At 35.6% G+C, this 55,149-nt stretch overlaps 3 protein-coding genes across 3 annotated transcripts; 2 read left to right on the top strand and 1 right to left on the bottom strand.

Moving 5' to 3' along the window:
- Positions 1 to 1,529: 1,529 nt before the first annotated feature.
- On the top strand, positions 1,530 to 22,463 carry LOC126969130 (E3 ubiquitin-protein ligase lubel-like). The gene is made up of 12 exons (XM_050814441.1): positions 1,530 to 1,770; positions 7,573 to 7,762; positions 9,425 to 9,576; positions 12,354 to 12,440; positions 14,572 to 14,883; positions 16,438 to 16,735; positions 17,241 to 17,663; positions 18,513 to 18,976; positions 20,861 to 20,977; positions 21,064 to 21,252; positions 21,881 to 22,237; positions 22,320 to 22,463. The coding sequence occupies exons 2-12, from the start codon at positions 7,573 to 7,575 to the stop codon at positions 22,461 to 22,463; spliced, it is 2,733 nt and encodes a 910-aa protein (XP_050670398.1). The 5' UTR covers positions 1,530 to 1,770.
- Positions 22,455 to 38,864, top strand: LOC126969129 (E3 ubiquitin-protein ligase lubel-like). Its single transcript, XM_050814440.1, has 9 exons — positions 22,455 to 24,934; positions 25,011 to 25,208; positions 25,716 to 25,943; positions 26,726 to 26,866; positions 27,501 to 27,652; positions 28,692 to 28,887; positions 34,947 to 35,089; positions 37,335 to 37,503; positions 38,638 to 38,864. Exons 1-9 carry the CDS (start codon positions 22,592 to 22,594, stop codon positions 38,665 to 38,667), a joined length of 3,600 nt encoding a protein of 1,199 aa, XP_050670397.1. The 5' UTR covers positions 22,455 to 22,591; the 3' UTR covers positions 38,668 to 38,864.
- Positions 38,860 to 42,383, bottom strand: LOC126969131 (pre-mRNA-splicing factor CWC25 homolog). The gene is made up of 4 exons (XM_050814442.1): positions 42,045 to 42,383; positions 41,716 to 41,928; positions 40,485 to 40,772; positions 38,860 to 39,698 (listed from the first exon to the last, which is right to left on the bottom strand). Exons 1-4 carry the CDS (start codon positions 42,060 to 42,062, stop codon positions 38,880 to 38,882), a joined length of 1,338 nt encoding a protein of 445 aa, XP_050670399.1. The 5' UTR covers positions 42,063 to 42,383; the 3' UTR covers positions 38,860 to 38,879.
- Positions 42,384 to 55,149: the final 12,766 nt, after the last annotated feature.

Here is a 55,149-nt window from a genome sequence, read left to right on the forward strand (position 1 = left end):
AGTTTTGAAATATTATTATTCTAGGAGTAAAAGATAAAACGTTGTTTTTCTTATTACATCCTGAAGAAATTAAATTGTCTACAAATAAGTCGGGTAATGCCTGTAACCGCTCCGATGTCGACATCTGAATTTCTCTTGCATATTCAGAGGGGATAATCTGAAATAACATAGCAATGATCCAAATAAAAGTTGTGAAAGTTACAATTTTATTCAAGACTGCTATAAGGAAATTTGTTGATGTTTTCAAATCCAATCTCTTTAATACCTCCTCTGTTGGATTTCCCAATTTTTTCGCTGCAAGCAGATGATATAGTTCCGCAGTGAAAATACCATTCTGCTTAAATTTGTGCAATATTTCCATTAGATTTTTTAAATAATCAATGAAAAGTATTTCCCCAACATTAAAACAACAAGCTTTTATTGCGTTGCACAAACCTGTTGCCAAGGAATTATGACAGGTGCGACAGGTGCCTTCAAACTAAAAAATAAATAAATGCGACATATAATAAGTATGTAAGTTACCATAAAACTCCCAATTTTATAATTTTGAATATAATTTATAATAGAAACACTTTATTAACAATAAAAACACACACCTTCAATTTACAGTATAATTCTTAAAGTAATAAATTCAATTAATAGTAACAAAAATTATTAAAATATAAACAAAAAAATTAAATGAACTGTGCGGCGCGTGATTCCATGCTAAAAGGAGCTGACTCAGTATATTGTTGGTAAGTGCAGAAGACATCAACACAACACTGGTTTTCAGCAGCCCCTCGTAAGATTTGGAGTAAACAGCTGTTGTAGTTTTCCCTTGTAATAATTTTTATTTTTAATGAACATGTTGAAAATATATCTTATATCTTAATATATACAAATTACGTGACACGTTGTTTGTCCTCGATGGACTCCTAAACTAATGAACGGATTTTAATGGGTGGAGTGCAGTGTGGTCCAGCTTGAGAGATTATTATTTTTATTTTCAATATTTGTTTTGTATGGACATATTTTGTATGAGAGAATTTAGCAATGCACGGTTTGACAGTTCCACTGTGAAACAATTTCATTATAACAACAGCGAGCATTTTTACGAAATAATTCTTTATTTTTTGAAATATTATTGGCAATTTCCTTTAAAACAGTAATTTTTATTATGTACAGTACAACGTCTGTCGGGGCAGCCAGTAGATTTATAAAATATAATTATAATTAATATTAAATATTATTATTTAGTAAATATACATAATTCTTATACTATAGGTGGCAAAGGGTACATTAGTATAAAAAATTAGATATATTGGTAAACATTAAATATACATAATAAAGATACAGATACAATTTCTGTCATTTTTCTTCTTTTGCGAACATTATATTATTTATTATGAAGTGAAGTTAAGCGACCTGAAAAATATTCGCACGACTATCAACGCGGGCAAGAGTGCGAGTGCGGAAATAGCATCGCGTCTTAATTTTAGTAGAATCAGGGCAACGCGGCCACCACGGATAGAAATAGACGAGATGGCGGAGCACGCACGTTAGTTCTGTCAATTATATCCGGATTGGGCGCAAGATTAGCGTACGAACTAGGATCAGTCAGCGACCAACCACGGCTGCAACTGCATTGGTTGCCGGTGCAGCGGACGTTGTCGCGAGTGCGGTGACGAAATCTGCGATGCAAATAACGCGTTGCATAATTATCATGTGTGAAAATATATCAAGCAGTGTTTTCGTGTTATAAACGACCTTGCGAAAGCGAAAATTATTAAGGTATTTAAACAAGTGTAATTTTGCGATGGTTCTGTAAAAGCGGTGATTGCTAACTATAGTTTGTTCTGTGTGTACGTACATTGTTTTGATATTTTGGGATATGTGAAGAAGATTAAATAGGTCGACGAGATTTTGTGTGAGCGGAGGAGGCAACGCCCGCTCAAATTTACTCCCGGTCACAGCTGCTTTACGATATTCCGATTATAATAATAAATATTTTATTGAGTGCTTTAATAATGCAATGCAGCCGATATTAATATCATCGTTGTGCTGCAGAAGAGGGCTAATCACGCTATTTATAACCTTAATGATTCTTTACGACCTACCTAAATCATTAAGTGAAAAATTTAAAGAAATAATCGTTTTAACTGTTGCTTCTCAATATATGCTTGATTATGTTATGTGGATAGGCACGTAAGTGAATTTGCTAGAAACTGTCATAACCATGGTAACACCAGGAATAAACATATACTTATAATGCCTACTACTCTGCTAAGTCGAGTTAGTAAGTCTTTTGTGGGGCGATGTATATGCTTTTACAACAAGATGCTCGGTTTTTACAAAATATTCAAAACAAATGTTTTATGAATTTCATGAGAATAATTGTTAAGCGATGTTTATGTGGTACAAGTTACTATAACATAAATGAGTTTCTTAATGATACCACAGATTGGGAATGAAGCGACCGCCGTCAGGCTATTTAAATTTTACACTTAGTTGTATCAAAATTAAAAAAATATGAAACCCGCTGAGTTTCTTGCGCCCGTTCTTCTCAGGTCTGAGGCATAAAAATTTCCGATTGTTTTTTTCTTACATTAAGTGATTTCATGTCTTATTTTAAATACAAAAATATTTGAATTTGAATCTGTAGATTAAATGAGATGTTATGATCGTTTTAAATGCTGCGTAAATAAAATAGCTCCAAAAGACGTGTTGCGTTTCAATGTATACATTGAACACTAATTTGTAGCTACCTACGTCATATAACATGCTTATTATAAAGACAATGTTAGTAAGAGACTTATAAGTGCAATTTGTGCTTGTATAAAAAGCATTATAGGTACTGGTTTAAATACTAATACATCGGAATATTTAACTAATTTCAAAGCCGCAAGAACATCACGCTCCCCTCAAACAATCAAACTCATGGGCTCGAACGGACGCTGAGAAAGCAGAAGTATTTGCCAATTATCTTGAAAATGTATTCAAGGTGAATGATGGTGGCGATGAATATGAGATTGATAAAGTACTTAGACAAGATCTCCAACTATGCCTGCCTCTCCGACCCACATTTCCAAAGGAAAGCGCGTATGAGATTAGACGACTGAATTCCAACAAGGCAGCTGGATTTGATTTAATTACTCCCACAATTCTTAAAAATCTTCCCAGAAAATGCATAACATTTCTTGTCTCATTCTTTAATGCTACCATGAGAACTTCATATTTTCCCATAATCTGGAAAGTATCGGAAATTATTATGATTCACAAAGCTGGCAAACCTCCTCATGAAGCATCATCATTCCGTCCAATAAGTTTAACTCCAGTGATATCAAAATTATGGGAAAAAATATTTTTAGTCCGCCTGAATGAACTCATGGTAAACTGCAACATCATTCCAAAGCACCAGTTGGGGTTTCGGAAACAGCACTCGACAATTGAGCAAATGCATCGGTTTCACCACGAGATTAGACGCTGCTTTGAAAAGAAACTTTTCTGCTCTGCGGCATTTTTAGGCATTCACCAAGCATTTGACAGAGACTGGCACAAAGGGCTATTGTGCAAAGTTAAAGACAAACTCCCACACTCTCTCTACCTCATCATCAAGTCCTACCTCGAAGACAGGCTTTTCCAAGTGAAAAAGAGAGATGTCAGATCTACGCTACGAAAAATTGAAGCCGGCGTTCCACAGGGTTCAATACTGGGTCGCGTAATGTATAACATATTTACTTCAGACTTACCGGTATCTGAAGACGTCACCGTAGCAACATATGCCGATGATGTAGCCTACCTTGCAAGTGATGAAGACCCAGCACAGGCTAGTTATAAGCTCCAACACCTTTTAGACGATACCCATGCATGGATGAACAAATGGCGCATTCGGGCAAGTCCTCAAAAATCGAACCATATCACCTTCACGTTAAGAAGGGGAAATTGCCCTCCTGTTAAACTTGGCTCTGATGTTTTACCAGATTCTGAGAAAGTGAAATACCTAGGCTTTAAATTAGACAGAAGATTCACCTGGATTTCTCACATAAAGAAGAAACGGGATGAAATGAATCATAGGTTCCGAAACCTTCACTGGCTCATGGGTAGAAACTCTGTCCTGTCTACTGAAAATAAGCTTCTAATCTACAATGCTGTATTGAAGCACATCTGGACTTACGGAATTCCACTGTGGGGCTCTGCCAGCAAAAGCAACATCATGCTCATTCAACGTGTGCAAAACAACATCCTGCGTACCATCACAAGTGCCCCATGGTTTTCCAGAAATGACGATATCCATCAATATCTTGGCGTTCCCAGTGTTCAGTCGGAAATTGATAAATTCAAAAGGAAATACGCTGATCGCCTCTCGGTTCACCCAAATACCCTGGCTAATGATCTCCTAATCCGTCCCAGAGCGATGAAAAGGCTGAAAAGGAAGGATGTATTATAGGAAGGCAAATAAGACACTGCTCTCTTCGTCTAAACGTCATACTCACCCAACTCATCCGCTTATAGTCTTGCGACTGATTGCAGATCTGACTTAGATAAATAAAAAAAATAAAAAATTAACTAATTATCTGTACTTTTATCCATAAATATATACAGATAGTACCTGTAATCATTAAAGTTGATTATGATTTAAAAACCTTTATAATACTTAGTCTTTCATCAATAATAATATTATTAAAACAAGTTTGTGTTTGGTTATTAAAACAACTTAAAGGCAAGTTCGAAAAAATATGCAAAATTTCTAGATATTCAAGAAAAAACTTTCGGAGTCAGAAAACAGGGTGACACAATTTTCACAATATTTAGCACTAATTTATATAATATATATTGAAAACAATAATAATAATATATATATTGAAGACATGATAATAATAAAACCAAGTATAATGGACCGTTCATTTTCCGTTAAGGCTTTAAGTATTAAATTCAAGTATTTACAGCAAAAGATAGTTGCAGAAAACCCGTATGATTTTCACAGCTTATAAGTAAGAATTCGTGAATCAAAAACATTATTATTATTTTTCGAATGTATCCCAACTTAATTTTACCTTCTTCAATAATCTTCCTTTTCTTGTACCTACTTCATTAATGAAGGCCCTGCGTGTACAAATCAAATCAAATCAAAATCACTTTATTCATGTGTCAAATGAGACTGATAAATGTCAAATTTATTTTTTCTTATTGAATTAACGCTGCTTCATAAAGGGTGGAGCGAATGAGAAGAACCACTTCTTCTCTGCCAGAAACTGATTGCCACTCTTTTAAATCATCATTTTCATTTACATATAATTTAATACTCAAATGTCAAATAGTCAATGCCTTACACGAGTAAGTCAAAACAGTAAATGTAAATTAAAACAAAATAAAAAAACAGGAAGACATCGCTGATTTCTCAACGAGCTACCTCCACGTCACTCTGTCTTCGGTTTATCGCAGTCCCATTTGGTCTCTATTTGGTTGGAACAGCGAGCTGATGGTCGACTCTGTGGTCTTTTACCATTGTTCTTCCCTAATATATATCCATTTTCTCCAGACTATCCCGTTGTCTCCCAATAACCTGACCAAAATAGCTGAGGACTCGTTGGTAACAGATGGTTAGTCTGATCGAGATTTTCAGTTTTTTACGAGAAAAGGTACGAACAAGACAATATCCAATCCATAGATATTATTTTCACTTTCACAATAAAATATAATTCACAAAAACAATTATTGCATTTCAATGTTTACACGGCACTAATACAAGAATGCCAATTTTGTTTAATTACTGTCTATCTGTTAACTGTTCTAGCTCATCTCCCAAACAGCAGAACCCCATAAATATAGCGTATTTATTTTGAATTTAGTCATATGATATTATAAGGCGTGCCCATTGGCATAACTTGCACAAATTAAAATTGGAAACAAAATTAGAATTTATAATCGGACTACTAAAGTATCCTACACCGGTGAAGTCACATACTGTCACTCTTGTTTAAGGGCTTAGTTACTTACCTTAAAATAATATTGTTTATCTTTCTCTATAATTATACGGCCATACAAATAAACTTGTCATAATGTTATACCTATATGCAAAATATTGACTAAATTGCTGACAACACTGTCATTTCAATGATGATTCTGAAGTTCAACATCTTATTATTACCTTATCTTGCAAATAAAGATGATATTTTGATTTGATTTGATTTGAAGTTTTCCGAATGGCAAGCAGCCTTACAAATAAACGCGGGAAACGTTATATGTTAAATGAAACAAACGTAAGCAAAATGTGTATTTGTAAACATATTACATGTTCTTGGTTTTATTCTCAGGTATAACTTTATCCCAATTTATTTGTAACGCCAAGTTTAATTATATGTATATAAGTTATATTTTGAGATTGGTTATTGGTCTGGTTTAGTTATATTTTATAAAATCATCATCATCATCAGCCGAAAGACGTCCACTGCTGGAAAAAGGCCTCCCCCAAAGATTTCCACGACGATCGGTCCTGCGCTGAGCTCATCCAACGTATTCCGTATATTATTAATATATTTAATGAAAATTGCACATCAAATATTGCAAGGGCCGAAACAAAATTAAAAACATCCAAGTAGACCTTTGCTTGAACATTTACCGCTTTACTACGAAACAACACAACCTTTGAAGTAATAATTAATGTTGGTAGACCTGTAGGTACTGTATTATTCTGAAAGAATTATCACAAATATAATTCATAAGCGCTTCCGTTAATTGCATTAGAACATTTCAAAGTCAAAGTCAAATAAACTTTATTCAATTAGGCTTAAACTAAGTGCTTTTGATTCATCACTATAAATATTTTTTTTCAATGACTGAATCTACCATAGGTATGTTGGGAAAAAGTAGAGCTCGTGAAATGAACATACATGAAACTCAACGGACCCTATTATAAAACAAATTAGTTTCGAATATATGAACAACCAAGCAGTACCCGTTCATGAGTTTATGCATTGACCAGCCATCGCGGTTTTGCCCAGTGCTTCGCCGTGGCTCAAAAATAATAGGGAACTCCCAAGCCCAAGGGTGTCGTAAGAGGCGACAAAGGGCATTTACCTGTGGGAGTGTCCTTTGCACAGGATGCCAGCTACATAATGGGTACCGCAACGGCGCCTTTTTCTGCCGTGAAGCAGTTATGTGTAAACATTACTGGGTTTCGGTCTGAAGGGCGCCGTACCTTGTGTGAAATTACTGGACAAATGAGACTTAACATCTTATGTCTCAAGGTGACGAGCGCAATTGTAGTGCTGCTAAGAATTTTTCTAGAATACTGAGCGATACTGCATTGTAATGAACAAGGCGTATCCATCGGCTGAACGACATGCTCTTCTCGTCCCTTATTGTCATAAAAACAAAAGTCACTCCCTTCGCACATATTTGAGGGAAGAAGACGATCCGAGACACGACACCACCGTAGGGCAAAGTTTTGCGCACTTTCTACCCCTTTGCCTGGTACTCGGTTGAACGGGATTAACACGCGATTAAGCCACACCCATGCCGTTCCAATATATTTCGAACATGTAGCCCGTAGTAATACATATTTTTATTTTAATCTAATACATTTTTTTTCAGATGTTGAAAGGCCGAAGCAGGGATCCAAGAACGGCCGTTCCAGTAACACCTACCCTCGGACTGCGTGCTCATGGCAAAGTGCCGCTAGCGAGACCAGAACCAGATTATGAAGTAGTAGAGTTTCCTTCAGAGCAATATGTTAACGCAAAGTTACAGCCACCCCCTCCACCGCCGCCCAGACCTCCAACTGGTAAGTTTGCCTGTAATAAGGATTAAGGGGAATTCTTGTCTGCTTTGGTAAAATTACTCGTCCACAACCACATAAGCTGGATAAGTTAATCATAGTTAGCAAGGTGGATGGGAAAGACCCTGAAGACTATCAACTGCCTGCTGATGTGACCGAGTTACGGCACTTTGGCCTTAAAGTAACAACCGCCCGAGAGAAACAAAACCTGAACGAGATGGGTGCAAAATATCACGACCAATCCACTCGAACGGTTGGCTCAATGGAAGAGCGGGTTCGAGACCCGCATCGTTTATAAATTTTGTTTTGTGTATTTTATAACTGTCATGGTCTCATTGGTCATATAACAATCACAGCAAATCGTAATTAGTCAAGTTATAATAACAACATACCGTTCTGGCTACTGTGAATTAAGATAAGATTTGTATTTCTGATTCTATTTGGTGTCTGAAAGAGTTTGCCCTAAAAAAGGTGTCTATGGGCTATAAGTTCCATGTAAACCATTCCTGAACAATGCCGTTCTATACATATAGACAAATCACGTCATATAAAAAAGACGAAATATGGAACATGTTACAAATCACACCATAATAAGCCTTGACTGTTATATCGCATATACATTGCCGCATTTACTCCACTTGTTTAAATATTCTTGGGCAATAAGCAGCAATGTAAAACATTTATTCAATTCAGGTTACATTCAGACAGTGACAGTTGACATACGACTAAGGAGAAAAGTGTGCTAGATTTATATTTAAGCACACTATTGCCGTTCCACCAGACTGCGAATGATATAATATATAGGTCTAAGCTATTTATGAAACAGTCCGTAGATAGGCGAACGGACAGAAGAATCTTGGTAATATGAGTTAATATAATATATAATAATTCTGAATGAAACCACCAAAAAAAAGTCGTACACAGAAAACGATTACGTCTTCCAGGTAGACAAAAATGTTCATAAAATGAAAACTACTAGGGCAAACTATGTAAAATGTTTATGGGACCAAATGGCTAATATTTCGCATCGCAAGAATTACGAAAATCGGATCATAAATCTCAGAGTAATCGGTGTACATACATAAAAAAAATACCGATCTAATTGATAATCTCCTCCTTTTTGAAGTCGGTTAAAAATATATTACAATGCTTGTCATGGAAGACTGAATGTACGTAATCTTTTTTATTGCTTATTCTATAATACTAGCTGACCCGACACACGTTGTTCTGTTCATAATGAAAAAAGATCTTGCGGGTGGAATTTCGTAAAATCAGAGTAATCGGTGTACATACATAAAAAAAATACCGATCGAATTGAGAACCATTAATTAGAATTAGATAAGAGAAAGAGAATTATACAGAGGTTGATACATTTAGAAAAAGTTTAGATCTGCATTGTAATCGTTATTAGTTTGCCCTCTTTACTATGTATCCCACCTTACAGAAGACCAGCGCTGCATGAAAATATTATTTCAAGCAGCATAAGCTGAGCCTACTCCCTTTTGTCTTAATGTATGTTTGTAATAAGCTGATATTGTATACTTAAATTAAGTTCAAGGCAATAAATTTTATTATTATTATTAACCTCCTCCTTTTTGAAGTCGGTTAGTAAAATAGGGATAATTCGGGTACGGAACTTCATAAAATAGCAGAAATGGTTTTGGTAAGCAGGTCACCCCATGGAAGCCGGTGCGTCTTGTGGATTATGCGGAGGTGGAGGAGCCAGGGTGCGGTGTGCCGAATGTGGTCGGAGGGCATTGTGTGCCTCCTGCGATGACATGTACCATCGACATCCGAAACGGCGACATCATCAGCGTCAGGTATTACAAAGTATTTCCAACTAAGTTCAAATTTGTTTGAAATATATGAACAACCAAGCAGTACCCGTTTATGAGTTTATGAGTTGACCAGCCATGGCGGTTTTGCCCAGTGCTTCCCCGTGGCTTAAAAATAATAGGGAACTCCCAGGCCCAAGGGTACCGTAAGTATTCAGTCTATCTCTTACTTGAGATAAAAATCGTAACTATCGTTGACTTTTCTGTCCCATTAAACTTATCGACGGTAACTCACCTTATCCGTACACGCTGTCTGTCAATGGGACGACGTATAGCTTACCAGCGATAGAAGTTTGTATGGAAATTCTAATTCACGCGTCCCAATATAAGGCGATAAGAATGACTTATCGGGTATATTGGGACAGCTTCAGATTACTGACTGAAGGAGGTAGTAATTTATCTCTATCCGTAGATAGTATATTGGGAATGGCCGTTAAGTGACATGCTTTCGTCCCAGGAATGAGCATGTCTATTCACTGTGTTTGAAGTCACCCATTTTGCATCGTTCTGGAAACAACGCGATAGGAAGTTCATTGCAGGTATCTGCTAATGTGACTCTTTAGAACACTCGAATAAATGCAGCCAAAGACACAATAGCACTACTATAGCGACATTAATCAAGCACACGGGTTGAACTACTTAAACGTAATAAAAAAAAAATAAAAAAAATAAAAAACATAATTCTCACTTCTGTAGTTTCAATTTTGGAACAACCGATGTCGATGCGTATGTCGTCGTGTTCGTCTACACGAATGGTGATTAAAATCCTGTTTCCTGAGTAGTAAAGTAGTTGGAACCGTGTGTATTTATTGTCGACATTATAGTGACATATTGTATATTGAAGAGGCTTCGTCCGAACCCCCAAGCTGTTCACAGATCACTGGTTACTAGTCTTCAAACAGCTCTGTGTAGTATGCAGTCATATAGTTAAACTGATACTGGTGTGCTGTGCACCAAACCACAGATTAGAGAAATATTCCATATGATCCATAAATTACGTCACAAAATCTCTATGGTTTTGGTGGACGGACTTATGTAATTCCCTTCCCTTACGTAAAACCGCGTCATATTTTCTATAGATATGACTGCGAGCAGGTCAATTGTGCTTTAAGGTTTAAATTGTGCTTTACATACGTGGGGTGCACTAAAAGTTTCCGGAATGAATAAAAAAATACTATTAAAGGTCAAAAATGAATTTATTGATTCTCAAAATATTCTCCTATTGCGTTAATGCACTTTTTCATACGATTAAACGAATTTTGAAAGCATGTATGCCACTCCTCCGTCGTGACCTTATAAACGTGTTTTTCATAATCTGCAACAGCCTTTTCTGGCGATGAAAATCGTTGATCGCGTGATTGGTTCTTAATTTTAAGGAACAGAAAAAAATCCCAAGGTGCCAGTTCAGGACTTTATGCAGAATGGCTCATAAGTTCTATGATTCTCACCTTCAAAATTTGTTTGTTTGTCTGGTCGTTTGGGAACTAGCATTGTCGGTAATATTGTTTATGTAACTGGCCTGTTCAGGAAACTTTTAGTGCACCCTATGTATTACTGTTGAGTTCAAAGCTTTTGATGCTCCCTGTCCCTATCATTCATTGTCACATTTTGTTAGCCCCCTCCCCCCTTAAAGTATTACGTAATTTATGGATGGCCGTATACGTGGCTGGAGCTGCGCTAGGACCGCTAAATGTCGAATCGTTTTGACCGCGAAAACCGCTAAGGGGCCTTGTCGATACGCATGTTTGTGTGAGTTTCTGCTACCATTGACATATGTACCAGTTTCCGTACTGGTACATATGTCTATGGTAGCAGATTGCAGCGCGGCCGCGCGACCAGTTACATGTATAAATTCAAATTCAAATATTTTTATTCAAAATAGGATTTAAAATCACTTATTGAAACGTCAAAAACTACCACCCATTGAAAAGAGACTGCCTCAGACCTGAGAAGAATGGGCGCAAGAAACTCAGCGGGTTTTTTTTTAATATAAAATATATAGATTACAATGTGATATCGTACAATAAACATTTAAAATTAAGGAGCCTGAGGGTGTTCGCTTTATTTCCAGTCCGTGGTGTCATTAAGAAAATCGTTTATGCTATAATAACCTTTCCCACACAAACATTTTTTAACAATTATTTTAAATTTCGTAACACATTTGTTTTGTACATTTTCTGGGATCATATTGTAGAAGCATATACATCGCCCAACAAAAAACTTACTAACTCGACCGAGTAGTAGGCATAACAAGTTTATGTTTGTTCCTCGTGTTAACATTATGAATGTCACAGTTTCTATAAAATTCCTCAATGTGCTTATGAACATACAGAACATTATCAAAAATGTATTGAAAAGCAACAGTCAAAATGTTTGTTTCTTTAAATTTTTCTATTAATGATAATAATATAATATCGGGAGCGCGGTAGGTGCGGGGACAATATCTCGCTCCGCCCAGACACTCAAGGCCGTTGGCAGATACAGATTGGCTTTATTGATAGCCAAATGCGTTCTACTCGAAATGTTCGCAACATACATAAAAATAATTATACGACAAAACAAGCTGCAAAATATTATTATGTTATTTTTACGGCGTAAATATTAAGCTGAATGCAATAGTGTAGACCACCATTATTTAGTTGACTATGTAGGTAGCTCTAAATAAAAACATGCTTCATCCAAATCCTGGCCTTTTGCCAGCCGTGACAAAAGTAAACAATACAAGTCGTCTTGTATTATTTATAATTATTTTTTATTAAAAGGCTCTACGACCAACACAACTAAGGGATGAGAGACCACCTCTTCCACCGAAAGGGACGCCACCAGTACCTCCACCACGAAGACATAAGGTTCGTATGTATTTATTTCACCTTCGTGATAAAAATAATTAGTAAACTCCCCCCAAGCTTACGCGTACTACCCATCCAACGATTTAAGAAGGATATTTTTGCATGGTTTATAGATAAAGTAGTTTTTATTCCATAAATGAAATATTGACACATTAGATTAAATTAAATTGGCTTTAAAAAAAATATATTAATTGTCTTTAAATAATGGCATCTAAAAATAGTACCTAATTGTAATTTAAAATGACCTAAGTGCCTAAAATATAGCGTTTATTCATGTTAAATAAAATATAATAATAACTAGAATTTTGTAATGAAACGAAAAATGAATTAGTAGTTAATAATAATTTTGCATGCCAGAAATGGCCGATAACATTGATACCTTAAAACTATTTACACCCATTGTTACATGTTTTCTAGTAAAATAAAGGATTTATGATAATTATTATATACTTAGAATATTCTAGCGTAGTAAACTACCTGACTGCCCAATAATGGGTGAAAAATTTTGTCTAATCTGTGTATATCCTAGGTAGTGGTTTCATATTCAAAATATTAAGGAGCTGAGAAGGGGTGCTTATATTATTATAAGTACTAGGTCGATATATAGTGGTTTTTAGGGTAATTATATTTATTGAAGTAAAACTTCTTTAGGCGTGACTTGAACTCAGAATATTCTTCAGAAAAAAATCAATTGAAACAATTTTTAGCCATTATAATTTCATAGTTTAAAAAATTGTTTCAAATTGCTATTATATTTTCTGATAATCTCCAAGTGTATTTGTTCATTTATGACTTGTAATATATAATAAATAAAAGTTCTCAGTCTGACGTTTGTGACATTCGTTAATTTTTCTTCGTGCATCGGACAGGCAAAAGGTCCGAGCCCATAGAGCCATATACGTTATTATTCAATAACAACATTATATTGATATGTGTTATATTAACAATTTAATTATTTTTATTCAAATATTTACTATTCAACCCGCTTTAATTAATGCAAGTATATATTTAATGGTTAAATTTAATCTTCTTGTCTTCCAACTTTTTAAGAATGTTTGTTATATATACTGGATGTCCTATAATAGGTGGGACAAACAAAACTGACATATTTTGTCTATGAGTTTTCAGATAAGCAAAAAAAGTATATGTACTTAGATGTATTTGTTCATTATTCCTAAAGTTAATTATAATTAAGTTTTATTTCAATCGCGCGTAAAAATTACAGGTACACACTATTTTTAAGGTATTAAACTAAACTATGACACTTGTTAAAATATTATAATAATTAATGTTTCTAATTATGACTACGTGGATCTATAATATTTATTGGTTACAATGGTTATTATAGTTTCTAGGACTGGCCCTGCATGGTTATAGACGAATGGTTACTGGTAACTGGGACGCGTACTGCCTTACTGAAAGCAACACAAAGAATTATTATTATCTGTATAATATAAACAAATTTATAAATACATATTATGTATTGAATTTTAAACATTACTTTCATAAATATTCATTCATAAAGTCAACTATTCTTCTATTATAATCATTGTCATAGATATCATAAAACTGGATAAGGCTTCTTATAATAATTTTAAAAAGTGCATTGTGCATGAACCTCTAACCTGCCCATGTAGTCCTGGTACATGTTGCTAGGATGACACATGATTTTAACCGGTATGAAAGACATTACTATCACATCCATATCCATATTTATGTGCTCCTGGTGTCTATATAATAATACGTCGTGCGCATGACGTCATATATTATATATTAAGGTATACTCGCGTCGTACATATGACACTCTCTTCTACAACTATTTATCCTATTTCATTTTCTCCACGTTAAATCTTATGAATTTATATGTCTGTCTCATTTGTCTCGCATTTTCGTTTCATCGACTTTCAAATCACAACGATGCTAAAGAAGTTTTCACTTCAATAAGAAACGGACAATTTTGTTTCAATTTCCTAATTCCTGTGAATTAATGTCTAATTGCATGACGGTGACGCGAGTTAAATGCTTTTTCCACATCCACGAAAATGCCCCTTTCTAAAATAGTTTTCTCTAAAAAATATATACTAAATTTAAACATTTTTAATTTATGGACACCTAATATTTGTACCTACAGGTATGCGGCGAACGATCAGCACCCAGTCCTCTATTGGATCAAAGAAGGACGATGTCAAATATAAGCTCAAACAATCAAATAAACCATTCTTCTACTCTTCCACACAGCAACCATTTCGCTGTTCAGCGACAAATGTTATCTCAACAACCTGGAACGAACATAGGCCAACATGTTGGCAGCATGCCGTATTTGCCTGGACCAATGCACCATGCGGCTCCAGGCATTTCTCACCAGGATCCATTGGGACAGTTTTCTTCATGGGGACGGCCACGCAACTCATTAACTGGTTACAATATGCCTTCTCAAAATGCTGTAAGTAGACACTATTTCTTCTCAAATGTTATTATTTTAAATTTTTTTTATGGGATTGGATTAATTAAATAAAATTTGTAACCAAAATTTATGAACGATGCGGGATTCGAACCCGAACCATACGTCACTCGAATGGTTGGCTCAGTTGTGAGAGCGCTCGAACGGAACCCGAGAGATCGCGGGTTCTAGAACCGCATCGTTCATACATTTTGGTTACAAATTTAATATTTTGTTATTAATATTAAAAATGAAATACTTACTTATTTTTTTTTATTTTATTTTAAACAATATTAATTGCTATAAAATAATTATTATTTCGTGAGACATTTTAAACTATATTATTTTTACTTTTCCATACTATAATTATAAACATGTAATGTTTGTCACGTAGGCGGTAATTTCTGGATCATACCAGTCGGAGGATTTTTTTGCGTTTTCTGCCGTGAAGCAGTATACTGTGTTTGAAGGGCGCCGTAGCTAGTGAAATTACTGGGTAAATGAGACTTAACATCTTATGTCAAGTCGACGAGCGCAATTCTAATACCGCTCAGAATTACTGGGTTTTTCAAGAATCCTGAGCGGCTTGTAATGGGTATATGAATGACCATCAGCTGAACGTCCTGCTCGTCTAGTCCCATATTGTCATAAAAAAAATATACCGAAACGATTTTGATAATTCTGTTACCAATAAAAAACCACATTATTTGTTGTAGGTTTCATATTATAAATATTAACCTGAAAAATTATGTTAGTTGTAGAAAAAACGGTCCAACAAAAACATTTTTCACGAATGCTGCCTTAAAACAATGAGAGATATATAATTGCGATTGTTCTGTATATATCGTGAGTGTTGCCAGTCATTTAGAAAAGTAGGTATAAGCGGTTGAAGGTACCCACGTCGTATCGTCTTGAAAACACCGCACAAGGAGCTCATTCCATATTCCATCATTGGTTGTACGTGGAAGAAAATTCCTTAAACTTTTTTTTATGGAAGAAGAGGACAAACGAGCGTACCTGGTCGTGCGTACGGGTCACCTGGTGTTAAGTGATCACCGCCGCCCAAATTCTCTTGCAAAACCAGAGGAATCACATGAGCGTTGCCGGCCTTTAAGGAAGGTGTACTCGCTTTTTTTTCCTTAAACTATACTTGATATACGTAATATTATTTACGATAGCGAGTGACAATAACATAACATATTACAACAACACTTGGTAAACGTCCTGAAGCTACATCAGTTCGTGAAAAGACTATAACATGGGAAGAAGAACTGATAAAAAACTCTAAGCCCATCTTTTAAATAATATATAAACTTAGCCTATTTAATATAATATAATTTTAGATGGCCTGCGAACATCCAGACCAGAACCATGCATCATTATCCTCTATATAATCTTCTATACTATAATAAGCCTTCTTTGGCATTTCTGCTCAGTGAGTCCTAGGATACTGACGGTATTTTATTGTAAAATTGAATACCGATTGAAGACCTATGAAGGAGACTTTAACTCTAGCTAACTTAATAGATATGATTAAGATAATCAGTATATTTCCAGATTCAAAATCCTCAGATAGACCACGGTGAAAACCATGAAAATATTCACGCACAAAACTGGGGACGACCTTTAAGACGTGGAACATCCGTAATGGACTTAGGAGGCCCACCGTGCGCCGGCTGCACTCACTGTGCTCCGAATCCATGGCGGTATGGCAGTTGTGCGAATCTGGATCATGGCTGGAACGGGCAAGGGCAATGGGCACAGCCATGTTGCTCACATCCAGGGCTAAACAACCCAGGCTTGCATCATCATTCTCATATCCCACCACCACAGACACCACAGCCTTATCGAAGAGGTAAATTACATTAGGAAAAATATTTTTTATTCATTGTTCATTTGTTACTGCACTGTCGTACTTATTCGTTTTTGCTTTAGCACTTTTGTCCTGTGCTTCCCCGGGGCATAAAAAGAAAAGGGAAGTTCCAGGCCCAATAGTGTCGTAAGAGGCTAGTAAGGGCATTAACTATTGGGAGGCTTCTTTGCATGCCGGCTAGATTAAGACGCCTTTTTCTGCCGTGAAGCATGTGTAATGTGTAAGCACTATTGCGTTTCGGTCTGAAGGGTGCCGTAGCCAGTGAAATTACTTGGCAAATGAGACTTAATATCTTCATCATCACAGATTTTTTGGGATTTTTAAGAATCCTGAGCGACACTGCGTTGGGCAGGGCGTGTCAATTACCTTCAGCTGACGTCCTTATTGTCATAAAAATACGTTACATGCAAGCTTGAACAGATTTTAAAAGTAAAGTTACATTATTCTCTTCTACTTTTCGATGTAAATAGTAACTTCATTATTTCAGCGGATACCCGATCAATGTCACGAGCAACTTCTAGAGGTGGTTCCCGTGCGCCATCACCAGCGCTTAGCATGAGGTCAAGAGTGTCAAGACGTACTAAACCCAGAACGCCATCTCCATCACTACCTTCAAGTGATGCTGACTCAGAGAGTGAGCCAGAAAGTGACAGTCATGCAATTGCTGAAAAGGATGATAGTGATCTTGGTCCAGCGCCATCTCCTCCAAATGCAAGTTGGCAATGTGAACACTGCACCTTCGTTAATGAGCCTGGCGTAAGAGTATGCACTGTATGCTGTCGCACTCCAACAACTGTCCCAAAAGTAGTGGAAAATGTAAATAATAATATGGCTAAGTTGTCGGTAACTGGTGATAATAAATCACCACAAAGTCAGCAATCATCGAGACAAGCTGTTCAACGTAATCGGGGTTAGTATATTTAATACATATATATATAGTACAATTTAATTTAAAAGTGGGTGTTTGCAATATAAATTCTATATGTAGTACATAATACATCGTAATAGATACTGACCTCTACTGTTGTGCCACTTTGATATTCGCCATTTTGGCGCTGTTGGCCATGAAGCGACAGTCTGCGGTACTAAAACTAGTGATGACAACCGAGTGGACAACATAGATAGTAGGAAACTATTTAAAAAAATTGTGTACTTCATTACGTTGATTCTTGAAGTATAAATAACACGGAAAACGAACGAAATTAATTCAAAATGTAAAAATACTTCAGAGTATTGTTTTTATTGAGTTCCTTCGCAGCCATTTGTATTATATGTCAAAATTAGTTCTCTGGACGCTCGCAAGTGGCGCTTCAAATAGGCACAAAAAAAATGCTGTCAAACATATGGAACAGCCTGTCCAGTGGTACACAGGTCACTGCGGCCCACACAAAAACAATCAAAACTATATAAGCACCGCGTAGGGATGGATACTTACGTTTATTATCTCCATCAGAACAATGACCGCATAGTTAGTAGGTATGCACAGACTTAATAGGTTAATAAATCTGAATCTCTTAAATATAAATTTTGTATAAGACAATTCATAGACTTGCAATATCTCTAAGATACTGCAAGACAGAAAGGGTAAGCGAATCTATTGTTACTGTAGCCGATTTCGACATAAGCTAGGTGAATGAAAATAAATTGAACACGTATTATTGGGCTGTTAGGTCGCCTAAAGTAGTATTTATATAAAATCTAAAATGTACAAAAAAATATCGTAGTCATTTTGTTTCAACTTATACCTATTTCCACTTAGCAGTTGACAACAAGGCGAAAAAGGAACGTGTTTCCACGGGATGTGGACAGTCACCACCAAAGCAAGGCGCAGTTTTGAATAAAATAACAACCCGGCTTGAAACACCAACAAGAGAACAAAGTATAGTAAATTCTCGTCACGATAAAGGAGTTGGATCGTCTCCACCTAAAGATAATCGTGATGTCAACATTGTCAAACCTTCTATTGTTATCGAAATACCCTCAAAATTAAGTTCAGCTATACAACCAATAAAGCACAGTGTCTCGGTTGGTCCATCTCCTCCAAGGCAAAGTCCAGTATCTACATCGAGGCAAAGAGAACGGGAACCAAGCATTCAAAAAAAGTCCGCTGGGGAACCAACTCCACAGCAAGAAATTATTGAGAAACGACCTGATTCAAGATCTAGTAGGACAAACGTTTCAACCACTGGGACATCACCGCCCCCACAAAGTATTTCAACTCAAGTAAGTGAAATTATTTCGACACCTCAGTTCCAAAGGTTAACAATTCAGGAAAGGATTCTCGAACAATATTCAAACTCGAGTTGTTACTCTGACGATAATATTCTAGATTTATGAAAATTAGTTATATTGGAAGTAACAACTAAACTACATTATTCACTTATCGACTTGGTTCTCTGTGGAACAATTTCTCATACTTATCTCAAACATACCGAATTTTAGACTTCTCGCACAGAATACCGGCGTGAAGTAGCGGCCTAGTGCCGCTATGTTTCGCATGGGTTAGTGTCGAGGACCGGTAGCCATCCCGAAGCCCGTGAATGCTGAAGTGCCTCAAGGCTGTGTGCTATCTCCACGCTGTTTCTTCTGCATATCAATGATATGTTGAACACCTCCAACATTCATTGCTATGCAGACGACAGCACTGGTGATGCCGTATACACGGGCCATGCAGGTCTCTCTCGGGAAATCGTCGACCAGTGCCGGGAGAAACTTGTGTCTTCTATCGAGTGCTCTCTTGAGAAGGTCGCGGAATGGGGTAAATTAAACCTTGTCCAATTTAACCCCCAGAAGACTCAAGTTTGCGCGTTTACCACAAAAAAAACCCCATTTGTTGTATCACCGCTCTTCGACAACACTTCCCTTAAAGCCTTGCCTAGTATCGGAATACTGGGTCTCGAAATCTCGAGCGATTGCCAATTTCGTGGCCATCTGGAGAGGCAAAGCCAAATTGGCTTCAAATAAACTGGGCGTCATTAATAGAGCACGGCAATACTTCAAGCCGGCCCACATTCTAGCGCTTTACAAGGCGCAGGTCCGGCCACACATGGAGTATTGCTGTCATCTAGTCTGGCGCACCCCAGTATCAGTTCGATCCATTTGACCACGTGCAACGCAGAGCAGCTCGAATTGTTGGGGACCCAGTGCTCTGTGAACGGCTGGATCACTTTGCGTTACGTAGAGACGTCGCTTCATTGTGTGTCTTCTACCGCATTTATCACGGGGAGTGTTCCGAAGAGCTGTTTAACCTGATTCCTGCCGCCGAATTCCACCTTCGCACGACACGCCACAAGTTAAGATATCATCCTCACCATCTGGATGTGTGGCGGTCCTCCACAGTGTGGTTTTCAAGGAGCTATCTTCCACGTACTACAAAGCTGTGGAATGAACTTCCTTGTGCGGTGTTTCCGGGACGATACGACATGGGTACCTTCAAAAAAAGCGCGTACACCTTCCTTAAAGGCCGGCAACGCTCCTGTAATTCCTCTGGTGTTGCAAGAGATTGTGGGCGGCGGTGATCACTTACCAACAGGTGACCCGTACGCTCGTTTGTCCTTCTATTCCATAAAAAAAAGAAGAGATATCAAATTGTATTAAATAAGTCAACCTAGCTTTCGGACGACCTGATGGTAAAGTTCGCAACACAAAGGAATAAAAGGAGCATTACCATCCTTGTAACTTAGGGAATGAAGGCTCTTCTTGAAGGAGCTGGTAGCACCGCGAAAGGGAGGTTTCCTCCTTTTCGTTTTCAGAGTGACTGCGGTTGACACGTTACGAGATAGTGCTTAACTTCGTAATGACAAAAACTATGGCAAATACTATCTCGAGTCATGTCAACCGCAGTCCCCAAAGCAGTTCCCATAGATAGTAATAAATACACTTACATAAGTAGGCAGTCCCACTGAAAACGTGCTCTGAAAATGTTACGAAACGTCGGCTTAGTTATAATAATAATAAGAATGTACAACCTTACGCAAAAACTATTAGTAAAAAGCACAGTAACAATTACACACGGTATAATTCTTTAAAAAGGGTTTGAATTACTTAAACTAAACCGCTTTTTTTATTAATCTCTTTTAATTTCTTAAGATTGATTCCCCTTTTTAGACCTACGATGTGCCAAATAATTGGGAAAGGCCACCATCACGATCCCGCCGACGCTTCAAAGATGAGAGTAGACGGGAGCGATCCCAAAGTAGGCATTCACTGTCTAGCGATACCCGTGTAAGTACAATATGTATTGATGCGATAAAACAATTTTAGTAGCAGAATATTTTGAGCATTACCGAACAGCTTGCTTGGCCTTCCAGGAGAGCGAAAGAAGTATTAGAACTACTGGTGGTAGATGGGAGTGGAAAGAACCTCGTGATAGTAGCCCTGGTAACGCAGATTGGAGTGAAAACGAGCGCAAAAGAACAAGTCGACTTACTCGGAGAGCATCTCATTTGGACTTACGGCGTAATCGTCCTTCTAGAAGATCGAGTGTGTATGGATCAGAGGTAGGTATCGCCCAGAGGCTATGCAACTATTATTTATAAGTTCATTTTAAAATTTAACACTATTCACATTTATTGATCAGTGAGACCATATTAACATGACACATATAGTAAATTGTTTACCAAGGAAACAACTATCGTATGAGGGTCATAATGAAAGATTTTAGAAAAACAAAAACATACAACATGCAAGTTATTTTTTCGTTAAATTGTGTCCATTCAATATATTCAATATTGCTGCTTCCGATGGAACCACTGAGAAAAGCACTTTGCTCACTCATCCATATTCTCTTCGATGATGTTTTGCAACTCCGCCTCGGTGTCCATAAAACGTTTTTCTCGAAGTTTTTCTCTCCTACCGGCCGGCAGGTCTCTCTTTTCTAAGAATAAAGTAGTACTTTTCCAATAATTGCGGTAAAATTATACAACAATCTAAATCTCATACTCCTACAGTATTCTTGAAAAGGGGTCTGAAGTGTGGTGGAGTCTCAAGCACTAACTCAACTAAATACGAAGCCAGCTCGTTTTAATTTAGTATTTTAAGATATTTTTGCTATTGATAAAATTATATGTAGTATTATATTGCCAATAATGTTTAAAAAAATATATTCACCATTTTTATTGTTTACAGGCGCCATCACCCGAACCGTTGTCTAACAACCGAGCAATCTCTTTAGAAGCATTAGCTGGTGCCAATTCACGACGAGATGCTGAAAGAGGCTTAGAGCTTGCTAGACTTATGAGTGAGGCAGAAAGGCTTGGATTTAGCGCAGCAGAAGTACATGCAGCGTTGGCTCAGAATCCAGTTGCACCCCTGGCGTGGTTAAAGGAAAGATGGCCAAGCTTGTGTGCTGGAGTGAGAGCGGCTGCTGCTCGACTTGCTTCTGGAATAAATGTAACCGAGCTTGAAGCTCGTGCAGCTTTGGCGAAACATAGAGGAGCCATGTGGCCAGCTGTAACCGAGTGTGTTGAAAGGCATCGACGACAGGTGATATGAATAAAATGAGTTTTTGTCGATGTGATTTGAATGTTACATCTGGTTTTGTTTCAAGAATGATTTATATTTTCAGCCAAGAGACTTCAGATACGGGGATGAGGGTAAATTACGAGGCCACGTTTGGGGATCCCCGATAGGGGCAGACGATGAAGCAGCACCTCCCTCGATTAGTCGGTCGCACCGCACTCGCGGTAATGAAATAGCAAAAAACAAATAGAAATAGATTTCATTAAAGTTCGCCGTTTCATCATACTACATCACCATAATTTTCACATTTGCATTTCAGCTGAAGACAGTTCAGATGAATTTGAAGTATCCACATATAACCCTCAAGATGATGACTGGATGTACCTACCATTAGATAATAAAAACTTAGCTTTTGAACAAGAGCAATATGAGCATTTCAGTGAAAATAATGATGCAAAACACAATATCTATGGTGAAAATATTGATTTAATAAATAATATTACATCCTTTCCGCCTGACGAAAACCTAATGAAAATTTCGTTATCTGACAATCATCTGTCACCTCATATAAAAAACAATGAAAATGAAAAACAAAGACGTGTAGACATATTCGATTTCATTCAATCGGAAAATGACTTTATAGAAGCATACAATGCACTGACACGGTTGAGCCCATTGCCTAATATTGATAAGCAAAGTGATACTATAAAGGGCAATAAAATAGATATTAATTTATTCTCACATAAAATTCAAAACGAAAGAGAATTTCAACACATCGAAAATGATAAGCAAGAAACCATATCCATGAAGTCTCTCAAATCAGGTGACAGAAATAAAAGTGAACAGTCAAATATTTCCACTGATAATAAAACCATTATTAGCAAGAAAGTTGAACCTACAAAAAGCAATGATCAAGATAGTGAACCAATTTTAAATGTTAATGAGTCAAAACCTAGTAATTTGAGTGCCATGGTCGACAATACACAAAAAATAATTCAACAAATGAAAGAAGAAATTAAATATGATATCAATGATTCGAAGTCATCATCTCTATCAAGTAATAGTAGCTGTAGTAATTCTGAAATGTCAATGGAATCCAGTTACGGTGAATCAAATCATGAGACGGACGAGTTGTCGTCCGATGAAAATATTGATAGTAATAAAAAATTTAATGTCAATATTACAAACATGACTCAAGAAATATCAACAAGCTCCGAGGATTATGAACAATTCGAAGAAGCAATAGATTATTTGGAAACACCTGTAATCAAATCTGATGAATTTGAAATGTCAAATTTTAAATTATTAGACTCTCTAGCTCGTGGTCTACAAATATCTGAAATAACGACTCTTGATAGCAAAGATTTAGAAAACTTAAATGTTCGATCAGAAAGCCAGAGTGATAATAATCTGGAATCCTTTTCAAATCACAGTAACTCACCGAACCAATCATTAGTCAATACAAATTCACATTGCGAAACCGAAAACGACCTTGGGACAAACCAAACTGAAGGTCGTAGAGATACAACAACTTTTATTGACGACAAAGTATTAGTAAGGCAGAATTCCCAGTCATTAGTTTCATCCAGCTCAATTTCACAAACAAAACAATCGAAACAAGAGAATTTGAATAAAATATCAGATATTACAAGCGTCAATAGATTCTCAATTGTTAATTCTTTTGAAGAAATTTATGATCAACTGACAGGTGAAATTGAAAATAGCAACAACGGCAAATGTGTTAACAAAACGTCACAAAAGCACACGGATGAGCTACCGGCTATAATATCAACTCCTTACGTAAAACAAATAATAAATTTTATACATTATATACCTGAAAAGCCCCTAAAATTTGTATCTACTCAATTTAAATATCCTATTTCAAGTGCTGTATCCGAATACCAATATAAAGCCATTGATATACCATCACAAATAAAAAATACCGATGAAACAGAAAAAGTTACACCGTCAAACATAAATGAAAAAAATTTTCAATACACAGACGATGGCTCTATATTCGATACTTACACAAACGGAAAAACTCCTATCACCGTTAGCATCAACCATAATACTAATACAGATATCCACAATGACTTAGAGGTTGCAAATGAATTAGCCCAAGAAAGCATTAAAGATGATGCTATTTCTCAAGTACAGCAGGAAAAAAGAAAGGTCAGCCCGGACAAAACAAAACAACAAGCCAATAAAGGATCTAATATACCCGTGTTAATTAAAGCAAAAGTAACAAATAAAAAAAATTATAAAAACGATAAACCAGCACTGTCTAAGCTACCGGTCCGTAGACCATCACTAAAACAATACCCAGCACCATCGCCACCTAAGACCCACTTTGGTGACGTACAAAATGGTAATGTGAAGCAATTACAGACCCGTTTATTTAATCCAAAACCTAATAATACTGATTCCGAAGCTTCCACTTCTACAGCAATAATTAAACAAAAAGCACCTCCTCCACCAACAAATTCAGATCAACATTCAGACACGATCTATAAAGAAAAGCAGCATTTTTTCCGTGAAACATGTCGGACTGAAGATGAGTGGACTGATAGTGATTCTGACAGAGAAATTATATCACCACAAATAATAAAAGATAGTACTCCCACGCCCGAGTACCAACCTCCGCCTCCGCATACGATGCGTCGTGTATCTGGTCAATTAGTTGATCTTGCTAAAATTCGATTGCCAGAGGGGTCTCCAGAGGTAAGTTTTCCTTAAAATTATTAACAGTACGGTTACACTTATTGCAAAGATTGCTCAATTAATTATGTTGTTGTAGAGGCAAGCTCGTATGCTTCTAGCGGAAGGTGCAACTGAAACTTGGGAACAAGCTCAACTTGCTGTTGATCTAATAGCAAGGGGTACTGAAGCACCTGTCGCACTTTTAGCTGCACTTGAATGCATAGACCTCAAAACAGCCCTAGCGTATCTGAATCAGAACTGCGAGCTATGTGCAGCTAACTATCCTGAACATGAGGTGAGTTTTAAGTATTAAACCAATTTAATAATTAACGTTGTTTACCTCATTGTTTAATGGAATAAATGCTAGCAACTGGTAGCGGGTAGATGCCTGTTGTGATATTTTCGTAGTAAAATACGGTAGATTATTTCAAGAACGTTTCAGCCTCAATTCGTGGAGTTCTCGAGTTTTCCAAAGTACAGTTAACTTATCGGCGGGCCATCGCCATCAAACGAGTAATGCCATCATATGATAATGGTTAATAGAAATACCCAGTATACCATAAATAGTATTAAGAAATTATCTTTTTTCTTGCATAAAAAAAATATAATTGTATTGTCTATCTATCTATTTCACTCACAAGCAACCTTATCCTGAATTCTTTTAAACTGTAGACTTTCTAAAATTTTGTCATGCTTATAATTATGCGGATAAGTTTTTTTTTTCATATTGTATTTACCTTAATATGAAATATTATTGGATGCAAAGTATGTATGTCTCAAATTAGTCACTATTATTTTACAGATGGTTTCCATGTTACGCTGCCCTCATAGGTGTTGTCGTGAATGTGCCCATCATTACTTTACTGTGCAAATAACAGAACGAAGTATTGTGGACTGTGTTTGCCCATATTGCAAAGAACCAGAACTAGAAAATTTGGATGAAGACGCTTGGGTAGACTACTTCGCTCATCTGGATATATTACTTAAAACATTACTAGAAGTTGATGTTCATGAGTTGTTTCAGCGAAAGGTACCTTATCTATTAACGCATTTCAATTTGATAAATTTATATATACTTCCTTTGGCACGTTAGGGAAGTATCATCAGAGTGAATTTTAAGATGCGCGCGCACACCGTCACGTAAATTCGACACCCTGACGTTAGCTGGTGAACTAGATGATTTGTATCATAATTCTAAATTATGCGGTATAATAATATTTATTATTTACATTATTATTACAAATAGATATTTCATTTTATTTTTACAATAATTAATATTTCGTAAAGTTATGTGTCGAAGTTGTTCACTTTTGTTCAGTTCTGTATTAGTAAAATCACAGAGTAAGGATATGGATACTTACGTAATATAATATGAATAACGGATTTCAATAATGAGTAAGGTTAAAAGAATTTAATTAATACACTTAGGTTAATAGCGACATCTGTAGTGTGGTTTAATTAGTATAAAATTCTTTTGCTTACGTGAAGAACATTTTAATGATGTAGGTTTTCGGTAGATGGCACTTGATCTGAACTACAAAAGTGTGAGGATTTAGGTATTTTCAAGTATTGTGAATGCTATGAAATGCTTGCTTTATATTTGCATAAAAATATATTTATATATTTGATGTATAAATAAACCTTATGTAACTTAATCATGAGGTATAATACAATTTTGATTGGTTGTATTTAATTACGTTACGCCATAAAAATCTACTTGCGTGCGTACTTATTAAACTACACTCACTCTTTTTTATTTAAAATGTTAAAATACCTACTTCCTTACCTACTTATATCTAAATTATGTTTCAGTTAAGAGATAGAACTCTTGCCAGGGACCCTAATTTCCGTTGGTGTATTGAATGTTCCTCGGGATTTATCGTTCATCCAAAACACAAAAAATTGCGATGTCCTGAATGTAAATCTGTCACTTGTGCTGCATGTAGAAAACCGGTAAGCTTAGATCCAAGTTTATTCAATTATTTTTAAATTATTGACGAATTATTTGAAATTACCCAGCGATGGAAATTTCACCAAAATTAATAAATCTTTAAAGATGTTGTGAAGATTTTTAACACTGAGTAGTTTATTTTTATCCCCTATTTTTATTATTAATTATTGTAATATCATTTTTTACACTTGACATTTTAAAGTTAGTTGGTAGTTAAAAATTATCAGATAAATTTATTTAATGCACATATTATTATATATCTACATGTTAATTAATTCATCGTAAAACTTTATAAGTTATTTAGAAAAGTCAGGATTACAAAAGTTACAATAGCATTCAAATGAGTATAACAATATTCATTAACAAAATTTAAAAACATTAATTTCAACTATCTTTATCATTCAAATAATCTTTCACATTATAATAGGCCTTAGATTTTATTTAATTTTTTACGATGTATTAAAAAAATTTAATTGGTAATATATTAATATCATTTGGGAGTTTATTATAAAATATACTTAACACAATCCACTTTAAAAGATTAACAATTTTACGGAGCCTAGTAGATGGAATTGAGATTATTATATAGCCTATTTATTGTCCCGACCTAGGATAGTTATTAGATTTATTTTGTAGTGGACTGCTAATCATGAGGGAATATCATGCGAACAATATGCTGTATGGCTGGACGATAATGACCCGGAACGATCACTAGCCGCCGTGAACCAACATTTAAAGGAAAATGGCTTGGAGTGTCCCAGATGTCGATTTAAATATTCACTGTCAAGGTTTGTTTTTTTTCTACCTTAAACAAGCAAAGCAAGCTGCAGACAGTCGAGACAGTCGAAAGAACCAATACCTGCATTATCGCTCAGACTCACCCGTCACAGAATTATGGTATAGTAACAGGGCATATAGGCTCTTTTGCACAGGATGCCGGCTAGATTATGGGTACCACAACGGCGCCCATTTCAGCCGTAAAGCAGTAATGCGTAAACATTACTGTATTTCGGACTGAAGCTAGTGCCGTACTGTAGCGCCGTAGATAGTGAAATTACTGGGCAAATGAGACTTGACATCTTACGTCACAAAGTGACGAGCGCAATTGTTGTGCCCCGCAGAATTTATGGGTTTATCAAGAATCCTGAGCGGCACTGCATTGTAATGGGCAGGGTGTATCAATTACTATCAGCTGAACGTCATGCTCGTCTCGTCCCTTATTTTCATTAAAAAAAAACATAAGCATCAGTGCCTCTACCATGAGTTAGCAATCGAATCGTGCGTTCACTTATAACTGGAGTCGATAGTTTTTGGTGTAAATATTATTGTAATAAAATAATTTCGTAGATAACACCTCTCAAACAGTATTTCTCGAGAACGTCTGTCAAATAAGTCACTCATGGTGACGATTTTCTATAGAAACCACTGCAAAACGTTACTCGCTAGCGATAGGTTCGATAGAATTTTTTTCTTTAAGACCCGAACACTACTACTGTTACACAACCGATAAAAACATTCCAGGAATATTAGTTTAGTGTGCGTGACAAGCTACGTCTTACACTCGCGATTTGTATGACACTTTGTGTTAGTGTGCGTGAATTGCTCAAAATAGAGGTTAGTTCTAAAGACTATTTTTTTCGACATTTTCACAGCACACGATAGACATAGTCTATCTAGACGTAACTATAATGATCTAAGTTTTCATAATTCCAAATGTACTATTCTCGGCACGGTTTAAATTGTGCTGATATTTTTATAATCCTTTCTATGGTGTACAATAAAGAAGCAGTTATGAAAGCAAGATATTTTGAAATATTTCTTTTTAAGGGGAGGATGCATGCATTTTACCTGTACGCAATGTAAATATGAATTTTGCTACGGGTGTGGAAAACCGTTCATGATGGGCGCCAGATGTGGCTTGAGCGAATATTGCGCCAAGTTGGGCTTACACGCACACCATCCCCGAAACTGTCTTTTTTATCTGCGAGACAAAGAACCGCGTGAACTACAAACTTTACTACAGGTGAGTTTAAAATAAAACTTTTGTCTCATTAATTGAGATTATTTTGAACCTAATATTTGTAACTATAATGTTATTTTTTTTTGTTTAGTGTTTTTTATTCAAAATTGGATTTAATATTTAGAATCTACTTACCAGAGCGATTCGAAAAGATATGCCTGTTCTGTTAAAATAATAGAAATTAAACATTAACTTTAATAAAAAAATATATTATATATTTAACATATTAATGGATTTAATAAGCACAACTATGCATTGCTACTGTAGCCTACCATAAAATATATAAACTACTATACAGCCACATTTTAACTGGATCTTGCTGGAACGTAATGCCCCCTTTCTTTTCCTCCTTCACATCCTCGCGGTCGTCCTGGTGCGTCAGTACGGTTTGCAGCTTCATTACCGTTAGGGACATCTAGTGATTAAATTAAAAAGTGTTATCTTTACGCGCGATTTAAGTAAAACTTAACTATAATTAAGTTTAGGAATAATTAACAGGTACATATATTATATACATTCTTTTTTGCTTATCTGAATATATATATATATATATATATATATATAATATATATTGTATAGAAAGTATACTATACAATATAGGATAAACAGAACTCAGAAGGATTTTTATAGAAGTGGCGAAGTGGCTTTGTGCCCAGACTTTACCCCAGGAGGCCCTGAGATAAAGACCAGAAATAACAGCTAAATCCTGAGTATATTTTTTAAAGGGGAAATGTCACCACACACCACAGCTTCATTTGCAAGTATGTCGGCTGTTTCGTTGCCTATTATGCCACAGTGGCTAGGTATCCAGACAAAAGTGACTGAAAGACCTTTTGTTGAACACTCGTAAAGATTACTTCTAATGTCTGCTATAATAGGAAAAAATGATTTTGATTTGAAGGGAAATCGCAAAAGAGCCCGTAAAGCACTCTTGGAATCACATAAAATTAAACTATTATTAAGTTTACAAAGTAAAACATATTCTAATGCTTTGGCGATGCCAAGACATTCAGCAGTAAAAACTCGTCAGTTTTGCAGATGCCCATCTAACACGTCTGTTAGATGGGCATTTTATTTTTTGGACAATATTATATTGGGCATGATAAACTCCTACTCCTACAAAATCTTCTGACTTGTGTTTTGACACATCGGTATAAATGTGATGCCATCCTGGACAGTTTTCTTTAACAAGAGAATTAAAATAATTATTGGCATTATATTTTCCAATATTTGCAAGATAATGAACAGTCGGAATGGTAGATAAGGCTTCATATTTACATTTAAATAAATCAAGCTTTGGAGATCGATGTATCAGGTAGTGTGTCGATTTATACCTCAAATAACTTTTTACCAAACAAGGGAGTGGCTTGTTATTCCAATAACTTGATGATTCAATGAGATCCGTTAGAGTATTTAATTTGGTTATCAAGGGGCTATTTGAAAATTGCAAAACACGAAAAAATAGACGATCAGACAAAAACTGGCGCCTTAAATAAAGCGGGGGTTCGTTACACTCTACTTGTAATGCATTCAACTCTCTCTCGGACTCTATTTCATGGCTCCAGTTATTATTCTCATAGCTTTTGATTGGATAGAATCTAGTTTTCTTAGACCTGTTAAATTACAGGGCTCTAACAAGAAGGTTCCTTAATCAAGGATACTCCGTACTGTAGCATTGTAAAGTAGCTTCAGGGAAAACGGATGTGCTGGGTGCACATCCGTTTTCCAAACACCAGAGAGGCATCTCATTAAATTAAGAAGTTTTTCACATTTAGTAACTACGTATTCACAAAGAGCCATTCCTGTCAGTTTTGAATCTAAAATGACTCCCAAAAACTTGACATGGTTATTAGTTGGTATTCGACGATTATCGTAAATTATGGAAATTGAAGGATGTAAACGTTGATGCGTGAAGATTACTACCGAACTTTTAAGAGGTGAAATGCTGAGACCATTTTCATCCATCCAAAGTTTAAACAATCTAAGGAATTTGATATTCGGCTACATAATGAACTAAATGTGTTACCCATGGCATATATTACTAAATCATCAGCATATTGAAGAATGTTAATAGAGTTCGGAAGTGAAGATTCCAAGTGATTAGTATATAGGTTAAAAAGTATCGGACTGAGTACAGATCCTTGTGGAAGTCCTTTCCACACAAGTCTACTTTGATCCCGTTGTTGGTCAAGTTTTATTGTTCTACCTGACAGAAGGTTTATAATAAAGTTTGTTAGAATATCCGGAATAGCAAGTTTGTTCATTTTATATTGAAGAATATGCAGATTGACATTATCATAAGCTGATTGCAAGTCTAAAAAGACTGCAATAAGTGATTCATTACGTGTAAAAGCCAATCGTATATCTGTCGTTGAAGTACCCACACTATCCAAAGTGCTCCTACCTTTCCTGAATACAAACTGTGATTCGGGTAGTATTCCACGATTTTCAATGAACCATTCAAGACGATTTTTTACCAAATTCTCAGCAATTTTTGCGATTACAGGTGATAATGCTATTGGACGATATGATGATGCTAGACTCGGTGACTTGTCTGGTATAAGGATGGGAATAATAATTAGCGATTTCCAAGAAGGCGGAACATTGCCCGATAGAATTATTTTATTAATTAAATCCAAGTAATACTGAAGAGAAGCTTGACTAAGGTTTGCTAAAAAAGAATATGGAATACCATCTTCACCTGGGGCAGAGTCTTTGATCGAAGTTAAAGCACTTTGTAGTTCTTGCATAGTGAAGGAAGAATTAATGATACATTAGTTTTGGAAGATGTACGAAGTAATATTACTACAAAAAAGGTTGTGTTCCGGATCTGAAGGGGGAGCTAGACGATCCAGAAATGTTTCGCTTAAATTTGGAGCTACTGATATAATAAGATTATCACTGATACCATTTCTAAATCGTCTTATATTTTGCCAAACAATAGATGGATGAACATGAGGAGAAATGGATAGGCAAATTTTTTTCCATCCCTGCATTTTTTTTTCTTTTAGTAGTTTGCGTGCACTTGGTATAGCATCAGACACAGCGCTAAAGTTTTCGTCTGAGATGTCTCTATTGTACCGTTTCTCAGCCTCTTGTCTTAATTTAACTATTTCAGTACATTCTTTATCCCACCAAGGTGGAGAAGGGATATGGCGACTAGGTGACTTTTTCAAAGGGAATGTTTCATCTGCAGCTTGTAGTAGTGCACTTGTAAATGCATTGCTACAATTATTAACTCCATGCGATAAATTGGGTAAATTCGAAATATTAAGGTCTACGGCTCTTTTAAATTTATCCCATAATTTTTCATTTTTGAGTTTATATTTCAAACGTGGCTTTCTGTAAGAATTCTGTAAGTAACGCGAATCATTAGTCGGAAATGAAACAACAATTGGGAAATGATCACTTCCATGTGAGCTTGATAACGTATGCCATGTCATACATGAAGCTAAACTTGGCGAAGAACGAGAAAGATCTATTGCACTAATATTTTCGTTTGGTCCTGTGCGTCTGGTAGGAGCACCAGAATTAAGTATACAAATATTATGAGAATCAAGTATTTCTAACAACATTTCACCACAATATGTAGAGATAGAACATCCCCAAGAAATATGATGGGAGTTGAAATCTCCTAAAATTATAAAAGGACAAGGAAGACGTGTGATAAGACTGTTAAAGTAGTGAAGAGCTGAAGAAGAAGCAGAAGGAATATATATAGAAACTACACAAATATTATTAATCTGTGCTGCTACCACGGAAAAATTACTATAGGAAGTGAGAGAGGATAGAAAGATATATCTGATAAGTAAAGCGGCACCACCATACCCATCAGAACTATCATCTCTTAAGCAAGAAAATCCGTGGATTTTAAAAGGGGAGCCTGGTTTAAGCCAAGTCTCAGAGAGTGCAAATAAACAAGCCTTATACTTGTTTATTAAGTATATTATTTCAGATTTTTTAGAAACTGCACTTCTACAGTTCCATTGTAGAATTTTTTGAAGTACTGCCATTTTTAAGGGTTTCTGGATTGTTGAACATATCGATTATAGATGCAACGTTGTACGGTATTTTAATATTAGACTGGGTTAATGTCTGAATGAGAATTTGACTGATATCTGATGTAGTCAATTTGGAAGTATTCTCCAATGCACAGCCATCTTGGACTGCAGGAGTGTGAAATTCTTTTGATTATATTTTGATAAGCCTCTTGATCATAACCATTATTTGATGTAGGGGGTGTACGACGATTTCTAAAGATTGTTTTCCTATATGAACTATTTGGCTGTGACTGATGAGATGAATGAGGGCGAGTAGACAGATGGACTGGAGTATTATAAGAAACTGATGTTCTTCCTGCTATATAAGCATAGGATTTATTAATAGGAGGAATCAATTTTGCTGCTTCCCCATATGAGATGCATTTTTGTGCCATAGAAATTTTAATTTGTTTTTGACGGTCATACTCTGGACAAGATCTACTAGTAGCAAAATGATTACCTGAGCAATAGCGACAAGTAACATTCTCCTCATATACATTACAAGAGTAAGAAGAGAGAGTGTGTTCAGAGCCGCATTTGTAACATTTACATTTTGATCGGCATTGCAATTTCGTATGTCCAAATCGACAACAATTGAAACATTATATAGTTGGGTATGGCCATATATGACAGGAGAACCCTCCACTATAGTCTTATAATTTATTCGTCTAACCTTGAGAACCTTAACACAACCACTAGGCACTGACACATTTTCAATAACATCCTCAATTGACCAGTCCGACGGCACTCCTCGTACAAAGCCTATGCGCATTATTTGGAATGATGGAATAAATGCTTTCAAGTTCATCTTTTCTAAGTTGGAATTTTCAATGAAGGTGTTAGTGTCAGTAAAACTTGAAAAAGATAAAGACATTCTGTTCGTACCTATTTTATTCAATGAACCATTAATAATATTTTGAATATTTTTTTAAGGAACCTGCCAAATGAAACAGGGTGTAGAGTGGTATTGTCACTTGGTGAATTTATTTCTCTTTGTATGTGCACAATAAATGGAGCTATGTCATTTTCGTTGTACTTTATCCTTCCAATAGAAGTGTAAACTTTGGGATCTGAACCAATAGAGGGTATTGTTGGAACAATTGAATTATTTTCACTAGTGATATTAGATGTTTCTGGAGGTTTATTAGTAAATTCTATTGAAGTATCACTAATTTCACTGCTTCCACAACGACATCCAGTCTTACCACCCACCGCCTGAGCGTGCTTCCTCTTTTTTATATTACAGGTTTTGCAAATATTATGTAAATGAGATCTTTTGCGACTTGTACGCTTGGAAACAGAACTATCCGTGTCCATTTCCGACTCATTAGTTGTCGATACAGTAATAAAATTAGCCGCCGGGGGAACTATCTCAGCCCCCGGGGCAGTCAAGTCAGGCGGCTTGTTCATATTATGATAATATACATAAAAACTTACCTGGACTCTAGCTAAACACTAAACTATTATATTAACACTAAATATAAATATAATTTACACTAATAAACTAATAATACTGATAAAATCAAAAATTAAAATGCAGTGAAAGAAAAAACGACCATTCGATTCAACGTTTCCCGCGCTTTTTCCTGAGAACTTTTATTGATTATTTATAAAAAAAAGTAGTCATAAATGAACAAATACACTTGGACATTATCATAAAATATTACTAAGCAATTTGAAACAATTTTTTAAACTACTAAAGCATAATGGTTAAAAATTCAATTTGAATCCGGAAGTTAATACTTCCGTCAGAAAAATATTCTGAGTTTCCCCCCAAGTCACGCCTAAAGAAGTTTTACTTCAATAATATTCAGCATCACAACACAACACTTTTACATAAATATATAATACAAAAAAAAGTAGTTTGTTTATTAATAATAATATTAGCATATTATTTAGTGATGCTTGCTTTGCACATGGTAAAGCGACGATGTGAAGTCATCGACGTTAGGTCCAAAGATAATGTAACTGGTAGTAGAGAGTTATATACAAGGAATATTGATGGTCTCCTATATCTCCCAGATGAACAACGTGACTTATGAAACGGTGGCTCCGGAAGGCACTGGCCCACGTTGTCCCATACAACTGCAGCGTGAAACTCCTACAGGACTTATTGACACTACATGCGGCAGTGAAGTTCTACCTAATCAAGCCGGGCTATGCAAGTAAGATTTATTTAGACATTGATACACTTACTGGCACAATTAACCGTCTGTCTATAACGTTTTGTCTCACTTTATAGGATAGGCATGTAAGCATTCACTCACCTTGAGGTTTTTTTCTTAACATACACAAATGCCGATGTTATCATATTGTTTTTATGGGGCTTTCTATTAGACAGACCATTTTCAGATGACTGCAAAAGATCTTAAAGAGTATCTCATGAGTAGTCTCTTTAAACTTTCTTGGTAAGTTTTGATCCCACAGACTCCAAACAACTAGACTCACATTAATCGCATTAATATGCGACGACCTTTTAATAAAAGTCGTCAAAAATGTGAAAGCTGCGGAGTATATCGTATACATTAACTTATATATAGATAACATTAAAAATATTCATTCAAATTAACACCTTATTTCGTACCAGTAATGTCCAAATATAGGTGGGAGGCTCCTTTCCACCGGATGCCAGCTAGATTAGGGGTACCACAACGGCGCCTATTTCTGCCGTGAAGCAGTAATGTGTAAGGATTACTGTGTTTCGGTCTGAAGGGCGCCGTAGCTAGTGAAATTACTGGGCAAATGAGACTTAACATCTTAGTCTCAAGGTGCCGAGCGCAATTGTGGTGCCGCTCAGAATTTTTGAGTTTTTCAAAAATCCTGAGCGGCACTGCATTGGAATGGGCAGGGCGTATCAATTACCACCAGCTGAACGACCTACTCGTCTCGCCCCTTATTATCATAAAAAAAAGGTACTCATTATAATTTGATTAATTGATTATGGTGCGAAAGAGACGGACGCGAACACGAGACAAGAACATTTTGTTTTAGCAATTGAAATGTATATTCTATTCTATAAACACTTATATTAAATAAAACAAATCTTATACCTATATTTACAATACTACGACTACATAAAATTAAAACTATCATTACGTGGAAGCGTACCAAGAATACTGGCAGCATTACCGCGTTGGATAGCAAGGCTGATCCGTTGACCGAAATAGCTGCCAGCGCTTGGGTTTCCAGTAGCCTTATTGAGGCGCGAAGATAGTATTTTGAATATTCTCCGCGCCTCTGGGCCCCACGGGCCAAGTGTTTCGACACCAAACGGCACAAAGATGTATGACTCACTGAGACCAACATATTTGCGACGCTTGCTATTCTATTGTTCCTATTGTGGCTTGTGTGGAAGGGGCACCACAACCAGCTAATGTCAAGTTTAGGTAGGCCACAAAGCTTTAAGTATGTATTTGGTAACAAATAACAAGCAAAATTATTTCAACAACAACATATCTAAAAATCAGATATGTAAAAATAAGTACTTTATAGTTCATTGATTTTTTGTTGAGCTTTAAAGCGTCTGACAAAAGTTTTGGTCCATGGAACTCTGACACTTAGTCACACTTATGATACTATTTTAGAATAATATTCTACAAAACATCTAATATATAAAATTCTCATGTCGCGGTGTTTGTAGTTAAACTCATTCGAAACGGCTTGATCGATTCTCATGAAATTTTGAGTGCATATTGGGTAGGTCTGAGAATCGGACAACATCTATTTTTCATCCCCCTAAATGTTAAGGGTGGCCCACGGCAATTTTTTTTGAATTTTATGATTATGAGTCAGCATTCAAAATACGTACAACCTCAAATTTTCACCCATCTACGATCAACAGTTACTTTTGTATTGCGATTTTAATATCGGCAATACAACGTTTGCTGGGTCAGCTAGCACCTATATAAAAATCAGCCATGTAAATTTAAGTTAAGTAACTATTATTTTTAGTTGCGTTTTTTGCCTGGTAGGTTGAGACGCTACTGAGAACCTAAGGTTTCACCTAGGTGTAAATATGTAATGTCAGATCGCTCTGGGAAATTGGACTGGAAGGGAAGGGGATACCAAGCAATGCTCATTGTTGATGAAAGAATATTTGCTTCAACGACAATCTTAGTAGCGATTTTTAATGATCTTTCCGCATATTGAAAACTGATAAATATTTATTGGAGTAGGCAACGATATGGAACAAATATTCTAGTAGATTTGACCTTCTATTAGATAAATGAGGAACACCTCTGCCGAAAGACCACACTCATCCTTATCAATCAAGATTAACAGTATGACAGTAATTGTAACAGTATTATACACATCAGCTGTATAGCCATAAAAATAGATATTATTCGCCCATTTTGTGCAAAAGCTGGACAAACGGACCAACGCAGCGGTGAGTAAGGCATGTGTTTGCAGGAACCATTACTTGGAGTATTTGAGTCGTTTGGTGCGGAGCAAGTCAGTGGACCCGCTGCCGATATTGGGTGTGGACGACTTGGAAACATTGGTGCGCCGAGCTGCCTTGAGGCCCCCGCCGCGACCCTACGGCTCGCTCGACGGCCTCTACAAACGAGGCCTAATAGAGGTGTGTTTACGCAATATATACTTGCAGGTTGCACTACGTGGAGTATTTGGCCGGCTTGGCGCGAACGCTTGATCCAATCCCGATAATGGAAGTCAGCGAACTGATTGCAGAGCTTCGTAGACGCGCGCTTCCTCTACCCGAGAGGGGTCCTTGGGATTCTGACCCGATATATGCAGGAATGTGTGCCGAGGTGATTATTACTGGGAATTAGGATAAAAAAATAGTCCTTTGCATTTTTTTTTATTTGTGTCGGCTTTGAACAAGGTACCTATATCACCCAATTTAGAGAGGGCCAACCACAGTGCTCGTCATAATAAATTAGATTAAACCTTGGTAGACAACTGGGGGCATATTATATTAATCATATTAATTTACATTTAGCTCGCTCGTAAGGTATGATATAACGGAATTTAAGCAGTATCATTTAAAGTACAAAGGCCAAAAATAGGATCTTCCTCGTGGAGGGGCTTGAAGGACACGTAAGGATCCCTCAAAGTATACAATGACTTCGGTGAAATTTTTAGTTGATTAGTAACTGTTTCATCATCATCATCAACCGGAAGACGTCCACTGCTGGACAAAGGCGTCCCCCAAAGATCGCCACGACAATCGGACCTGCGCTGCCATCATCCAACCTATTCGGCGATCTTTACCAGATCGTCAGTTCGTCATATGGGGGGGTTACCAACACTACGTCTTCCGGTACATGGTCGCCATTCGAGGACTTGCCACTTCAGTTTCGCAACCATCTGTCATAGACTTAGTGTCGGTAACTTTGGTTCTCCTACGGATCTCCTCATTTCTGATTCGATCTCGAAGGGAAACTCCGAGCATAGCCCTCTGAGCGACAGTGAGATTGGGATTTGTTTTTTATTTACTATTAGTGGGTTAACAGGAGTAATTTTAGCAAATTTTTCAATTGATACTATTCTTCAGTATACTTCTATATTGAAACTCATTGTCATTATTCTTAATTAGGAGCTGTATTTGCAATTTTTGAGGGATAAATAATGAAAAAATACTAAAATACATTGAGGAGCCAAAATTATTATTATTTTTGGAACTTTACATTTAGAAAAACAAATGTTGCTTTCACTATTTTTACATATTTTAATGCAGATTGTCATTTTTCAGATCGTCAAAGAGAAGATTCCTCTGGACTGATTTATACGATTTCGAAAATTTCATCAAATCATGCTTCACTTTTCGATTTCTTGTATGTTTAATAATTTATAGAAATTTCAAAGTTAAATAAAGATAACTATTTATTTATATGTGTAACATAAATTTGTATGATTGTCAGCTATTTTAGTAATAATAATATTATAATTTAAATACTCAATAAAAATACAGAACTGTAAGAGTATTTTTTTTAATCACCTTCTGGCAAAGTTCTCATTCATTTGTCTTTTATCCCTTTGGATATAATGTCTGTTTGAGTGAATTCTACTCTCGAGAGAGTCAGGCAAGGCTCTGGCTTCACTTCGAGCTGGTAAACGTGAATTTGATAACTTCTCCTCTATTTCTTTTTCAGCCAACTGTGCTGCCACTTTACGTCCTCTTTGGACTTCCCTTTCTGCGCCAGCAGCTGCCATTTCCGCCAATCTTGCTGCTTTTTCTTCTGCGCTCAAACCAATTTTTTTGCTGCTTCTGTGATCAGTTTTAGTTTTATCATCAGTAGTCGTATATTCCTTTCTATCTTTATAATGTGATCTCTGCTTATCACCAAATGTCTCAAGACCATACCGTCTCTCTGACCCTTTATCACTATGAGGTTTTTTAAAGTCTCTTTCATTATATTTACTAGGTTTTGAAGAGGAACTGCATTTATTATAGTCATCTGACACATCTCTCTTCTGTTTTTTGCTATACTGTTCATCTCTAGACTCATTCTCAAAATCACTACTCTTCCGTTTCCTACTCTTGTCAGATTCATCATTTTCTGTTTTATGTTTAGACTTCTTTTTATCTTTCTTCTTCTCTTTAGATTCTTTTTTGGATTTCTTTTTCTTCTTTTTTTTCTTTGATTTCTCATGACTTGAAGAAGACTCATCTGAAGAGTCATCAGATTCTAAAAGTTTTGACAAATCTATCTTGTCTGAACCTAAGGCATTTAATTTTGCAGCTAATATATTATCAAGGTCTTTGTCCTTCTTTTTGTGTTTTTTCTTAGCTTTTTTTTGGCTGTTTGCTTCCTAAAAATAAACAAATATTTATAATTTAAGAAACACATCGGTAATGAAACATAATATATTGCTGGGAATATAGTAACATTCTCTAGAATCATTCATTGTAATAATTGTAATTGTATTAAATGAAATGAAAATGAATTTATTTTGGAAGAAAAACTGACACATTCACACAAAAAAGTTAATGAGAACAAAATATATGCTTAATCTAACACTTAAGTTACTTAAAACAAAAGAAACAACAGCAAAACTTAATGTGGCAGTGGTCTTCCAAAACTGGAGTCCACTCAGTTATAGTTGTATATTAATGTTTTAATTAATGACAGTAAGGGATGATACGAGCAGGACATTCAGCTGATGGTGTTTGATACGCCCTGCACATTACAATGCAGTGCCACTCAGAATTCTTGAAAAAAATACTGAGCAGTACTACAATGGGCTCATCACCTTGAGACATAACTCAATCACTACCTACCACAACCTTCAGACCTAAACACAATAATGCTTATTACACAATTATGCTATGTAGTTCAATGTAAAGATTATTGAAGAGAGATTTACTAATATAAAAATGTCAAGATGTTATGTTCGAGCTATCAATGGAGAAACATGGATTTGATTTATTGTTGACACTTAAGAATGTAGAGTTAAATTATTTTTGTCTCTAATTTAGTGAAGCTTATGCTAATAAGCTCCTTCTTCATATCTGTATAACAATTATCTATAACATCATTAAAAATATAAATCCATTTAAAATTTTGAGTCAACATCAGTACTGGTGATAATGTTTACCTGCTCTTTACGCAGCAGCTCAGTAAGTCGACGCCTTTGGACTGGATTATTTAGTAATGCTGCTCGTGCTGCCCTCTCTCTCTCCTGGACCAACAGTAATGGATCCTCACGGAGTTTGCGAGCTAGATCAACCTGAACATCGCTTGCTGCTGTTATCATGCTGGAACCAACTACTCTTCGTGCAACAGCAGGAATCTCCGGTTGATCAGATTTCCCAGATTGATCATAGCTTTTTCCAATAGCTCTACCAAGTAAATATTCCTCTTGCTGAACTTGTTTTTCTGGTTTCTGAAATGATTCAAAATGTTGAATTGTTGTCAAATTATCAGAAAACCAATACACACACACAGTATATAATAAATGGTTATGTGAATAACTATAATATAAATTACTTTTAAATCAATGAAATCATAACTTTGTGAATGGGGTGTTCGTTATGCATATCATATAGGCAATTAGGCAGTGCCTACCTAGTGATGAACCTAAATAAATATAGCACTAGTGTTAAAGTACATTTAGTTTAATTTGGTTGCATTATTTTATGACCAAACTTCTATTTAACACACACTCATTAAAGTTTTCCTTACGGTAGATACTAAACACTTACGGTAAGCAATATTTTCATATTCCAAAGCTCAACTGCGACTAATTAGATCCAGAGTGCCTACCTTATTAGAAAACCAATGCACACCCATGTTTATTACTATTTTATAACACATGCCACTGAGTTGCATGCACCCATTCCACACGCTTGAAGCATACCTTTTCCAATACACAAGTGGACATTTAATGACTTTAATTATAAATTCTGATATATTATTCATTTTTATTATCATATTACCACTTCATTTTAAGTGATATTTCTACACTCAAGGGTTCAAAAATTAAATATTCACACATATTTTCTCAATAATGGTACTAATACTAATTATATAATATAATACTGTTACCACAAAGGAACTCCATTGAGTCTATTTTATGTGTTTACCAATTTCAAGACCAGACCAGACCAGTTGGAACCAGCCTGACTCCTTCCAGAGTTTAAAACCTCTTCTGAGGGACCTCATATATTTAAGCATTTTCATCTATTGGTTGGCCACTTCTGTACATTCCTATATTGCATTAAACAGATGTAACATGGATGTATGTATTCTGGGCAGTTGACTTAATTACCCCCTTCTTTTAAATATGTGCATGGAAAATAGATTAAAAAACATCAAAGACTACTAACATTATACATCCAGTCCAGACGTTTATCATCCAAGTTTTTCTCTACACTGAAATTCTTTCGCACTAAACTATTAAGTTCATCTCTGTCCTTTTCCTCTGCTCGTTCATGTTGTAACTCCAAAATTCTTTTTTTCTCTTCTGCTGCAGCCTGTTCTGCTTTCCAAACACGTTCCTGATTCTTTAATGTACTCGGGTGCCATGATTTTTTTGAATTCTGTAAAAATAAATTGAAAACAATGTAGGTATGTTGACTAAATTCATCATGAAATTATGACGACTTTACAGAGTAATATGCATATTATTAAATTAAGACAATAAATAAGGGCTTACCAGGTCACCTCCACCCATGGCGTAAGTAAATAAAGCACTGTTTATGACGTATAAGTTAAAGGTAATAAAAAAGATTGTTTACAAGAACTGCCAACTGACCACAATCACAAGATTATGTAAAACACTAGGTTTTAGAATTTAAATTTTATTGATGATACCTAGACACTGATTATACATAATATAATTAATAAATTAAGTTTACATTGCCTATCTTATTATAGTATTCATTTAGGATGATAAAACAGTAAACACCCACAGAATAAAAACAATATCACATAGGTACACAATGCAATACACTTTTTGACTGTACAAAATTACAGACGATACGCCATTTTATTGCTTATGTCACTTGTCAAAAAAAACCAACTATTCTAATAATAAATAACGGCTTCGGAAACAAGTCTTTCTCTTTGTAATATAAGTTTTTCAGGCCCCGAAATTGCCTCGTCTCCCATCCTTTGCTTAAAACTTGTTGTTCATAGCATTGGAAGAAAGACTTCGCACTTCTCAAAACGTCCTTTGTTTCTTAATACCTACTTAATGGTAACAGCAAATTAATCCGCAGTTTATTTCAAGGCGGCAGACAATACAAGGAAATATTTCTAATTTCACTCTTGTAATGTGATTAATTGTCATCGTAAGATCGTGATCTTGACGTTGCGTCAAAGATTGATGCATCGATAGTCAGTACTGTTTATGTGACAATACAATATTGTGGTATGTTGTAGAGCTGAGTTTTTAGACAATAATATGTGGTTAGATAACAAAATATAACTAACCTGAGTTTAAACTTTTAACAAAACAAAGAGTAGTGTTGCTTTCGATAGCTTCTCTATACGTTAGTAATTCTCCTTTTTCCATATCGTCACTGGATTAAGGAAAAAATGAATTATCTCTCATATGGTTGTATCCAATGATATTTAAAAGTATAGATAGGTTACCTAGACTAAATTCGATGTTTAAAAATGATTCACTTACACACACATTAATCATTAACATTTCAATAGCACACTACATTACGATTATATCTGAAAGAAGCATAGCATGATACACAATTATCGCAAGCGAGAAAGAGATAAATCTAACTTGCTGATTGTCGTCTTCGTTTAAATTGAAACAACATAGAGTAATTCATCAGGTATGACTTTTACCCGTACACAATGATTAATGGTAAAAGAAGTTTTCACTTCAAACATATAGTTACAGACAGAATAAAATAAAACCGGAATTTATTAACAATAAGAGTTCCATTTTTACAATTATACTAACGACTGATTCCAAAAAGTTTTAAGTGTATAATTATTTTTTGTATATTGTAATATTATTTATGAATATCTTTTTGTTGACGGTTTATCACAATAAGATAATGGGAGAATAAGAAAATTATCCATTGATTCTTCTGCACTTAGCAAAAAATATACCGATAGAATCGGAGTTGCTGCAAAAACTCCAAAGTAAGTAAATAGCAGGATCTACACCCCCACCTCCCCTAAAACTTGTTTCTTTAGTTTTAGAATTCAACTACCTAAAAGCATACTTGTTTGGTAAAAATTATTACATTAATACGTTTCGTAAAATAACCTGGATCATTCCGTGACAGATAGCATTAATATTTCACTTGGCACTTCTGTATGTTAATCTATGGCACTCGACTCGACACGGTAGTCGAGTCTCACTCGACTTATAGTCTGAGAGCCCGTGAACCCCAGACCTACGTTATTGTATAAAAGCTGAAAGTTTGTCAGCGCATGCTCCCAATCCCAGTTGATATTTCTACTACGCATGTATTGTTTAGTACTCGGTACTTGTTAACATCAGCTAAAATAATATTATAATAAACTATCTTCAAGTACTATTAATTTAATATACATTATTAATTAACGATATAAAATATTTCGGATATAAAGAGACTACAAAGTAAATTCAATATAATTGGTGTATGATACGTAGATTATATGTTTACAATTGGTTTATGTGAATTTGTAAATAAAAGTGAGTTTGTTTAAAAAAAACCAGTCATGGGTGATACATTAATTTGTATTAATTGCAACAAAATTAGTGATAAAATAACATTATTTTCTGACGAGACATTGAAAAAATGTGAATTAATTTTTAAATACTATGTAAAGTCATCAATCTATTTTTATCCTTTATAATAACTTATATTATAAACCAATTTTTTATTCATTTTTTGAGGAATAAAATATTCCTCAAAAATTTAAAATATTTCGGATATATACAGACTACAAAGTAAATTCAATATGCACGCATATGTATACTGCTTCGCGCTCTCCTACAGCTACCTTACATGCTTGTCTGGCAAGGGGTTGGAACTATCAAAAGTGTCTGGCTAATGAGGAAACATCATTTACTTATTACCCAAGTATTATATATGAAAATCAGCTTTTATACTATGACGTAAGTAAAACTATAATTTCATGAACATTAAGGGTGTCTGGTATGTTAAGGGTCTGGCAATGAATAACGTGATATTTAATAATATTCTGAAGGAAATACCGAAAAATCGCACTTTATTATTTGATGCATTTAGATCTATAGATATATAGATTTACACGCCTTTAGTGCCGTTTACCTGCCAAAGCCACTGTAACCCAAACTCCATAATGGTCCATCGTTCTTACCTGTGTTGGAAGCATGCGCTGACAAACTTTCAGCTTTTATACAATAACGTAGGTCTGGGGTTCACAGACTCTTGCACTATTCCGTCTGCAATGCGATGTAGTACCGCCATATTTATTTTATTTAGAGAAATATTGAAATAAAATAATACATTATTTCATGATTCCTTACCTGTGGTATGTAATTCCATGATTTTGCTTTTTTTACTTGCGTAATTAGTGCATCTTCGCATTACACAAGACGGCATTTTAATGCTGTATATAAAATTGTAAGCAATTCTGTCAACAACAAACGCGTGCATACCGTTTTCGTATAGAGAGAGCGACAACGACCACATGAACCAATTGACTCCATTTAGGCGATTGATTTTCGGCGCGCTAGTGACATATCTACCTCTTTTAATGCTATGATATCATTGATTGTATCTGATAATAATTTGTTTTTATTCGTACCTATATTTTTAACAAGAGAAAAAATAGAATAAGTAGGAATTAAAATCAAATTAATTGGCACCGGTCCTTACACATCCAATTCTAAAGGGAGGAAGAATAAACTTCTTCCTCAGTGCGGTTTTCAAGGAACTTTCTTCCACGTCCGACTAAGCTGTGGAATGAGCTTCCTTGTCCGGTTCCTTCCAGAGCTACACAACATAGGTAGCTTCAAAAAAAATTTCTTCCAAAAATGGTAGCTACTTACTGACTATGAAGTAAATTAATTCGCTATGACGCAAATACAGACGCCAATCACCATGCGTCTAGCCCAACTTCTTTCGTCTTTTTTTGGTGTGGAGTTGTATTGAAATGAACGAAGAAAATATGTACATAAAATACCTAGGTAGGTACAATGCTTAAAAGTTCAGTTTCCTGAACCTTAATTCTTTTCCTACGCAATATTTGCAGGAAATTTTCCGTTTATGAATAAATCCGCATACAATAATCGTATTATTTCATTGAAACAGAGATGGACTTAGTAAAGGTCTGTCGACATTAGCAAGCAGTTTATGATTTTTGTAGTTACTGCCTGACCGTGGCCCGAGTCCCGACCTGATTCACTGTTATGGCAACGTGTCTAACTTTTTTTCGCGCTGGGCTATACTATGCTGACATGTTACATACCTCGGTTCAAATCGAAACGCGAAAGATTCGAAGAAAAAAAGAGCTCAAAATTAGGAAAATGTGCATTGGCGTAGGAAGGTCTTAAGGTAAGGTAATTACAAACTTTATTTAAGTAATTTTAGCTGTCCCAGTGTATGTTTGTCTGTCCGTAATAAAATTTTACAAGTTAGATTTTAGTCATTTCACGGTTCCGTTGTTTCCTAAGTTTGCTCTGGATAAAAAGAATACAATATCTCTGCTTTCTCTAAGGTATACAGTATTAATTGGGAGTTATAGAAAACATTTTAATGTTTCCGTTCAATAAACAATTCTGTAACAATACCTAATCATTCGTATAAAATCATAACAGTAAATGACAACTGAGGGCCAATTTCAACCATCAATGTATATAGGAAGACAATGCCATGTTATGACATGGAGCTGATCTGATGATTGTGCCGTAAGGTAGTCATAAAAAGTCTTTAATAACTATCTCAATACAAAATTTCTTCTTAATCGTTATAGTCGTTTCATAAATATATATACACTGTGTTTAAAAAAACCTGTACGATAATTGACACGGATATGAAGCGGAGACACCACTAAAAATAAAATAAAAAATCAAAAAAAATGCTACAGTAAAAATGAATTTCATATTTAATTGTTTCAAAAATCTAGACAAAACCCTGGCTTATTTATTTTACCAGTAAACTAAGATCATCGCTCTGAGCTCGTCCCAATGACGTAGAGCTAGTGCCAGCTGAGCGACGGCTCAAACGAAAAAGGCGGGGCATCTCGCCTCGCACCGTATACGGCTGTCCTTTGACCGATACCGCCAATCGCGTAAATAAGAATCATTGCTATACAAAATTACAAATTACACTCACAAAGTTACGTGGCATCTCGCGTCTGGATCGGATGTGCAAAATTTTGCACTCGCTTCAATTGCGTGTTTTTTTATTTATTTATTTTATTTATTCATTTTAGATGTATCAACAATAACTCAACATTAACAATTGATTTGCACTTACATACTAATTCTAGGTTGGTTATTCTAATAAGGTACATTCAACATTTTAAATAAGAAAAAAATATGTAAATCTTAATTCTAGAAACTATACTATGTAAATAATTATAATATGGTGAAATAACCAAAAAATAAAACTAAGAATTAATAAGTCATTAACAATCTAATACAAACTATTATCTACCGTGGTCGTTATTTTTTCTAAAACTTTATTTCTATATGATCTAAACGTGTCTTGAAAAATGTCAACGTCATGATCGTTGATATCATTGAATGTTGTAGATATTCTATTATAAGGACCGTATAGTTTCACATTCGTTCTAGAGTAATTATTTGAAAATATTTTATTAATCGGTTGTCTTGGTAAACATCTTGGAATGGAGAAATTTAAGTTAGATATTATGTTAGGTTCTAAGGATCTGTGTATAATTTTAAAAAGGCCGCAAAGGTCCAGAAACTTTCGTCTATTGGATAGAGAAACAATCTTAAAATGATTTAATCTGTCACAGTAACGTGATTGATTTGAGAGATCTCTGAATGACAAGAATTTTGTAAATGATTTTAGAATTTTTTCCATGCGTTTTATATGGCATTTATAGAAAGGATTCCATATTATGCTATTGAACTCTAAAGTACTTCGAACAAGCGTGTTAAATAGACAGATATGAGTAGTTGTGTTTCTAAATTCCTTAGAGTTAAGTTTTAGGAAACCTAACATTTTCCATGCCTTTATAATAATATGATCATAATGATTGACAAAACTTAACTTGGAATCAAATAGTACTCCCAAATGACGAACGACTGTTACTTGACTTACAATCTCCTTGTAAATTTTGTAAGAGGGGACAAATTTTTTTTACGCTTGGAGAATTTAATGTGTGAGCACTTGTTTGCATTGATTTCCATTTTATTATTTGAACACCAATTGTAAATGGAATCAATATCGCGTTGCAGGAGGTGTACCTACATCTCTGGCACAGCTTACTGTACGATATAATTTGACATCGTCAGCAAAAATTGAGCATTCACTATGACTTATATGGTCTGTTATATCATTAATGAAAAAGAGGATCGGTCCTAAATGGGACCCTTGTGGAACGCCAGAATTTGCAGTGAAAACATTGGACTTATAGCCACCCAGCACAACTCTTTGAGTCCTATTTTTCAAATAAGAATTGAACCAATTCAGAAGATTTCCATGAAACTCACAATGTTTTAATTTTATTAGGAGTATCTCATGGTTCACTTTATCGAATGCACTACTAAAATCAGTGTAAATAGCGTCCATTTCATTACCATTATCTATATTATTACGTAGGTAGTTTGTAAACTGAAGTAGGTTTGATGTAGTTGAGCGATGTTTTAAAAAACGATGTTGATTGTCTGTTATTATATTACTTAAGTAGGGAGTTACTGCTGATAAAATTAATCGCTCAAAAATTTTGGAAAATCTGTTTAATATTGAAACTGGGCGATAGTTTTTGATGTTATTTCTATGGTCCTTTTTATTTATATGAACTATATTTGCTATCTTCCCCAAGTCAGGAAAAATTGAGGTTTGCATGGGTTTTTTGAAAATAATATTTAGCGGTAAAGATGTTATGCCTACATGTTTTTTAAATGAAGTATGGCGGAATACCATCGGGACCAGCTCCTTTACTAGGATCAATAGAACGAAGTAACTTAAAAATGTTTCTTTCACTTGTTTCTACATTGGAAATGGAAAACTGGGGAAATGTAGTTTTAATATCCTTTGAAAATATTGATTGGAAATGAGTAGCAAATAGTTCTGTTATACCTTGACCAGTTTCTGAGCTTGTGTCATTCAATTTCATTTTACTAGGTATTTCAGACGAGGAGCTCTTTTTATTTTTAATAAACCCCCAAAATTTCTTAGGGTCACTGTGTATTAGTGATTCAATTCCGGCATGATAGTCATTGTAACAGGCTTTAAGTAATGAAGCAACACGTTTTTTCAATAAATTGAGTTCAAGTTCATGTCTTGAGTTTTTATATGTTTTGAAACGCTTGCGTATTTTCTCTTTTCCACGCATTAATTTAATGAGATTCGGCTTATACCAAATTGGATATTTTGTGCTTTTTGCTTTCCGTTTTGGAACATAAACTGCAATAATATCGTTCAGCATGGTGTATAATTTTGCAACCATGACATTAACATCTTCATTGGCTATAAATCGTGATTAACATAGGTTCTACATTTAAGTTATTTACATGTGTTTAATTCTACGTTGATTATGATTGCTGGATGATGAGTATCAAGTTTTGATAAGGGCGCACTTGCTTCCGTGACTTTAACAATACATTCTCGACCAAGAACGAGGTCTAATATGCGGTTATTACTATTCCGAACATTATTATATTGAAGAAAATTCATTTGAGACATAAAGTCTACCATTAAAAATGTCTAATTTATTGTTGTAGTTAAAGGGTTGTAATAACTTGTTGCTATCTAATTTCCAATCTATGAATCCCAAATTAAAATCACCAACTACTAGTACTTCATTTGGGTGTGATTGCACAACCGTATTGATATTTTCCAAAATGTCTTCCAAGACAACTGCTACACACTGGAGGGGGGACATAAACAGCACATAGAAGAATTTCTTTGGTATTACCATTAGAATTGATGAACACTTAATAGAAAGCCATAAGTCCTCGTTAGCATTCTCGAAATGGGTAATACGCGTACTATTAATAGATTTAGCAACTGCCACGATCACACTCCCTCCCACCTTTTTTTGGGAGTCGGTGGATTCTCTATCTCTTCTGTGTATTAAATATTGTTCATTAAAAAGTTCACCGTCGTATATCGAATTATCTAGCCATGTTTCTGTTCCCACAATAATATGGTATTTACTTGCAAGAGACTCGAACCTTATGTTTTCTAATATCGTTTTCATACCGAGGAAATTTTGGTAGATATTATTTAGTATTTGGTAATATTATTTATTTGGTAAATATTGAATTTTTTTATGCTATTAATCTGTCATATTTTGATAATCACGTCACTTTCAGTTTCATAATTTTGTTAGTTTTTGTGCGTTGTGTAGAAGAGTATTTTAACATGCTCGTTTGTCTTGGGCAAATTAATTGCAACTACGCCGCAGCCCGTAGGGATTACGAAAAAAGTAATGCACTTGAAACTTCTCCTTGCTTTCCAACGTCTGCACATGCGACAGTACACTAAGCGTCCACGCAAAATTTTTCGGGCGCCGTTAGAGAGTAATTTTTTTTAATGGAATAGGAGAAGAAACGAGTTAAGTGAACACCGCCGCCCATATTCTCTTCCAACACCAGAGGAATCACAGGAGCGTTTTCGGCCATTTATCCCGGAGGGATCGTACCGTCCCGGAAACAGCGCATAAGGAAGCGCATTCCACAGCTTTGCAGTACGCGGAAGAAAGCTCACTGAAAAACGCACTGTGGAGGACCGCCGCACATCCAGATGGTGGGGATGATATCCTAACTTGTGGCGTGTCGTGCGAAGGTAGAGTTCGGCGGCAGGAATCAGGTTTAACAGCTCTTCGGAACACTGCCCGTGATAAATGCGGTAGGAGACACACAAAGAAGCGATGTCTCTACGCAACGCTAAGTGATCCAGCCATTCACAGAGCACTTACCCCACTCCGCGACCTTCTCAAGAGAGGACTTGATAGAAGACACAAGTTACTCCCGGCACTGGTCAACGATTTCCTGAGAGAGACTTGCATGACCCGTGTATACGGCATCACCAGTGCTGTCTTCTACATAGCAATGTATGTTTGACACCTCCAACATATCATTGATATGCAGAACAAACAAAAGAAAAAAATGCGTGGGAGAAAGCACACAGCCTTGGGGTACTCCAGCGTTCACGGGCTTCGGGTTCGAGCAATAGCCGTCGACAATGATCTGTATCCATTGAGGAAGCTGGAGGTCAACTTGCATAAGCTCTCTAAGATGGAAGTTTTGAGGGGAGCGCCTTGTGCCATACACGATCAAAGGCCTTTGCTATAACCCATCTATGTACCTAACGTAGGTATACCAGAATAATGTTTGCTGGTTTTTTTTGGATCGGATGGGCTGACTTCCATGAGACACGGACTACGCCTTTTGAATAAGAGTGCCGAAATAAACGCGTTAGCACCGGCGTCAACTTAGGCGCACACGTTCTAAGCACGATTATACTATATTTAGACAAACGGCCAATATACCAAATAAAAAACAAGTTCAACTTATAACAACATATGACCTAGTCTAGACATAGTTAAGTATAGACAATGTGAAAACTTCTGGGCAAGTATAAAATTAACATTATATTCGAGTACTCTTGAAGAATTAAGTGGGGACATGCATTATAAGTTAACTTATAAACTTAAGTAAAGGTTTATGCATTCACTTGCAGGGGGAACGTGAAGTACCTTAAGTACTTATATTCTACTGATAACGGATATTTGATAGGTAATGAATAATATGCCTGGTAATGTAAATTTCATAATTTATTTCATATAAATATTCTAATCACTTAGTTCTAAAAATAATTAAATATGGAAAACCGTCAATAGAATACATATCTGATGCATAGCATTGCAATTGCTTATCTAGGTGTATCAGAGAACAGTTCCGGCTACGATGTAGAAGCAGTAGGTAAGCACATTAATTTAAAACATAGGTTTACACGCGCAAGGACTCCAATCCAAGGCAATAGCATTTATTTTATCCGTGGCTTGGGCGCTTGGCTCGGTGCGGGTCAGTTGCGGTCGCGTTGAGGAAGGTTGAATCGGGCGCACGCGCCGCGCCGCCTCAAAAACCGCGGTTTCTTACGTTCGGTGACCCAGCCGCGCGTGTGGACGCCGTCGTACGCCCCGGCGCCCGCTCGCCGCGCGTTCCCCTTGCATCTCATCCGCCCAGACACCCTCCCCTGCTACGATTACGTGCCCCATACTAAATTTTGACGATTCATTCTTATATAAAACTATAAGCATAAACCCTTCACATCTGTTAAATCTAATTTTACATTCGATTCTGCACAGTAATACCAATTTAGCACTAACCTTCCTCAACCTTTTAATCCAATTCTATTTTTTGTTGTATTATGGTTTATCTTATCATATCCTACGAAGTACGACATGATATAGAGATATAAGGTTCCTTCCTACTTATTAGGGTTTTATAATTAATAATAAATTATTATCAATTATTATTTCAAAGGTTGCAATTTAATTACGTCATCCAAAACATTTATTATGTGCAGGTGTCTATAATCTTTGTATTGATTAATTGATTCACAAATCCTTAACACCAGGTTGATTATCGCTATGACCTAGGTTAATTTTGAAGCTTAAAAAGAAAAATATCCGGACAATTTTTAAGAATGTACAAAACTTGAAGAAAAAGAACTAATAAGACGTCATCTGGATTCGAACCGGGGTCTTCTGCTTTCCCGATCACCCAATGCCCCATCTGAGCTATTATAGTCTTATAGTGGCATTTATCTTTGTATTCTAATGTTATTGTAGCTGTTTCTCATTAAAACATGGATAAACCTACATTATTTTAAATTGAAACCTAGCTAGATCGATTTATCGCGCCCGAAATCCCATTTATACTAAATTTTATGAAAATCGTTGGAGCCGGTTTCCGATCCAGATTATATATTCTATATACAATAATTGCTCGTTTAAAGATATAATATTAAAAATCTGGGAACAACGGCAATGCTATTGCAACTTTCATAGTAATCTGCTCTGGCATAGGCAGCAACGATTACTTCCGATCGGGTTACCCGTAGGCTACCTTGTTAGTTTTTCTATTCCATAAAAAAGTTATCGTGACACGTTTTGCGAGTTGACACTTGTACGAGCACTGCGGAGACTTCTTATCAAAAACGCAATGGAGATAATATGAAAACCAATTTAATTCTTGAATGGTAAAAATAAAAGGCGTTTTATTGGTTTACTGGGAAAATTGAGTAGAACTGAATAAACCCCTACTTCAGACACATGAAATGAAACGAAAAATCTCTCATCTCTATGCGCACTGCAATCTCCGCGCCCACTAAAAAAAAACAATCAAAGAGAATGCGGTTTTCGGATATTGTGACAATCTTCTCCTAACATTTAGTTTAAGCTCTAGATATAATATCTATTCACAGCCTATTATCTGCAACTCGAAGTCTAGGTGTTTTGCGTCGATTTTACTTGAAAACATCCTGAGTTGCGATGCCCAGTGCCAATTGGTTAACTTAAACATGAAATTATTCGCACGTGTGTGTATGTTTCCTCACGATGCTTTTCTTCATCATTAGAACTTTGAATCGTATGTGACGGAAACGAACCCGCACTTTCCAGGTAATAGGAAACGGCTCCAGCTTTTGTTCCTCGAACGCGCTCTAAGCTAGAGTTTAATTCCAATCGTTTTTCAAATAATACGCGTAAATCTACGCTGGCAATAACGAGTACGCACTCTCATTTAAATATATACATATTATTGCGAAGATGGTTACGATAAGCGGTGATGACTATCTTCGGATGGATTTAAAGTTTGGCTTACAATGTGTAGAAGCCCCTCGTTAATACTGAAAGTTGAAATTAATCAGTAATAATTAAATGTTGTTTAAACCTCCAAAAATGCTTATTTTATTTAAACGCTTGACACTCGCCAAATAATAATAAGTACCTATTTAGTGTAAAAATTAACAAATTTGTATCCTTTAACCTGTTATAGTTAATAAATCATTGTATTTATTGAATGCAATTACTAATTGTGACAATAATCACGACCATCATGTTGACGAAGCATCCTTACACAAACAATGAATTCAAGCTCTAAAGGTTGATGCATCCAATACACGATAATTTATATTTATACAGTAATTTCGTTATTACTTTTTATGAAATAATTTATATTATTTAAACACGATTGAACACATATTATTATATTGGATGCAGCACCTTACAAACTAATCTCTTATGTATATTACAGCCATTGTAAAATACTCTAATTTTGATTGAAATAGTGGCCGTTGAGTTTCTTGTATGTTCTCCTCATGAGCTCAACGTTTTACGAACATATGGTAAATTCAGCAATATAAAAGAAATATTTGTAGTGACGATTCAAAAGCGCTTAGTTTAAGCCTAATTGAATAAAGTTTATTTGACTTTGTTTATCATAACTTAAATCCTAAAAAAATAGCTCAAACATAAGTTCAGTTATAAACTTTTACTCTAAGTACCATAATGTACAATTTCTGCACAAGCTGACACAAAGAAAAACAAGCTTTTGCTGTGTTTTTGAACCCCCATAAATATATAGGTAAGCAATAAACCTAATTAATATTAGGTAAGTACTTAAGTATATCAATAATGATATTTTTTTTCTGGGTACACACATAAACAACAATCAATATTAGATAAACCTATATATAGGCACATATTATTATCTTAGAATGATTATAATTAGGTAGGCAATTACCATAACAAAAGTTATAACTAACCCATAACAATAGATGTAAATAACGTGTTTATTTGAGAGTTTTTTATGTTCGTTTAAAACTATATCTATATATATATATATATATATTGTTGTATAAATATTAAGGTACTATATGTTGCGGTAGAGTGTTCAGTGTAGACAGATAAAATACGAATATAAAAAGCATGTGAAGAGCGCGGGAGGGAACGAGTTGGCCGGCAAGCCACGCAGGCGCACTAAAGACAAGAGTTCACACGCGCGAAGAAACCGCGGTGCGCCTCCACGGGTCCGAGACCCCCTTCCGCCGCGTCGCTCGCTCCCCTCCGCGCTGCGCTCACCCCGCACCAACCTTCAACAAAGAGCGCGGCCGCGGCCGCCTATCGTAATATACTTATTAATTTATAAATAACAATACTGAATACATACATATTTTACGTACAATGTTGAGCTTACGAATGCTGGAAATAGTTGAACATTACTTTTTCATAGGTATTTATAAACAAAACTTCAAAAGGTTTTAGTACTTACCAAACTCTTCAACTTGTCAATTAAACGTAAGTTTATTTCTATATTTAACTATAGCGTTGTAAAATTGGGTATAGACAAACTAGCCTACTTAGTGACTTTATTCAAATAGGATTTAATAGGACTATCTTTTTGCAGATGCCATGAGCAGGGGCATATTAATTTCACTTTAAAAAACTGCGTTGAGTATGGTCATAGAGTGGGATACATAAGTGCGTAGTGCGTACTAAACACACTTCAATTTCAAGTTGAACGTTCGAAACTTCGAAGTGTAGATAATGAAGTAGGTTTACCATATCATAAATTTATTTCTATACTATACTAGGTAGCAAGATAATTTTGTATT

Source organism: Leptidea sinapis, chromosome 17, assembly GCF_905404315.1.
Source record: "Leptidea sinapis chromosome 17, ilLepSina1.1, whole genome shotgun sequence".
Taxonomy (NCBI): Eukaryota; Metazoa; Arthropoda; class Insecta; order Lepidoptera; family Pieridae; genus Leptidea; species Leptidea sinapis.

Coding starts and splice junctions, on each gene's coding strand:
- LOC126969130 (XM_050814441.1), top strand. CDS start 7,573: ATGTTGAAAGGCCGAAGCAGGGATCCAAGAACGGCCGTTCCAGTAACA. Junction 12,441..14,571: donor CTCCACCACGAAGACATAAG/GTTCGTATGTAT, acceptor TTGTACCTACAG/GTATGCGGCGAACGATCAGC. Junction 14,884..16,437: donor ATATGCCTTCTCAAAATGCT/GTAAGTAGACAC, acceptor GTATATTTCCAG/ATTCAAAATCCTCAGATAGA.
- LOC126969129 (XM_050814440.1), top strand. CDS start 22,592: ATGTACCTACCATTAGATAATAAAAACTTAGCTTTTGAACAAGAGCAA. Junction 25,209..25,715: donor CTAACTATCCTGAACATGAG/GTGAGTTTTAAG, acceptor ATTATTTTACAG/ATGGTTTCCATGTTACGCTG. Junction 37,504..38,637: donor ACAAACGAGGCCTAATAGAG/GTGTGTTTACGC, acceptor GTCATTTTTCAG/ATCGTCAAAGAGAAGATTCC.
- LOC126969131 (XM_050814442.1), bottom strand. Junction 40,773..41,715: donor GTCTGGACTGGATGTATAAT/GTTAGTAGTCTT, acceptor GAATCATTTCAG/AAACCAGAAAAACAAGTTCA. Junction 39,699..40,484: donor AGCTGCTGCGTAAAGAGCAG/GTAAACATTATC, acceptor GTTTATTTTTAG/GAAGCAAACAGCCAAAAAAA.